Source organism: Pinus tabuliformis, chromosome 3_1 (assembly GCF_031772625.1).
Source record: "Pinus tabuliformis cultivar Carrire ecotype Pingquan chromosome 3_1, CPIR1, whole genome shotgun sequence".
NCBI lineage: Eukaryota > Viridiplantae > Streptophyta > Pinopsida > Pinales > Pinaceae > Pinus > Pinus tabuliformis.
This window is the reverse complement of record NC_142301.1, coordinates 137,489,526-137,561,614: the sequence shown is the minus strand read 5'-3', so window position 1 is coordinate 137,561,614 and position 72,089 is coordinate 137,489,526.

The window sequence follows — 72,089 nt, the reverse complement described above, 5'->3', positions numbered from 1 at the left end:
AAGTCTGGTAAGCCCAGAGACGAGAATAGCATAAGGTGCCAATCCTTTTTGTGCTTCCCAATGGTTCGTTGAAGCATAGTAATCAAAACTTTGTTAATTGCTTCAACTTGGCCATTGGCCTGTGGATAGTAAGGAGTTGAGCTATCATGGCGAAGACCCAACTGAGCAGTCAGCTCTGCCATCATGTACTGATGAAAATGTGATCCATGGTCAATGACAATGGCTTGAGGGATGCCAAAATGGGCTATGACATGGTTGAAGAGGAACTAAGCAACAGTGATACCATCAGCATTATATGTGGGCATTGCCTTGGCCCATTTAGTGAAGTAGTCGACAACAACGATGATATATCCATGCCCCTCAACCGAACGAGGGTTACATGTCATGAAATCAATGCCCCATTTAGAAAATAGACCAATGGAAATGAATGGGTGTAAGGGTGTTGGCGGGGTGCACTGCTTGCGGTTAAAAATCTGGCATTCATGGCACTTCTAAATGGCCATAATACAATCCTTGAACATGGAAGGCCAGAAGTAACTGTGAGGAGAATTTTCTGAGTATTTGTGTAGCCTGACATGTGACCACCATATGCCCTAGAGTGGCAGTCATTCAGGAATCATTCAGCCTCTTCAAGTGTTAGAGATTTGGGGAGAATAGAGTCAACACCGACTCGATATAATGTATCACCAAGAATCCAATAAGGTTGAGACTGAAGCCGAATGTAGCATCAATCAGAATGAGACAACTCAAATCGAAAGGTTTGGGTCTGAAGATAAACAATGATATCCCCACACCATGGGTCAAGGGTGCTGATGAGAAACAAATTTTCATCAAGAATCTACTCAATAAAACCGGTGGAAGGGTTTTCTCAAGGAAAGGCGAAAATCAATTCGAAAAAACAAGTGATTTCTTTGGTTTCATGGCAGTAAACTCCAAATCAAACTCTTGCAGGATAATAATCCATTTAGATTATTTTCCCCCAAGTAATTGATGAGTCAAAATGTAACTCATGGGGTTGCAGTCAGAAATCACCGTGGTCTTCCAGAGAAGAATATAATGACGAAATCTTTGAACAACATGTACAGTTGCCAAGGCAAGTTTCTCGACATGAACATATCGATTTCAGTGTCAATGATATTTCAGCTTAAATAATAAACCATGTGTTTGTTAACATTGTCATCATCCCAAACTAAGACCATAGTAATGGTATTATCGGTTGCAACCAAGCAAAGGACATAATCGCAACGATAGTCAGTGGGATGTAGTAAAGGAGCACTGATGAGCGTGTTCTTTAGGGAATCACACGATTATTGGGAAATTTCATCCCAAATGAATGGGATCCCATTTTTGAGCAAGTGATTAAATCCCTTGGCGAGCTCAGCGTAGTTAGGGAAAAAACAACGAAGAAAATTAGCCTTTCCTCGAAAACTTTGCAATTGATGTAGTGATGTAAGACGGGGTAAGTTTACAATAGCCTCAACTTTCAGAGGATCTATGTGGATACCTTCGTGGGATACAACAAAACCTAAGATATAACCAAATTCCACATGGAAGACACACTTATGCAGATTAAGATGAATATTGTAGTGTCGACTGCGCAAAAAGATGGCCCAAAGGTGGTCCGTATGGTCACGACGTTTAGCAGAATAAGCTGGTAAGTCGCCCATATAAGGTTGAACAATGTGTTGAATATCATGAAAATCATATGACATTGCTCTCCGAAAGGTAGCACCAGCGTTTTTGAAGCCGAAAGGGAGCTTCTTATAGGAAAAAGTGCCCCATGGACAGATAAAGGTCATCTTGTGTTGATCATCAGATGATATATTAATCTGGTTGTAACCAGAAAAACCTTCCACAAAAGAGAAAATTTCTCTCACAACACACTCATCAATGATTTGATCAATAAACGGAGTGGGATAGTTATCTTTTGGGCATGCGTGATTGATGTTGCGATAATCAACACAAACTCAAATCGTGCCCTACTTTTTAGTAACAGCTACAATGTTAGAAACCCAATCTGTCAATGGGATTGGATAGATGAAACCATCTTTTAAAATCTTTTCAACCTCTACCTTAATAGTAGCAGCCTTCCTAGGATGCATGAGATGGATTTGTTGACGAACAGGATTCACACCAGGATACATGGATATATCATGCGCCACAATAGCTGGATCAATACTAGGCATTTCCTCATATGATCAATCGAAGACATCGTGAAATTATTTAAAAAGATCAGTGTAAAACCTGATCTCATCAGGAGGATAGGAAACCCCAATATGAACGTTCTCAACAATCACAGGCTTAACAGAAATTTCAAGAGGCATAGTTGGAGTAATGTTCCCCATATTACCTTCAAACAAGACTTTGTGCACCAAAATAGGCGTTTGAAGTGGATGCATTGAGTTATGATAAATGAAAGCTTCGAGACACGATGCAATTTCACTTAGGCTTGGAAGAAACAAAGAATGATAATGAATATTGTTCCAAGGAGTTTTGTCTAGAGACATAACCTCAACAATACTCTTGTCAGTGGCGAATGTCTCATTCAAAGGATCCAGGGAATCCCAAGAACCAAGCCAAGGAGATTGCACATAAGTATCCAGGTTCATACTGAAAACAACATGACTTTATGAAGTAGCTTCTAACACTAAAATAATTTCATGGTAAGCCTATTCCAATGGACTTAGTGCATGGAATCACAAAACAAATCAATCTCGTTCAGAGAAGGAATAATCTAATGATCTATAGAGACAGAGATCATATTGATCGAGGAGACATTTGGAGGTGGGAGAGAAATGTTCCCATTAGAGCAGAATCTTTAAAAAGACATACCCCCATGCTCTCATATGGAATGCCAGTATTACCCACATATGGAACATTGTCATTCAAAGCACCAAAAGAGAAAAAGGACAATTGGTTGACAATGACTATTTTTCCTTCATGAGGAAAATGGAGCACCTGGAAGGAAGAGGAAACCACACAAAACATGGCATGGGTCCAACTTCACTGGAGAAGAAGGTTGTAATTAATATTTCCATCTACAACTTACACTTCTAGCTCAACAGAATTTCCTTCCAAAGTGATAGGAAAATTTGTGAGAATACCATACGAACAAGAGCCTTTACCATCAAAGGCCTCAATGACAGTCCGATGGATCGTCTTTCCTTTTATAATAACTTGATTCAGAAAAGCAATCTAATGAGGAAGATGAGGAACATCGTTTTCAAGATCAAAAGTAATCAAACTAGAATTGGCAGGATCAAAAGCTCCTATAGCAAATAACAATTATTTCCACTGCATTGGACATGTCTGGAGGACTTCCAAAATAGACATTGTCGAAGGCACTTGAGCTAGATCTTTGACTATACTGTAATGTTTTGTAGCTCTAGCATTCGATTCTAGGATCAGAAGCTCCTATAGCAAATAACAATTATTTCCACTGCATTGGACATGTCTGGAGGACTTCCAAAATAGACATTGTCGAAGGCACTTGAGCTAGATCTTTGACTATATTGTAATGTTTTGAAGCTCTAGCATTCGATTCTAGGATGATTTCCGAAGCACACTTTTGGGAGGTGGTCGAAGAACAGGTTCATTATTAAGTCGCTCAATATGGATCAGACCAGAACTAGGTGGAGTAGAAGTAGAAGGCACATCCGTGGCTTACTTCTCCATTGTTTACTTAGAGGGGCTTGATAACCCTTAGATCGAGTAGTGACAGAGATGGGAAATGAACCATACATCATGAAAAATTGAGAACCAAAGGAGGCAGAGGATTGTGGTTGTTCTACCAACTGATTCTGTTGAGATGGAAATGGTTCTTTCAAAACAATCGGAGTCACTTTCAATAAATGACTATCTTCAGCACGTCGGGGACAATCCTTGGTATAATGGTCTTCCCCACAAATGACTCAAGGATATTTCAGCTTTCATTTGGAGGCATCATCGATAGATAATTTGGGAGGATCTTGTTTCGGGGTATCATATCTGGCCTCGTCTTTACCCTTTTTCTTACCTTTTGAGGCTTTATCTACTGCGGTAGACTGGATGGCATGGACCTCGGTGGTTTTACTAGGATTAGAAGATTTTTCAAAGGATGATTGGAACTAGTATCAGAAACAGATTTATGCTTCGTAGAAGCTTTGATGGAAGTCTGAGACATTGTTCCAATTATACCATCAACAAGTGGTGCATCAGGATACTTTGAAGATGTTGAATCCAAACATGGCCTTGGAGCATCAGGAAACATCTCATATAGCATGCCAGATTTGGAATAGACTAAGTCTAGGTACTGAGCACGGGCAATAGATTGGTCCTCAGTAACACATCCACCCATTGCTATATTTGTGGAAATTGTGTTTACGAATGATTTGGTGAACCATTTAGTTAACAACTCATCCAAAATTTCGAATTTGATGAGGTGACATCGATGTCTCCATTCATAAATATGATCGAAAATGTGGGTCGCAATATCTTGCTTCAGGGATGTGACAAAATGGGTACCAATTTCATATCGAATTGGCAATTGGAAGTTGGTGAGGAAGGCCATAGCCAAAGAGTTAAAATCAGCATAGGTAGCTTGAGGAAACTGGATATATCATTTTGCGACATCACCTATCAAGGTTCACTGAAAGAGGTGGAAACAAATAGAATCATCAACATAAGAATTAGAAGAACACCATAAGTGATATGTCATCAAATGGGCCTGAGGGTCCTCTTTATATTTTCCTTTGAACTTAGGGCAATCGCTCGGAATTTTAGCAGGAACTGGAGGCCAGTAAGGTGATTTGAAAATGGGATCATTGGTAAGTCTCAAGACATTAAGTCTCGAGACATCAAGCAGTTCCAATGTGGCTAAAAATGACAATTGAAGATTAAAGGTCATGTAAGGCCTTTGAGGAGGCCTAATCTGTGGGCTCCAACCGTTTTGGTAAGGTTTTTGCCCTTAAAGTAGAGGATTTTGACCATAAGGGATCTGATTCTACCCCCACTGAAGGGTACCTTAACCATAAGGTGGATTATGTCCAGGGTAGGTTTGATATTGACCTACCATAGGCAGTTGATAAGCATTATATGCAGCATATGGATTGTAAGGTTGCTGCACCTATTGACCCTAAATGTAAAGTGGTTGGACCTGCTGTTGCAGGAGTTGACCTTGTGTCTGCAAGGTTTGACCTTATTGATATACAAGTTGAACTTGCTGATGCAGGGCTTGACCTTTTTGCTGCAAAGGTTGGCCTTACAGATACAAAGGTTGAGTAGGTTTTTGAAAAAATTGTGCTTGTTGTTGCAAAGGCTATTGAAAATGCTACAAAGGTTGCCCCTGTTACTTCAAAGGTTTCCCTTATTGCTGTAATGGTTTCCCTCGCTGCTGTAACGGTTGCCCTTGCTACTGCAGGGGTTATTAGACAATTCCTTGAGGGATAACTTGTGGGTATTGGTAAGTTTCAAATGGGATTTTACCATATCCACCAAGAATAGTGGATTGACCAGGTTGCACAAGAGGTCTTGCTTGTGGAATATAGGGCGTATTTTGCAATGCTTGTGAACCATATGGGACATAAGCTTGTTGGAGTGGTATTTGGGCTGTGTAAGGCTATTGATACTGGATATTACCTAACCAGGATGGACCAACAGGGTTGGGAATACCACCATAATAAGTTTTATTGACTCCAACCATGTGAGGTTGTGATCCACTCATATGGGTTCCACCTGACATGAGAGGAACGCTTTAATTTCCCCCCCAAGTGGTGGTACATTTTTCCACTTGACAGATGGATTGAGGAACTTGCAGACGTTTGAACCAAAACAGTCGGTTATACTAGAATGGAAGGTTGAAACGACTGTAAAGGTTACGATGGAACCTTCGTTTGAATGGGAACTGACGTGACAACAGTTTTCACAAGAATTTGAGAGGTCATGTTCGGGATAAACGAACCAGAAGTAGGTGTGGCATTTCATTACCAAATAGGATTTTGGTACAAAGAGGAACACTGGGAGTTCTTGAAACTAATTGAGCTAAGGTTGTACAACCATGTGGAAGCACAGGCCCACTGGTTTCAAGAAATGTGTGAGACGAGACTCTTCTCGTAAAAGGAAAGCCTTCTGGAGGAAATTCATATCATTTCTCTTCATCAACATGACGAGTGTGGGTAGCAGAAACTTCTGAATGAACTTGAGGAGAGGTTGGAATCTCACCTTTTGAATCCATGGGTGGAAACAGCTGTCCAAGAGGAATTCAAGATGTACGAGGCAATAACTCCAAAGGAACTCCAGGTCAATCATAGGGATTGTAAGGATGATAAGGAGATATCACAAGAGGATCAAATAACGTATTTGGAGGATATAAGACAAACCTCTATGGACTCTCAGAGGTTTCTGGATCAGACTCTTGAGGTGAAAAAGAATCTAGAGGCGGATGAGAAGTAAGGGGTTGGATTCTTGGAACAATTCCAAGTTCAAAGCCTTGAGCTTCAAGTGACTGCAGAATTTCTGGATGAACTCCTTGTGAACACCCTTTAGTATCAGACAATGAAGGGGAACTTTGGGGTGAACTCAATAGTTCAGCCACGATGACTTTCTCTCAAAAGAAGAAGAAGAAGAGATGATTCGTTGAAGGCTGATTTAAGATTAAAAGTTACTCGAAATTACTCAATATTGGGCCAAGAAGAAACTGCATGGGTTTGACATGTTATCGTTGGCAATTAATTGCATTGACAGGAAACAACAAATAAATCAAAATGGGTAATAACTAGGCAAGAGGGTTTACCAACTATCCGTGAACCACAATATACACCCCAGCCAAAACCAAGGACTTAACATACGGTGGCTAATCTCCCCGAATGTTGTGTTTGGTGTATCATGTTTACAAGGTGGCTAACTCAATTACCTATGGCTAAGGATAGCAACCTAATGGGGTCTCCTAATATATACGCAATGGTACAAGGAGCACAAGTCCATGTAAGTGTTGTCTAACGCGGAACCATTTGATGAGAGCGTCCCTATATACTTATCAAAATGAAGTGCCTCCGATATACCCGAAAGTACTGGAGAACCTTCTATATACTTCCATACTAGGATGAGATTTCACCCTCACGATACACTACAGGCAGTTAGCGAAAATTGCTATGTTTAAAGGCACCAGAACACGTCTCTAGCCTAGACCTCTAAATATTTGCTTTAAGTGAAAAATTCTCCTTAGGTTAATTGAGGTAAATTTTAATTTTATCTTCAATTAAGTTTCAATTTTGATGGCTCAACGATGTCACCTGTTCCTAAAATGAAACTAAATGATGAAAATGAAACCTTTTCATTCGATGAAGGCTAAACTAACAAAGGAAGAGAGAGAACCAAATAATGCATCAAACAAGCAAAAATGCATCAACACAATTCTTCCCAAAGCTAAATGTAAAAGTGAAATCTAATATTTCATTATACTAACAAATGCAATGCAGAGATGCACTCCTACAGAAATGAAAATCACTTTCCTCTCAGTAAGTTGCAATTTCCTGTCACTTTCATTTAACCAATGTAAACTAATTAAATGAGCAAAGGAAAATGAAATCAACATAATGAAATTGAAAATCTCTTTCACTTTATGGTTTCGAACACAAGAAATGTCTCATAAACATGTAAATGACAAAATCTTTCACTTTCTCTTTTTGAAACATAAGGATGAAAACAAGCACCTTCTTTTAGTTCAACCAAAGCAAACAATTTGTAATTTATGCTTGACAATGGAACTAAAGCAATCTTCAAAGCATCAACATGGCTCGACACTAATGAAAAAAACTTCACACTAATGCACCAAAAGCAACTTGTAAAAGATGTCATGATTGTAGGAAAACTCTTGAACAGAAGCAATCAATCTCAGAATAGTAGACCAATAAATGAGTGGACAATGATTTAGAAACCCTAGAAATAAATCAAGCTTGAAACACACAGTAACAAAATCAAGAGACAATTGCAGCCATACAAGCATGACAATCAAGACAAATATGTTATAGGCACACTATAAAATCACTAACAAAGGGAAAAAAGGTTGAGAACAAGAAGAAAACCCTAATTTCTAAAATCCTTTGGATCATCGCGCCTGTTAATGGAAAAAGGGTGATGCAAGAGTAATTAACATGATTGTAATTATAAAATTAGCAATGCAATCGTGACTATTAAGACTGAACCCATGATGGGCAAGGAAAATAAGAGAAAAAAAAAACTTCAAGACTAGTACAGATTGAGTGTCCCCAAGCAATAACTAGTAAGTGAAAATAACTACAAAGAAGCAAACAAGCCAAAAAATTGACAGTTGGTCAAATTAATCATAGAATTAGGGTGAATGATTGGATGGAAAGGGTTATAGCTTCTATAGTGGAGTCGCCATTTTTTTTCCAGGCAATCCTCTCTACGGACAGAGACGACCCCTCTAGCCCAATGAGTGGGACTAGCAACCTATGTGAAAATCTACCAGAGGAAGATGGCCTACCTTGTTCTGATGCTATAATATCTCCTTTATTGAAGACCCTGAATCACTTGTGCCATGGGCTTGGTCCTACTTCTCACAGTGTTTTAATGCAGGCATAAGAGATCAAGACGTAGCAAAGCATGCCAGTAGAAATAGAATAATCAATAGTAACCTACTTAACATATCAAGGAGCATTAAGATAAATGATGCATTAACATACACATTTATGGGAAATGAACCAGCAGTTGTATATATTAATAGAATAAAGGAGGAATCATACAACCAAGCCTTGATGTCAATAAGCACTCCTTTAATGAATGTCCAAGTCCAAGCTCAAGCTCTCTAAGCACTACTTCTCCAAGCCAAATGAGTAGCATGTAGGCACAATCTCAGCATAAGGGTCAAAATATCCAAACACCAACCATTTGGGAATGGGAGAGGATGAATATATAGGCAAGGAAAGGGAGTTAGAATCTCTCCAAAGATAGGAGAAGGCCCTCATCTCAAGGAGGTAACTCATAGGGATAAGACCAAAAGGCCAAGTTGAGAGAACTTGACCTCATCGACATTGAAAAACCTCCATCTCATCGTTCTGGAAGCCTCTAGGTCATGAAGCTTCTTATCCTCTTTGGGAATATTTTCTTTTATGGATCATCATTGGTATCCAAGTAAAAAGTGTGATGGCATCTCGGGGCTAGTATAGTGCAACTAGCCACCATCACGATTTTCAATATCAGGGTAGCGATGATTATAAAATTAGGGTTTTAGAGCCATTTCCTTCAGGGGAAGCTCAAAGCATTTTCCAAACTATGTTTTAGGAAGGATTTGAGCTACATATCTGGATTAGTACACTCCATGATGGTCCTATTTCGGGCGCTTCAGGGTATGTCATGAGGAAGTGCAGGAGGTGTGACAAAATATTGTGTAACAAGCAACGATGACTATCATGTACATTCAAAATAGAATTCCTCATAAGAGTCTTGATAATAATACACGCAAAGAAGTATTCACAGTAAAGAAGCCAAGTGTGGATCATTTCCACCTATTTGGAAGTCCAGCATATGTCCATGTTTTGAAGGACAAGTGAAAGAATTTGGACTCGACAAGTATCAAGGGAATATTTGTTGGTTATATTATTTCCTCAAAACTATATAGAATATACATAAATGAGGGAAGATAAATTTAAGTAAGAAGGGATTCCATATTTGATGAGAATCAAGCTTACAAGAAATCAACTGATATTCTTATTGATTCTGATGACAAAAAAGTTCTTGTATTTGAAGAATATGAAGTTCGTGAGAACTCTACTATAAATGATGAAGAAGGACCAAGTGAGCCTATTCAATCGGTGGTTATATGAACCACAAGGAAGAGGTCATATTGGTTGAGAGCTACATTAGGATATGTTGAAGGACATGAAGTTTCTAAAGGATCCTCTAGGGAAAATAAGAAACAAAAAAGGTATTATGGTTACGTTGCATACATGACAAAAATGATTGAAGTCGAGCCATCTACATTCCATGAAGATAAGCATGAAGAGGTTTGGAAGAAAGTTATGCAAGAAGAATACCAAACCATCATGAAGAATGGAGTTTGGGAAATCGTTACTAGACCTAGTGATAAATTGATTGCCACATCAAAGTGGATCTATAAGATCAAACATGTTTTTGATGGAAGTCTAGACAAGTACAAAGAAATGTTCATTGCAAGGGGTTTCTCTCAAAATAAATGCATTGACTGTGAAGAAACATTTGCACCTATTGCAAGTTACACTACTATTAGATCGTTGGTTTCATTGGCTGCTACAATGGGGTGGAATGTCCATGAAATGGATGTTAAGGCCACATTTCTGAATGGGACCATTGATGATGAGGAAGTGTACATCGAACAACCTGAAGGATTTGAATTGAATAGAAGGGACTCTCACATTTGTAGACTCAAGAAGCCTCTATATGGCTTAAAGCAAGCACCAAGGGCATGGCATGCAAGAATGGATGCATATCTTCTTAGGATTGGGTTTTTGAAGAGTATTGTTGATCTGAATCCATATATCAAGGTCGTGAATAATGAGCCAGTCATTATTCTACTATATTTGGATGATCTATTCATCACCAGTGTAGAATGAAGGATTCACGAATCCAAGAAAATGTTGGCAAATGAATTTGAGATGAAGGATCTAGGACTGATGCATTATTACCTAGGTCTAGAAGTATGGCAAAAGCTTGGGGAGATATATTTAGGGAAAGTAAAGTACATCATCAAGTTATTGCAAAAAATTGGGATGATGGAATCCAATCTGATGGTTAATCCTTTGATCACCAACCTCAAGAAGCTAAGAAGCTCCAACTCAAGTCTTGTGGATCCTACCTCTTATCATTAGTTGGTGGATTACCTAATGTATATAGTAAATATTAGGCTAGATATTTGTTTTGCAGTGAACATTCTTAGTGAGTTTCAGTTGGAGCCTTGTCATGATCATTGGATAGCTGTCAAACATATATTGAGGTATCTTCGTGGCACTATACATCACTACCTAAAGTATGATAGTAAGGAATTCAAACTAATTAGCTTCACATATTTTGATTAGGGTGGAAGTGAGACCGATGGAAGGAGAACTACCGAAGGATGCTTTAGTCTAGGAGCTGCTATGATCTCATAGATGAGTAGGAAGCAAGATCCCATTACATTGAGTAGTTCCGAGGCAGAATATGTGGCTACATCTGAAGTAGGAAAAGAGGTTGTTTGGTTAAGGAAGCTTCTGACATACTTGTTCAAGAAGTCTCTAGGTCCTATTGTGATTAATTGTGGTAGTCAAAGTTGTATCAATATGTTTGTAGATCCCGTGTTTCATTCGAGAACGAAACATATCAATAATAAGTTCCACTTTATTAGGAACTTGGTGCAGGATGGTGTCGTGAAGTTATAATATGTTTTGATAGACGAACAAATTGTAGACATACTAATAAAGGATCTTCCTAATAATAAGTTTGAATATATAAGGAACTTGTTGAGTTTGGTAGATATTGGTGATTGTATTGATGATAAAGAAATGGAAGAGATTTGTTGACGCTTTGCGATTGAAGCATTGCCTAGGGAGAGATCAGGCCAGTGCTCTTTGTTGATGTCAAGAATCTCATAATTGAAAAGGTGGTGTTTTTTATTGAGCTCGATTTTGGATACACACTTGTATGTTTGGGTCAATGGTTAGAATGTAAGCCTGATTGATCTAAACTTAAACAGGACCACAAAAAATTACAGATATAATCATAAATACAGAGATGCAGTAGGAAAACACTTCATTTCATTAATAGAAAAATGTTGAACTATGCTTACAAACATAATGGAAATAAGATAGCTAGGGCAATGGTAGCTTATCTCTAAGAAGAGATGTGGTGGCTACATGCCTCTGAACTATGTTACAATGAGGCTCAAGGGCCTATTTATTATTGAAAAACATGATAAAACCATAAACCAAAACCCTAACCCCAAGAGATGTAACACAAAGATTTTGTGGGCCAATTGAGGTTAGTTGGGCAGCCAACTTCCTGAGGTTGTAACTTGGTCATATTATCTTCATTTGGCACGTATAATACCTTGTTGGAAATTTATCTCTGAGTACTAAAGGTTTTGCTGCAGGCCCCTATCTATTGCCATAGCCCTCCAGCAGACCTTAAAGAAACGTCGTTTAAGGGGTCAAAACTGCTTCGGAAGTTCAGGACCCAAAAAACAACTAAAAATAGTAAATGTTGAAATAAACAAGGAAACACATGAAACTAACTAGAGGTTCTAGGTGTAATAGGCGGGTGGCCACAAATATCCACCTAGATCATTCCTCCCCCCTTAGGAATCAATGATCCCCATTGCGTGCAGAGCCTCCATGAGGTGAGGAAATTTTTGTTTAACTTGGTCCCTAGTGAACCACTTTCCCTGGTGAAGGTGTTGCCCTACTTTGACAACTTGATATAGTTGTATCCTCTGTTGGAAAGTTTTCTTGATATATGTATCCATGATTTGATCAGTTGTGACCTGTTCCATGCAGTTCAGGTTGAGCTCTGTTGGTGTGATTTGTTCTGCAATGTCAGATGTGTCCATCAACAGTGGAAAGTATGGTTGAAAGCAGTCTACATTGAAAACTCGGTGTAGAACAAGGAGCGATGTGATGTTGAGCTCAAAGGCATTGTCACTAAAAGCCTTGGTGATGGTGTATGGATCATATCAAAGCGGGTGAAGCTTAAGGTGGGGTCCAACAAGGCACTCCTTCTGAAAATGTAGTCAAACTTTGTTTCCCACCTGGAACTTGTGCAGCACTCGATGCTGATCATGGTGCTACTTATACTTATCATTGGATCTGTCCAATATATCATGGACCTGCTGGCAGATGTGTTGAATGTGCTCAATGAAGTTGTTAGCCCTTTCGGCTATGGATTGGACATGAGTTGAATGTGCCTGATTGGCTGCAAATGGTATTGCCACATCAATGGGACACAATGCCTAAAATATCAGCCCTACCTGAAAGGCGTTGTCGCCTATTGAGATGTGGAGAGATTGTTGTAGTTGTGTTGGACATAAGGGAGACTTTCATCCCACATGCGTGGATGTTTTGAGTTGTACATGTGTATAATGTGTACAATCATCCTATTGACAACCTCTATTTGGCCATTAGTTTGGGGATGGAAATTCATCGACTTAGTAAGATTTCTATCCAACATTGACCATAGACTAGACCAAAATGCACTCAGGAATCTGTTGTCCCAATCTGAGACAATAGATAGTGGGATCCCAAAGTGTACCTACACTCTCTCAAATAAGATCTTAGCAGTGGTCTCTATTTTGATACTCTTCTTGCAGGTTGCCATGATGGATATCTTCTAGAATTTGTCGACGACTACGAAAACACAGTCATTGTTGCACTTAGTAGAAGGAAGGCTCAACATGTAATCCATGGAGATAGATTCCCAAGGTTGCCTAGGAGTAGGTAGAGGAGTATACAGGACTTGCTTCTTGATGGTTGGTTTGGAAATAATGTAGACAGTGCAGGATCTAATGTACTTCCTGTTATAGACATTTTTGTGCCTTACAACTCCAAGCATGAAATGTCCATAAACCAAGGGCTCCTAAGTCCCTAAAAGTGTTGTTCTAACCCCTAAAGGAACAAGGTCAACAGATTACAGCTTCTCCCAGAATTTCTCCACCAGAAACTGCTCAGAATAAGTCAAAACAGGATCATTTCAGCTGCTCCACTGGCTAGGTGCGTTGCATTGCACCTAAATACACTGTGAGGGTGCGTTGCATTTCAAAATTCCCTTCTGTGGGGTGCGATGGGCGAGAAATGACAAATGGCAGTGTCATTCCGCGAGGTGGAGAGACAATGGAAGCTTCCAGAATCTTCTCCTGTGACACTTGCCTCACTGAATTCGACCAAGGATGAGTAAGAGGCCTTCAGTCTCCAAGTGGAAGCAAGAACTGACAGAGAGAAGACACTAATCAAATCACAAGCTGACTCATCCTCCTTACACATATCTATATATGGATCCCTCATCTCAGAGATCCAGAGGCTGGAATTTTGCATATTGTAAGGAATTACTGTTGGTTTTTGAGACAAACATCAGAGTATTGGGTGATCTATGCTTTGTTTGAGGTGAAGAGGGGCTTCTTTGCTGGGAGGTTGATGCTGGGCCAGGAACCACCGGTTGTAACTCCTCCTAGATCTTTTCTTGTTTATCAATAAAAACTATTTGAGTTTCCTCCATGCTTTTGTATCATTGATGCTTATTACATTTTTATGGTTAACTTAAATCTGATCCTAAGTTGTTTATGAATATAGATCCATGTCTTTATATAGTGTTCTTCTTCTGTGATCTTACAGGTACTTGGTGAAGCTGGGCAAGTAAGGGAGCAGGTAGCTGGAGACTATCAAAGAAGAGAGGGATTGGATCAAAGGATTAGCGCAAGACACAGGTTGGTTCTTTCTATTCCTCTCTATCTATAGTTCATAAAGGAAATACAAAAGTAGTTTTTCTCTGTTTGTTTCTAAGGCAGCTGTCACACCTTAGTGGGATAGAGCAGTTCTAAATAGACAATTTTCCCTGTAACAAAATGGCGACTCCGCTAGGGATCGAACCCAGAATCTCTAGTTTCACAGACCAGCGCAGGTATTGTTAAGAGATCCTGAATTTCAGCGCACTTCCCGAAAGGGCAACCTGCACTGCATTTCAGATTCTCTGTGTTACAGGTGCGCTGATCAGACTAGCCCTGTGCAGTTGTGGTTCTTGTGCTTCATTATTTCCAGTTCTATCTCTGAATTTTGCTGCATGTGATCAGTATATGTCTATTTGAAACCCCTTTTCCTTGCTGTTATTCTGCCTCCTTTGTACAAAAGAACTGTAGATGTTTTTGTGTGTTTGTTGAGTCGTTTATAGTTTTCCATTGCAAAAGTAGAATAGTCGTATTTTCGTCCTTTGATTTGGATCTGTCGCAAGTGTCGATTTCGATCATAGGAGAAAGTTTGATTGCTGTTGATGGTCGATTATACTGTTACTATTGCCTTTGGTCTGAATTTGTGATTTTCTAGTGTCAAGAACAAGTGTTCATTTCAAAATCGCAAGGTGTCGTAATCATCTCTGTTTTTTATTTCGAAAAAGAGCTTGTTTATATTTGTCGCTTGAAAAGAAATTCAGATTTGTACATCAACTTTCTTTTTAGCATCAATACTAAGAAAGTCGAAAACAAATACATGCATGTGCATTTGCATGTAGACAGTCTGTTTGGCTTGATTTAGGAAAGTGCATTTACAGTGTGCTCTTTTCTCTTTGTGAAAAGATTGTGTCTTTCTTTTCCTCTAGTAGCTAGGATTTTTATTGCACAAAAGAGATAAAAGTTTGTTTATCATCTTTAGATTGCATTTTAGGAATTACATCTACATCTCGTGGTGAACCCAAAAGGCAAACTTCATAAGCAAGATCAACTTAAAATAAATTCAATGAATCTAACAACGCTTTGGAACTTAACGCACAACATTTAGAGGTCTAGGCTAGAGACGTATTCCGACGTCGTAAAGCCTGGTAACTGTTGTCCTCACTGATGGTTGGGTGATTCCTCCACTTTGAGACGATAAGTGCCAGTACGGACTTGTGCTCCCACGTACCGTCGAGTATATTTTTGGAGACCCCTATAGGCTTAAATCCTTTATCCTTAGGAAGCCGTGTCTGCCGCCCTATCGATCACAATGCACTGAACACAGCATTCGGGAAGATTGACTGTCGTACCGTAAAAAGTATTCTGCAGTTTTGCGATTGGTTTGGTACTCCCTCTACCTAGATCTCCAGAGTAGTCCCTTTCGTTCCTTTTCAGACTCCTTAATGGAAAAGGTCCATCTGAGCACTTGTCACTTCAGGCTCATTAAAAATCGAAGGAGACTAGAGTCATCTTTTGTTTTTTATCGACTCTTAAAAATTGAAAAAACAAGTTGTGTCAAAGCATCTAAAATTTATTTTAAATGAAATATTCATTACCCTTTCCTAGGTTGATCTTGGGTTGAGAAAATGGAGTCTACCAACCAAGGAATTCCCCTTGGAGGAAATCCTAGTCCCTTCTCCTCTTGGGGAGATGTTGGTGCGCCCCATATGGCCACATTGTCGCTTCCAGGACTGACAATTGGTTTGCCTATATGGCTCTTCTCAACCTCTGTTGTTCAGAACACCACTATTCCTGAACAATCGAATCAACAATTAGACAAATCCAGAGTTACCCACCAACCTTCTACTTCCTCTAATTCTTCCTCTCCTCCTTCCTCTTCGCTTGTCGAGGTTGGTAAAGCCAAAAGTCAAGTTCCTAAGGAGAAGAAGGAAAAGAAGAGGAAAGAGAAGAAGAAGAAGGAGCCAAAAGCGAATGGGGGCAAACGAGTGTCGTCTAACGAAAATCCACACACTACACCGACCAGGCCTAAATCGCCATGTGTCATTTGCAAAGGAGACCACTTTCACAGAGATTGTCCTTGCATCCCTCGGATCTTAAGGGACTGGTCTCCTCGTTTGCACAACCCGGTGTCGTCAACCTCTGATGATCATGTTGAAAACACACCGTCGACTAGTGAAAGTGAAGCCCCAGGACAAAAAGGAAAATATAGATTTCCTTGTAAACTGTGTGAAGGCGATCATGCCGTTCACCGTTGTCCCTTCTTAGACGAAGCTAAAAGAGTTTTGGATGATCGTCTGGTTTCACTGTTACGACTTCCTCCTGGATATAAAAAACTCTTGCCGAGTCTGTCACTAGTCGAAAATCCGGCTGACCCGCTCAGGTGGTCGGCTGAAGCATCTGTCATTGAAGATGAACCATCTAAATCCATACCAGACGAAAGTCAAAAGGTCGAGGCGGCAGTTGACCTGGTCTTGCCTTCAGAGGTTCCATCTTCAGATGATACAATCACTGAAGAGAACAAGGATGACACCGTCCAAATTCTTTTCATAAGCACAGACTCCAACGAACATGGGGGAAATTTTCCCGTTCCTTTATCGCAGGAAGGAAGTTCGTCAGAGTCGTACCCAGCCGTCTATTCGGTCCCACCTCCAAGCAACCTAGTTGTCTCCTTCGACTGGAATCAACTAGGCAGACCCCGTTTACCAGCTAGTGTACCATTTCGAATTATTGTTCAGATATATAGAATGTTTATGGCTGGTACCATCGTAGATGAGGGGGCTTCCGTGAGTATCCTTTCCTCAACTGCTTGGAAAGTGCTTGGTTCGCCATCGCTTTTTCCTGAGATGAGAAATTTGACAGGCTTTGAGAAAGGAACCAGTCGACCGTTAGGGATCCTTCCAAATGTGCCCATAACATTGAGAGGGAAAACCGTTCACATGAACGTTATGGTAGTTCAAGGACCCCTGGATTACAATCTACTCCTTGGACGAGACTATATTTATTGCATGAGAGCCATTGTCCCATCACTCTTTAGAGATGTGTTTTCCACACGAAGGAAGAGTGGTCAAGCTCGTGGACCAGCTTTCATTTCCCGGATCACACATAGCAAATAGTCATATACCATCCCTGAATGGTCTTTTCACGTAAGAAATGTCTCAATCTCTAGTCCGTCCTCCCGATGAGCGCAAGTAATTCGGAGGGATATGACTGAAACCCAGGGGGCATGCACCCTGGTCTGCTTTGGCAGGAAAACTTCGGGTATAGGGTAGGTTTCCACGGGAGAATATGACTAGTCTGTACCCCCGTCCGTGATTGGAAGAGGGGGTTATTCTAGAACAAGATTCTCTTGTCAAAGTTATGTGAGTTGGCGAGCACCGCCACTCACCTTTGTTTATCTCGGTAGACATCGCCGAAGAAGTGTTTTGTTTGCGCTGTGAATAGAACAATCTTTGGGTAACCTGTAAGAGGTAGGCCTCTCTCGGTAAAACAAATGTTTTAACGGACTAAAGAAGGGGTAACCTTGAAACTCTGTTTTATACCTGGGGGCATGCAAACCTTTTGGAATGCAAGCGAAGAGTGACTATTTATTTTTTAAATTTTTAGGACCTCTACCCCTTTAAACTCGTAGGATTGGTCGTTTCCTAACTTGCATAAAGAAAGGATGTGGGGAAAATCTCTAAAAGTTGTCGTTTTATATGAGACATTCTTATCATACGACTGGATTAATCGAGCAGTTTTAGCACATAGTTCAAGCTCGTTAAAAAATAAACATAAGACATGAGCAAATGTTTCCACCCGCGTTTAGGCTCGTTAAAAAATGAACTATTCCCCGGTAAATAACCACCGTGAATGAAGTACTTCAGCCATTAAAGCCTTGGTCGTGTTTGCACCATCACCTCCACTTTTTCATTGGCCGATCATTCACCTCCATTTGATTGTTTAACCATTTTGAGGAACAGCTGCGAAGAGTGATTGCACTAGCCATCCTTGTGACACTGCCGTGATTGGAAAATTCCAAACCTTACCTGGAATCAGCTGCTACTCGTTTTATCACTCGTTCCTCAAAAGACGAGTCTTCTTTAAGCTCTTTTCAACTGACTTGTAAAATATGAAAAGATTGTTGAGTCCTTGGCCTTCCAGCTCGTTAAAGGGACAGGAAGTGCTATCCCTCCTTTATATTTTAATCTTTTTGGACCTGAGGGATTATTACACAAAAAGATCGAGCGCTTGTTTTGTTCGGCTCGTTAAAACTATCGAAAATTCATCCCTTCTGTATTGTTTTATACTTTTTCAGACTTAAGGGATTAGATGACGAAAAAGGAATTTCGGAGTTACCTTTACGTACCTTTTCAGACTCTTTAAAATTGAAAAGGACCGAGTTATATTTGTCGCTAAACTCGTTAAAAATATTAATAGCGACAAACTTGTCTTTAGACGAGAACGAGTTTCACTATCGCTAGGCTCGTTAAAACATAGCGATGGGTTTGCTTGAAGGGAAAATTATAGAACAAGCATATATTATCCTCCTCAAGCTTGACAAAAATAAAGAGGTACTGGTCAGCAATGACTGGGGAAAAATTGGGAAGAAAACTCAAAGAATCTTTATTGGTAGCAAGTCGCTCTTGAACATGACACTTCCACTCCGCGTCCGAGTCGGGTTGGGTTGTTTCATTCACCGGTCACTCGCCATGGTCACGCCATACCATCCACACTTGGGGTTAATGCTACCAATCCATCACATCAGTGTCGCTGACATGTTCAAGAGAAGTCATCCAGAGAAGCCACCTGTGTCTCACCCACTACCATACGTTATACTCCATTCTTTCATGACCGCCACCCTGAACCATATATCATCAGATCGTTTTCACCTCCATCAAAATCATTTGCTCTGTTCCATGTCATTGATGTGGGATTCATTAAGGCCCTCCTATGACGGATCACTTCTTGTCGACATTAGCTCATTATCCAAGAATTTGATCTAGGAACACCCATTCAGTACTTTGAAGCTTGCATGCCTTAATGGCAAGTTTCTCACTTCCGGCGACAGGTTTACATCAATGGCCTTCGACCGAAAGAATTTGCGTGGTGTTCGATGCCAAGTCCTTTATTCACACCACGTGGATTGTACTGCAGTACCTTGAGGATCATTATGATTATCGGTGATTCCTCTCGCACTTGTTAACAGTTTACATCATTGACTGGTAATCAAGCGATGTCTTTCCATGTTCGACTTCAAAACATTTCTCACATGGATCGACTTGTACTTCGAGTAAAGATCGGACGAGATTGAAGACCCCGGATCTAGTTTCATCCATCCGGGCTGCGATATATATTCAGCGAAATAAAGACATCAAATGTACAGCATTGCAGCACAGATAATCATCCTACCAAAAGGATGATGGCTCTATCAGAATCATCAGTCTACACTTAGACGATTGTCTGTCCTATGTACATAAAAATGAATTTATAAAGCTGAGCATGGGAATGCCCGCCTCAGCTAGATCATGAAAACAGTATGAAGATAATGTATTGTATTGTATCTTATTACAGGTCTCCTTCCCGCATTGAAATAACTTCGGATCCTCATAATAAAGCATTTCACCCGACACCAAAAGGTTAACGGCCTCATACGTTTTGGGGCAACTGTTATAGACATTTGTGTGCCTTACAACTCCAAGCATGAAATGTCCATAAACCAAGGGCTCCTAAGTCCCTAAAAGTGTTGTTCTAACCCCTAAAGGAACAAGGTCAGCAGATTACAGCTTCTCCCAGAAGTTCTCCACCAGAAACTGCTCAGAATAAGTCAAAACAGGATCATTTCAGTTGCTCCACTGACTAGGTGCGTTGCATTGCACCTAAATACACTGTGAGGGTGCGTTGCATTTCAAAAGTTCCTTCTATGGGGTGAGATGGGCGGGAAATGACAAATGGAAGTGTCATTCCGTGAGGTGGAGAGACAATGGAAGCTTCCAGAATCTTCTCCTGTGACACTTGCCTCACTGAATTCGACCAAGGATGAGTAAGAGGCCTTCAGTCTCCAAGTGGAAGCAAGAACTGACAGAGAGAAGACACTAATCAAATCACAAGCTGACTCATCCTCCTTACACATATCTATATATGGATCCCTCATCTCAGAGATCCAGAGGCTGGAATTTTGCATATTGTAAGGAATTGTTGTTGGTTTTTGAGACAAACATCAGAGTATTGGGTGATCTATGCTTTGTTTGAGGTGAAGAGGGGCTTCTTTGCTGGGAGGTTGATGCTGGGTCAGGAACCACCGGTTGTAACTCCTCCTAGATCTTTTCTTGTTTATCAATAAAAACTACTTGAGTTTCCTCCATGCTTTTGTATCATTGATGCTTATTACATTTTTATGGTTAACTTAAATCTGATCCTAAGTTGTTTATGAATATAGATCCATGTCTTTGTATAGTGTTCTTATTATGTGATCTTACAGGTACTTGGTGAAGCTGGGCAAGTAAGGGAGCAGATAGCTGGAGACTATCAAAGAAGAGAGGGATTGGATCAAAGGATTAGCGCAAGACACAGGTTGGTTCTTTCTATTCCTCTCTATCTATAGTTCATAAAGGAAATACAAAAGTAGTTTTTCTCTGTTTGTTTCTAAGGCAGCTGTCACACCTTAGTGGGATAGAGCAGTTCTAAATAGACACTTTTCCCTGTAACAAAATGGCGACTCCGCTGGGGATCGAACCCAGAATCTCTGGTTTCGCAGACCAGCGCAGGTACTATTAAGAGATCCTGAATTTCAACGCACTTCCCGAAAGGGCAACCTGCGCTGCATTTCAGATTCTCTGTGTTACAGGCGCGCTGATCAGATTAGCCCTGTGTAGCTGTGGTTCTTGTGCTTCATCTTTCCAGTTCTATCTCTGAATTTTGCTGCCTGTGATCAATATATGTCTGTTTGAAACCCCTTTTCCTTGCTTTTATTCCGCCTCCTTTCTACAAAAGAACTGTAGATGTTTTTGTGTGTTTGTTGAGTCGTTTACAGTTTTCCATTGCAAAAGTAGAATAGTCGTACTGTCGTCCTTTGATTTGGATCTATCGCAAGTGTCGATTTCGATCATAGGAAAAAGTTTGATTGTTGTTGATGGTCGATTATACTGTTAATATTGCCTTTGGTCTGAATTTGTGATTTTCTAGTGTCAAGAACAAGTGTTCATTTCAAAATCGTAAGGTGTCGTAATCATCTCTGTTTTTTATTTCAAAAAAGAGCTTGTTTATATTTGTCGCTTGAAAACAAATTCAGATTTGTACATCAACTTTATTTTTAGCATCAATACTAAGAAAGTCGAAAACAAATACATGCATGTGCATTTGCATATAGACAGTCTGTTTGGCTTGATTTAGGAAAGTGCATTTACAGTGTGCTCTTTTCTCTTTGTGAAAAGATTGTGTCTTTCTTTTCCTCGAGTAGTTAAGATTTTCATTGCACAAAAGAGATAAAAGTTTGTTTATCATATTTAGATTGCATTTTAGGAATTACATCTACATCTCGTGGTGAACCCAAAAGGCAAACTTCATAAGCAAGATCAACTTAAAATAAATTCAATGAATCTAACAACGCTTTGGAACTTAACGCACAACATTTAGAGGTCTAGGCTAGAGACGTATTCCGGCGTCGTAAAGCCTGGTAACTGTTGTCCTCACTGATGGTTGGGTGATTCCTCCACTTTGAGACGATAGGTGCCAGTACGGACTTGTGCTCCCACGTACCGTCGAGTATATTTTGGGAGACCCCAATAGGCTTAAATCCTTTATCCTTAGGAAGCCGTGTCTGCCGCCCTATCGATCGCAATGCAGTAAACACAACATTCGGGAAGATTGACTGTCGTACCGTAAAAAGTATTCTACAGTTTTGTGATTGGTTTGGTACTCCCTCTACCTAGATCTCCAGAGTAGTCCCTTTCATTCCTTTTTAGACTCCTTAACGGAAAAGGTCCATCTGAGCACTTGTCACTTCAGGCTCATTAAAAATCGAAGGAGAATAGAGTCATCTTTTTTTTTTCTCGACTCTTAAAAACTGAAAAAACAAGTTGTGTCAAAGCGTCTAAAATTTATTTTAAACGGAATATTCATTACCCTTTCCTACGTTGATCTTGGGTTGAGAAAATGGAGTCTACCAACCAAGGAATTCCCCTTGGAGGAAATCCTAGTTCCTTCTCCTCTTGGGGAGATGTTGGTGCGCCCCATATGGCCACATTGTCGCTTCCAGGACTGACAATTGGTTTGCCTGTATAGCTCTTCTCAACCTCTGTCGTTCAAAACACCACTATTCCTGAACAATCGAATCAACAATTAGACGAATCCAGAGTTACCCACCAACCTTCTACTTCCTCTAATTCTTCCTCTCCTCCTTCCTCTTCGCTTGTTGGGGCTGGTAAAGCCGAAAGTCAAGTTACTAAGGAGAAGAAGGAAAAGAAGAGGAAAGAGAAGAAGAAGAAGGAGCCAAAAGCGAATGGGGGCAAACGAGTGTCGTCTAACGAAAATCCACACACTGCACCGACCAGGCCTAAATCGCCATGTGTCATTTGCAAAGGAGACCACTTTCACAAAGATTGTCCTTGCATCCCTCGGATCTTAAGGGACTGGTCTCCTCGTTTGCACAACCCGGTGTCGTCAACCTCTGATGATCATGTTGAAAACACACCGTCGACTAGTGAAAGTGAAGCCCCAGGACAAAAAGGAAAATATAGATTTCCTTGTAAACTGTGTGAAGGCGATCATGCCGTTCACCGTTGTCCCTTCTTAGACGAAGCTAAAAGAGTTTTGGATGATCATCATGTTTCACCGTTACGACTTCCTCCTGGATATAAAAAAACTCTTGCCGAGTCCGTCACTAGTCGAAAATCCGGCTGACCTGCTCAGGTGGTCGGCCGAAGCATCTGTCATTGAAGATGAACCATCTGAATCCATACCAGACGAAAGTCAAAAGGTCGAGGTGGCAGTTGACCCGGTCTTGTCTTCAGAGGTTCCATCTTCAGATGATACAATCACTGAAGAGAACAAGGATGACACTATCCAAATTCTTTTCATAAGCACAGACTCCAACGAACATGGGGGAAATTTACCCGTTCCTTTATCGCAGGAAGGAAGTTCGTCAGAGTCGTACCCGACCGTCTATTCAGTCCCACCTCCAAGCAACCTAGTTGTCTCCTTCGACTGGAATCAACTAGGCAGACCCTGTTTACCAGCTAGTGTACCATTCCGAATTATTGTTCAGATATATAGAATGGTTATGGCTGGTACCATCATAGACGAGGGGGCTTCTGTGAGTATCCTTTCCTCAACTACTTGGAAAGCGCTTGGTTCACCATCGCTTTTTCCTGAGATGAGAAATCTGATAGGCTTTGATTACTCATTTCGTCAAGGTAGCAAAAAAATCAACTGATTTTGAAAAGTGGTAATGCAGAATATATATATATATATATCATAGTTTTTTACACTTTAAATCTTTTTATGTACATTAGTTTTTAGAAAGTTTGTGATTTGCAAGTTGATTTTAAAAGGTGTTGATTCTGCATCAGGCCCTTTTTCTAAAAGGCTTATTCTTTTACTTTAAATTTTCTAATGTATTAAATGTGAATAATTATTTTCTAAATTTTAACAATTTTTGAAGTGGTCTTCTTCTTCATATTTTCTTGTTTTTCTTTTAATTTTTTTTTGTAGTGAGGTCTTTATTTTTTTGCATAGTTAAAGAAGAAGGTTGATATTTTGAAGTTTTGATATTCTACATATTTATATATCGTTAATTAATTTTTCAATGCACATCAAATAATTGTATCTAAAAAAAAAAAATTAACAATTGACATAAAAATAAACATTTTGAACATAAATATAACTAAAAAATTACACATTTTGATAATTTTTTGCTAGAAATTACATGTCAAAATCACGATTTTTATAGGAAAATTTAACAAAAAATGGTTAAATAATATTTTTTTTAATTAATTTCATGTAAAAATAATAATAATCACAATTTTTTTTTAAATAATGATTCACATAAAAATTAAAGTGAAAATTGCATAATACAAATATTGAACATATAACAACATTAACTGGATACTTATTCTTCTCATAAAATGTCAAATTCAAATCATTACAAGTATAATTAATTAATAGTTACAAAAGATGAGCTTGATTTTCAAGGATAACTTAAATTTAATCAACAATATCACGTAATCCAAACTTTTCATCCTCTAGAGTTTCATCATTGTCTTATTCCACAATATTTTCTACATTTTTCTCGTTTTCCTCTTCTGATGGATCTTTGATGTCTGCAAATCTCCCAAGGTATGCATTTCCAATCATTCCATCTAATGGTGGTTGAGGTTCTTTTGCCTTTTTTCTCCACAAGTGATTCATTAAAATCCCATTTCCTCAACCCAATTTCTTACATTGCATCTAGGAAAAATTGAACATTAATTCTTTGTTGAATAAATTTGCACTGTACTGGGTCTTTTTCAATGGCAATGCAATTTCTTCCTTTTTGTATGCAACATGCTAGTTTTGTACCTAATTATCAAGTACAAAAGAAATAATGAAGTAAATTAGTATAATGACATGTAAATTAAGAAAAACGATATTGAAATTCAATTCTATATAATAAAACTTACCTGAGCCTGAAAATAAATCTAGAATCTAATCTCCTTCATTCGAACATAAGTCTATAAGATAGTTAATCAATGACTGCGGTTTTTTTTCCAATGTTAACTATCTCTCCTTTTTCTTCTTTATCTTCATATGTTAGTTTTCACAACACCATCATAAACCAGTACTTAGCTATGACTCCTTCCATCTACCCGATTAAGAATCATAGACTTATAGATATCATCTTTGGTCCAACTATCAATATGGATGAACTCACAATCATTTATAATTGGTTGGTCTTCGTGGTTAAGAAGATTTGACTTTTGCCTGTAACATGAAATATTAAAATTCAATTAACTTGTACATAGATGAATTTTTTAATATTAATCAAACATGCAATTTCAATGTCTTACCATGTAAGTTGCATCCTTGAGTTTGTTTTCCCCTTGAAGCTTGTCAATAACATTTCCAATTGTGTGCCTGAATGAAATGTCACAAATCTCCATAATGGTGATGACGTGACTTCTACAAATCCCCCAACCACTTTACTTATATAGCTTGATAAGTATAAGGGTTACTATCATAGTTAATGTTTAGGATATTGAAACCACGGGAATATCTACAGTAACTAGGGAATAATCCCTTTTAGGTATGAGTTTAGAAATGTATTCATAGTCACCTTGTATTACTTGATATTGAATAATGTCAAGCCCATTCCAAATGAAATGAGTAAGATTTGGATCAAGTTCAACATTCCTAAGATGTTGCTTTCTTAGTCTTTTGATCCTAATTTTTTCAATAAAGCTTCCTAAACTATCTAGTGCTCCATTTGCATACTTCCTCATATTTAATAAAATAAAAAAATATACGTATAAGTTATAAAATAAAAATAAATGATCAGCATTTCTTTAAAGTAAAGATGGGACTAGGAGCTAGAACAAACAATTTTGCAGAACTCATCACTCTTCGTCATATTTTGCATTTCTCATTTGGTCATAATTGCATGAATCTAAATATATTTGGGGAATCAAAGATCGTTGTGAACTGGTTCAATAATATCACTGTTTGTCACTCTCACACACTCAGTAATATATTGGATGAAGTAAATATATTCAAGGCATAGTTTAACATTATCTCATGCAATCACATTTACAGGGAACATAACAACAATGCTGATGAGCTATCCAAGGAGACCATGGCACTTCCTCGACGAGAGTGGATGATCCAGGAATAGCGTGGGGCAAATGAATTCCGCTACTACCACCGGCCATATATTGACCAGATCTACCACAGGGCAGAGAGCCCTTGATTACTGTTATTTTTGTAAGTTTTTTATGAACATATTTTGACAAACTCTTTGTATATATCTTTCAGATTATATATTTTAAGTGTTATTGCCCTGCATGGCATATGTACAGCCATATAAAAGACTCTTTTATTTTTCCTCCATAACAGAAAATGACTAAACACTCTGCGTGGTGATGAAAAGCTCAAAGTAGCACAAGTATTTGGTAAACTATACATTTTTGGCAGAGCCCTTAGTGGCAAGAAGATTACAGCATATGATAATAGCATCTACAACATGTAATTTTTCAAAATTAATGAAAGATTACAATTTTTCCAGTGGAAAAAAGTTATAAAATAAAATAGTATACAAATGAATAAAAATGAATGTATAAATCAACATACATTTTTAAATGCAAGATAAAAATCTTATAGCGTTGATGTAGAAATTGAATCTGGGTAGTTGCGTACAACATCATCCAACTATCTTTATTCAACAATTCAACCATTTGTTCTTGTATTTTCATGTAAACTTTGTGACTGAATAGATAAAGTAAAAAAATTTAATATAACGATATGTATAACAAATACTACCAAGAAATTATAATCTAGAAATAACTAAAAATAATTCAACAAACTTACTTTTGAAATTCCTCACACGTTTTGTCCAATGATAATTCTCTTGACTTCACATGAGATAATATTGCTTTGACAAGGTTTTCATCCTTCACTCCTTGCAATGCTCTCCATGGTGTGATAGTCATATTTCTGGAAGTTGCTTCATTTCAGGACCTGATTTACTACGGCTACATATCAATGTTTTAGACTTTTTGACCTTTTGGTTTTTAATGCCAATGTTCTCCCACATTGTAAAAATGTCATTAATCAATTCCCGTATCTCTCCATTTCTAAATTCCAACTAGAAAATGTTATCAATACTTCTCAATATATCAGAATGTACTTTTCCGCCTTTTGAGTTGATTTTTTCCTCAATTTGATAGTCTATTTCCATACAACATTCCTTTCAAAATTCTAGAGTAATATTTATCTTATCCCCACCACATTTTTCCTCAAATTAATTATGAATAAATATAACCCTTTGGATGAAAGTCATAGACATCCTATATTTATTATCTATATTATGATCGCATGCCAATAACTTTACTTTTGTATCTAATAAACCAACATAAATTATACATTTCATTGTTTCAAAATGTGGGTTATTGGGATATTCCTCCATCAATTTCCTTTGAGATTCTACAAAATGGTCCCCCCCAAGCACATAATAATTGTATTCAAAACATTTTGACTTATCAAATGCTTCTTTGTTGGGAACTTGAAATGTATCAACAAGAAGCACATAATCAACCACATGAGCATATGGATTGTACCTCATCAATGTCTTCAAGTTGTGAACACCCAGGTGGTGTGGATTTATGATTTGATATTTAAATTGTCGTTCACTTGGCTTATAGATTTGTCTCACATTAAGCTGAAATGTACAACCACCCTCAATTAAGTTTGTCTTTGTCAATTTATGTCGAATGGAATTTTGTTTTGTTTTAATAATGTCATCCTCTAAATCAACTCCTGGAGTAATGATTTCCCTGCTTTTTTTTAAATTTTTATTAGGATCTTCACTGTTGGCCTTGACTACTTGAGAATGATCAACTTTCATTTTCTTCCTTATCTTTTCTTCTAGATAAGTAACATTCTCATCATTAACTAGAATAGAGACATTCTTGGGCATTTTTACTTTTGGTTTTTTCTGGCGCTTCTCCTTTCTAACATCAGTTCTAATCTCATTCCTAGTAATGAAAACATATTCTTCAATTTTAATTTCAACTTCCTCATCTTCAAAAGTAACATGTCTACTTTTGTTAGATTTATCCACTATAGACATTCTTTGTTGATCCCTTGGATGTAGTTTTGTAGCATCATGAATTACTATTTTTTTCTTGTTTTCCATATCTTCTTCTGATCCTGAGTAGAAACTGTTGACAACATTCATAATATCTTGCTCTATGAAATGAATACCTCCCAACATAATTGAAAGATTTTCAATAAAATTCTGTCAAAAAAAATATCATATGTCAATCAAAACTAAGTTATAAAAATATAATGATACAGTTACAATAATGCAAAACACATAAATATGAATATAAATACTTACCATATCTTGTGCAATCAACAATGTAAACTTTGAAATGGGAACTGATACTGTTACCCGTTTCGTAGAGATAGCAAAAAAATGACCTGATTTTCAAAAGTGGCGATGCAGAATACACATGTTTTTTTTAGAACATGGTTTTTGGAACTTTATTTTTTTTTCATGTTCAAGGATGAAATCAAGTTTTAGAATGGTAGTGATTTTCATGCTGATTTTAAAAAGTGAGTATTCTGCATCACACCCTTTTTTTAAAAGACCTATTTTTTGACTTTTAATTTTCTAGTGTGTGAAATGTAAAAAATTATTTTCTAAATTTGATAGTTTTTGAAGTCGTCATTTTATTCATATTTTCTTGTTCTCTATCTTAATTCTTTTTTTTTTAGGGGGGTTTTCATTGTTTTGCGTTTTTAAATTAGAAAGTCGATAGTTTGAATTTTAGATAATCTACATATTTATACATCCTTAATTAATTTTTCAATCCACATGAAATAATTGTTTCTAGAAAACAACATTTTTTAACAATGGACATAAAAATAACCATTTTTAACATAAATATAACAAAAAAACTAAACGTTTTGATAATTTTTTGCTAGAATTAACATGTCAATCACAATTTTTATACAAAAATATTAACTAAAAATGGTCAAATAATAGTTTTTTTTATGAATTTCATGTCAAAAAAATAATAATAACAACTTTTTTTTTTCAAAAAATAATAATTAACTTAAAAATCAATGCGAAAATCACAGTTGTGCTCTCTCTTTCTTTCACATACCAGACTCTTGATGGAAATTTCACCTCTTTTGAACTTTTCCAATCTGAGATTAGCTTCTTATCACTTAAAGCACTTGAAATATTTGTAGGCATGAGCTCAGGTGGAGTTCGTTCACCAATGTTTTTTAAAGATACACCTTTAAGACTCTTTGGTCCAGAAAGATTCACAAAAATTTTCCTTGATGCCATTTTCCTAAAAAAAAACACATAAATTAGTAAATAAAAAAACATATTAACTTAAATTAACAACAAAAATATACCATAAATTTTTTATTTGTATAATCAGAATTGCCCAGCCACCTCTAACGGGCAGGCGGGTCGATGGGCGAGCGGGAGGTCAGGTGAGGGATAATGAGACTAAGTGCACAATTAGGCAAGTATGGGCGAGCCCCTACCCATGCGCCCCCCACAACCCCCTGATGACTACATTGAAGCCCCGGCCCCATTAACTTATTCCTCTCATGAGAGATCTCTTGTCTGGATTCACTACACATTAATAATTAAAGTAACACGCCTGATCCAATCTCCGAAAATGATGATGATGACAAATCCCTCGATATGATTACCAAGTTATTGTACTCCTTGCATCCATCAAATCTGTGTTTTCTCTTTGTTTCGCTCGCCAACTCTGTATTTCTTCGTGGTCCATCTTTTGCATGCCACGCTAGATGTTTGTTTTCAGCTGAATTTCCTGTTTGAACGAAGTTTCCTAAGCTTCTCCCCCTCCCCGGTCCCCCTCCCCTCCCGTCCCCTACCCCCTACGGTCCCCCCACACTCCCGCGCCCCATCCCCCCTCGCCCCCCGCCCCCGCCCCCCTCCATCGCCCCAAACCCCCGCGCGCCCCCCCCATCCCCCAAACCCCCTACACCCCCCAACCCCTCCCCGAGGGAGCAAACTTGTTTGAATAACAATAGAAAAGGTGTTTGGTTTTTTCAATGCATGGATAGAGAGTGATTTGTTGTTGATATTTAAGTAATGATATTTTGTTTATGATTGAATTTCAACTTAATATTTAGGCCTTCCGTTGTGATAAGAACATACATGTTTGACATAATATTCTAGTGTAAAAATGTTGTTTCTACATTGATACATAGCTTAATCTCAAGTCTTTTACAAGTAGTTAAAGTGCCAAAAGGCACATGCAAGGGAGGTTGTGGGCTATTAGCTATAGAGCAATGAATACTACCATAGAGGAACACAACAATCACAAAAGGAGTCATTTGTGAGGAGATAATTGAGACTTAAATAAATATGGATAAGTAGGTGGCAATCTAAAACAACTTAACATATCTTCCTTATTGTGTAGAAATCAATTTTAGTAATGTGATTGCGTGCATAAAATGAGTAAATATTTCCTTCAAACTTAAATCATTTAAACATCAAGCTTTGCATAGATGGTTTGTTTATTGAGTTATCAACATGAATAGTGCATGGTTTATTACCTTTTGCAAAGATTGGCCTTTGAAGAAATTTTGTATGAAATGTTTTGACAACATTTATCCTTCTATTAAAAATGTAAATATTAGAAGATATACTTCCATTATTTTGGAGTTCCACCTAGGTTTCCATTGTGTCTTTTCTAAGCCATTTTTCCTTCAGTGTAAGCATGTGTACAAATTTATTTATTTATTTATTAGAAAAAGTCAGAACAACAATTAGAAGCCCCGCTTCACTCTAACAGTGATAATCGTAATAATTAGAAAATATGATGGTATTCAACCTTGATTGAGGAATCCCCATGTATGGTCCATGTATTAGATATAGAATATGGATATGCAAGCATTGAGAAACATTTCTTGGAATTTGAATTGCTCAACTTTTCATTCCTTTTGAGCATGACCTTTTTTTTTTAAATTTTTTTAAATGCACTCAGGAATGCTAAAGTAACAGTGTTTTCTCAAATTTCAAATATAAAATGTTATCCTTTGCTAGACATTCATATGCATACATCAAATTCACATACTAACAAATAAATGCATTTTTTCCAACACATAAATGTAAAGACCTTATTTTTAAACATGTGTTTTATTTAATATTATCCTCACATTGATGAGTAGGGAGCCATGTAACATTAATTCCGATGTGATTATTCAACAATAGTAAACACATCATTTGCTTTATAAATCGTTATTAAAAGAAAAATGGCATAATGTCACTACTTTTGGGATTGTGTTAATCGATGAGACACAACTCTATAGTATTGTTTCAAGGTTTCAGATAGAGTATATAAATAATTGCTTCTCCAATCCACTAATAAGTATGCCTTTCTTATTTATGTAATGCTATGATTTTCATATATGAATGTTCAACTATGTTGCCATTATTATTTGGGTTAAATCAATTACATATAGCCAAACATTATTTCCATTGATACCAGTAACCATTTTAAAATGCTAAAATCTCAAGTTTTTGTAGTTATTGAAAAGCATCTCGATACATGCAAAGCCAAAATTATAGGTAAAAGCCCATGTTTTGTTGTGTGGTCTCTCATGATCGCAAAGGGAGCAATGAGCAGAACAGGAAATGGGTGGTTTTGTGAATTTTGTTTTGAATTGAATTGAGTTCCTCCACCTACCACCCACTGCGCATTAACGAGATTGAGATGGAGAGTCACATTTAGGAGGATCTAGGTAGATTTAGATTCTGACAGTGACAAAAGCACATCATATGGTGCTGCATCGAGGTTGGAGGAGTGCCGACCGGAGCCCGAAGTTCTTTTGGACGAGAACAGAATACAGGCAATTCCTCCACCTCACTAAACTACTATAAAAAAAATTGATATTTTATTTTAAAATAATTTTAATTTCTCACAAATTATATTTATAACCCCACAAAATTAATGATTTCATCTATATAAACGAATAAAAAAAATAAAAATAAAAATTTCAAAAATTATTTTTTATTTTCAAAATATTTCATTTAACAATTCTTTTAAATTTGATAGACTTTATAAAATCAAAATAATTACAATATAACCTACCGTAAACATATATAAAAATAAAACATCACCCTAACAAAAAAGGACCTAAAACCTAAACTTAAAGCAAAAATTAAAAACTAAAAGTCAATCTCACAAAATAATTTATTATCCGATTCCACAAAAGATAAAAACACATTACCTTTGTCCAATTCCTCAAAAGATAAAAACACATTGCCTTTCTTATTTAATGTCAATATTGCAACAAAAATTATTATCCGATTCCCCAAAAGATAAAAACACATTGCCCTTGTTTTTTAATATCAATTTCACAAAAACAATTATTGTCCTATTACCCACTCGATAAAAACACATTGCCTTCGTTTTCTCAAGGCTAATCTCCCAAAAAAATATTATTCTCCGATTTCTCATGACCAGACGTAAGTGCGCGCACTTCGACATTGGGGTGCTGAAAGGTAAGGAAAGCGGAGAGCGCTTCATTATTCAGCCTTCTGGCGGTTAAATTTTATATAAAACTGTATGACTTCTGGCGGGTCGATTCTGGGAATCGACTCGCCGCCGGTCGGGCGGGGCGGGGCGGTCGATTCCCGGAATCAACCGGTCGGGTGGCGCTGCTCATTCCTCCTTCTCTATCATGGGGAAAGAAGGGTTTCCCTCAGTTGGTGCATTTCGTTATGGTTGCACCCATCCCAGGGTTCTACATAATAGTGGAGCCTTCCCATGGTGATTAGACGACTGCACATTACTGCGTACACAACTCGAGCTTATAACGGGCATGCTTTTGTAAAATTCAACCTCCTTTCCGGTTGTTTTTCTTAATGAACTATTTTCATCGCTGTCAGAGTTTATATACAATTCTAATCAGGTAGTGAAGTTGGATACTAACCGGATCACACTCTCATGAATTTGTGACTACGGGGAAGTACTCCCTAACTTTGGGGTTTCTTGGTAAGTGGTAAAATTTACTCTGTGAATTCTAGTCGTAAAATTTACTTTGGGGTTTCTAGTCGTTACTCTCAGGTGTATGAAATCGATGAGATCCACTCTGAAATTTTCTTTTCTGTCTCATCCAAGTTTTTCCTCCGAGAATTTAGATTCTCAAATTATGGGTTGACTAAAGATTATTTAATTGTAAATAGAGGCCGTGTCCAGTTTTCTGGTTTGACGGGATTCATAAACCCTCAGGGTTGGAACCCCTACCTGGAATTTTTTGTAATTTAAATTACGACCTTCCCGACCTTGAACTTAAACACTATGCATAATTTTGTTTTTTAATTAAGGATTGTAGAATGTTTCTCATGTATTTATATATATACGCATGGGTTCTAGAAATTTTATTTTGTTTTAAGCTACCATAAATCTTCTAGCTACAGATATATAGTGTTATTTTGAAATGGAGTTATTCTTTGGTAGAACTGTCTTTTTGCTAAACCTTGTTTTAGAAATGCTAATGGTATTGGCTCCATTGCATAACATGATAAATGTTAAACATGCAATAATGAGAGTGTCTTCTATTACTCTCTTTTGTATACGTCTATTCTAATTCCATTATTATAATTCTTTTCGTCTATTCTAATTCCAACGGAGCAGCGCCACCCGACCGGTCGATTCCAGGAATCGACCGCCCCGCCTCGCCCGACCGGCGATGGGTCGATTCCCGGAATCGACCCGCCAGAAGTCATACAATTTTATATAAAATTTAACCGCCAGAAGGCTGAATAATGAAGCGCTCTCCGCTTTCCTTACCTTTCAGCACCCCAATGTCGAAGTGCGTGCACTTACGTCTGGTCATGAGAAATCGGAGAATAATAATTTTTTGGGAGATTAGCCTTGAGAAAACGAAGGCAGTGTGTTTTTATCGAGTGGGTAATCGGACAATAATTGTTTTTGTGAAATTGATATTAAAAAACAAGGGCAATGTGTTTTTATCTTTTGGGGAATCGGATAATAATTTTTGTTGCAATATTGACATTAAATAAGAAAGGCAATGTGTTTTTATCTTTTGGGGAATTGGACAAAGGTAATGTGTTTTTATCTTTTGTGGAATCGGATAATAAATTATTTTGCGAGATTGACTTTTAGTTTTTAATTTTTGCTTTAAGTTTAGGTTTTAGGTCCTTTTTTGTTAGGGTGATGTTTTATTTTTATATATGTTTACGGTAGGTTATATTGTAATTATTTTGATTTTATAAAGTCTATTAAATTTAAAAGAATTGTTAAATGAAATATTTTGAAAATAAAAAATAATTTTTGAAATTTGAATTTTTATTTTTTTTATTCGTTTATATAGATGAAATCATTAATTTTGTGGGGTTATAAATATAATTTGTGAGAAATTAAAATTATTTTAAAATAAAATATCAATTTTTTTTTATAGTAGTTTAGTGAGGTGGAGGAATTGCCTGTATTCTGTTCTCATCCAAAAGAACTTCGGGCTCCGGTCGGCACTCCTCCAACCTCGACGCAGCACCATGTGATGTGCTTTTGTCACTGTCAGAATCTAAATCTACCTAGATCCTCCTAAATGTGACTCTCCATCTCAATCTCGTTAATGCGCAGTGGGTGGTAGGTGGAGGAACTCAATTCAATTCAAAACAAAATTCATAAAACCACCCATTTCCTGTTCTGCTCATTGCTCCCTTTGCGATCATGAGAGACCACACAACAAAACATGGGCTTTTACCTATAATTTTGGCTTTGCATGTATCGAGATGCTTTTCAATAACTACAAAAACTTGAGATTTTAGCATTTTAAAATGGTTACTGGTATCAATGGAAATAATGTTTGGCTATATGTAATTGATTTAACCCAAATAATAATGGCAACATAGTTGAACATTCATATATGAAAATCATAGCATTACATAAATAAGAAAGGCATACTTATTAGTGGATTGGAGAAGCAATTATTTATATACTCTATCTGAAACCTTGAAACAATACTATAGAGTTGTGTCTCATCGATTAACACAATCCCAAAAGTAGTGACATTATGTCATTTTTCTTTTAATAACGATTTATAAAGCAAATGATGTGTTTACTCTTGTTGAATAATCACATCGGAATTAATGTTACATGGCTCCCTACTCATCAATGTGAGGATAATATTAAATAAAACACATGTTTAAAAATAAGGTCTTTACATTTATGTGTTGGAAAAAATGCATTTATTTGTTAGTATGTGAATTTGATGTATGCATATGAATGTCTAGCAAAGGATAACATTTTATATTTGAAATTTGAGAAAACACTGTTACTTTAGCATTCCTAAGTGCATTTGAAAAAATTTAAAAAACAAAAGGTCATGCTCAAAAGGAATGAAAAGTTGAGCAATTCAAATTCCAAGAAATGTTTCTCAATGCTTGCATATCCATATTCTATATCTAATACATGGACCATACATGGGGATTCCTCAATCAAGGTTGAATACCATCATATTTTCTAATTATTACGATTATCACTATTAGAGTGAAGCGGGGCTTCTAATTGTTGTTCTGACTTTTTCTAATAAATAAATAAATAAATTTGTACACATGCTTACACTGAAGGAAAAATGGCTTTGAAAAGACACAATGGAAACCTAGGTGGAACTCCAAAATAATGGAAGTATATCTTCTAATATTTACATTTTTAATAGAAGGATAAATGTTGTCAAAACATTTCATACAAAATTTCTTCAAAGGCCAATCTTTGCAAAAGGTAATAAACCATGCACTATTCATGTTGATAACTCAATAAACAAACCATCTATGCAAAGCTTGATGTTTAAATGATTTAAGTTTGAAGGAAATATTTACTCATTTTATGCATGCAATCACATTACTAAAACTGATTTCTACACAATAAGGAAGATATGTTAAGTTGTTTTAGATTGCCACCTACTTATCCATATTTATTTAAGTCTCAATTATCTCCTCACAAATGACTCCTTTTGTGATTGTTGTGTCCCTCTATGGTAGTATTCATTGCTCTTTAGCTAATAGCCCACAACCTCCCTTGCATGTGCCTTTTGGCACTTTAACTACTTGTAAAAGACTTGAGATTAAGCTATGTATCAATGTAGAAACAACATTTTTACACTAGAATATGATGTCAAACATGGGTAAGGGGGGTGCAGGGGGGGTGGGGGGGGAGGGGGGTAGGGTAGGGGGTTGGGGGGGGGGGGGGGGGGGGGGTAGTGGTTGGGGGAGGGGGGGGGGTAGGGTAAGGGTAGGGGGGTGGCGGGGGGTGGGGGGTAAGGTAAGGGTGGGGGGTGGGGGAAGGTAGGGGGTAGGGGTAAGGGTAGGGTGGAGGGGGGTAGGGCGCGAGGCCCATGGGGCCGGCGTTAAGGAAGGGGGGCAGGAGTTGAGATTGGAGGGGAATGGGAGTTAGGGGGTGGGCTTATGGGGAGGAGAGTTGTGGGGTAGGGAAGGAAGAGTTGGGGAAATGGTGCATGGGTGGGTGAGTTGGGGGTGGCAAGGGCTGGCACATGGGTAGGGCAGAAGGGGGAAGAGGGCATGGGTGAATGGGAAAGATTGGTAATGGGTTGGGGGAAGGGGACATGACGACGACCTACCCACGGTTATTGGGTGATTGAGTTTGAATAATTGTTTAAGACAGTTTATATAACTGATGTATGCATCATATCTTCAAATAAAATTAATGTTTTCCATATTTTGTTAAATGAGAAGTTATGAAGCATTTTTATGTTGTTGGATTATGTCTTAAGTATGATAAATTTTATTGTTTAAATATCTACAATGCAATATCAAATTAGAGATATACTGTCTGTTTTATTCAGTATACAAATAAAGACTTTTGAATTCATTCAGTGATATAATTTGTTCATAATGTCATGTTTTTTTAGTTTTATAGTTGAAAAAATTTCAATTTCTTTTGTATCTAGCATGTTGTGGTTGAAAACATGTTAAATTTATACTTAGGAAAGAAAAATGATATTCTACCAGAAACATTAATGTGTTTTTTCCTTAAAATTTAACTTTGTTTGAGACATAAAAAATTGGTTTTATTAGCATTTTTTAAAAGGTTTGAAAATTGACCCTAAAAAAAAAAATCATTATTCCAGTATCAACACTTTCGTTTTGAAGCTATATTTTGCACGAAAATTTCGTAGTAAATTTCGTAGTCACTGCCATTTGTAAAACACGTTCAAAATTGACACCTAAAAAAAAAACATCGTTCCAGTATACACACTTTTCGTTTTTAGCACTGTTTTTGATGTTTTTTTTGGGTTTTTTGGCCAGAGTTCCCGTTTTGAGTTTATAGTTCCCGTTTCAAAGTTTACATTATTAATCTCATTTACGTTTTGATTACACATATTTGTAGATTCTTATGTCGTGTCATACATTGACAATGATAACTGATATTTAATCTTGACTTGGGCAGTTTTGTAAGTACGTAAACAACTTCAGTGTCCGGTATCAAACATATGTCTAGTACTTTTCCCAACACCTCATAAAGTCCACTATCATTAGGGATATCAATGTATAGATATATCTATAGATGTTGTTCACCTTCTTTATTTTTCACATACCATAAATTTTTTGTATGCTTCACTTCTTTTGATTTCTTCCAATATGAAATCATCTTCTTATTGATTGAGGTGCTTGATAGATTTGTAGTTATTAGCTCAGGTTTGGTTCGTTCAACAATGTTTTTTGAGGATCCACCTTTAATTTTAGCAGTTTTTGGTCTAGAAATATTCATAGAAATCTTCCTTGATGCTATTTTCCTGCAAAAAATACACACACACACACACACACACATATATATATATATATATATATATGATAAATTATAAAAAAAAGCAATAGCTTAAATAAACAAACAAAATGAAACAAAATCTAAAAACGATAAATAATCATAAATCATAAATAATTTTGTAAAACATAACTTTAAAAAAAATTAAAAAATTAAAAAAAAAATGGCCTGCCACCCCCACAGGTCCATTGGGCCATGGGGGTGGGGTGAGAAGGGGATGCATTCAACCCTCTCCCTCCCCACCCCTGTGGTGATTCTCAGAATCAAGCTTCCACCCCCATGGTCCTATTGGGCCATGGGGGAGGGGATGAAGGGGCTACCTACAACCCCTCCCGTCCCACCCCCGCAGTCCAATGGGCCCGTGGGGGTGGAGGCCTCGCATGGGAGGGGCAAGGGGGTTGCATGCCCCCTCCCGCCCCACCCTTGTGGCCCAACAGGCCCGTGGGGGTGTAGGCCCAATTCTAGGAATCAACCCTCACCCTTGGCAGGCTGGGCTGCAGGGGTGGGTATCTCTGATAGGCACGATCAGGCCCAACACGCCCACTGTGGAAGTAGTGGCCTTCTACCTACCATGGGGCTATCGAGTAAGCCTATCTCATCTACATTTTTAATTTCTAAAAAAAATCTGTATTTCAATAATAAAAATTTAAATATTATTTTATTGGAATATGTTTTTGGTATGGTATTTTACATGAAGATAAAAACCCAATTGACACATAACTACTAGTAAACCTATTGGAGTTTAAGACTTGCACACAACAAAAGGGAAACTAACTTTTCAAATGCGATAATCTTTCATTGAATATGTTGTCGATAAGAATGTAGTTTCTCCACAAAACTCTAAGTATTTTAACGAACCTCGAAAATCCTTGATGTGATGTGAGGAATAGTGAAAAAGAAATTTATGATATGGCGGAAATTATGGAATTGTTCTACGGAACGATGAATGTGGGATTAATTTGTTTTTATTAAAACTTTAAGATATAAATCTTGTTATGGCGATATAGTAAATTATGATAAAGTGAACATTATAGAATTGTTTTACCACATGGTGAATGTGGTATTAATTTCTTTATTATAAAAACTTAACATATAAACCGTGTTATGGCGATATAGCAATTTATTTTAAATGTGTGATAGAAGATATAATAAAAATTAAAAGAAACATTCAATTGTCTAGTAAATGTTATAAAGTTGAAGTATAAAATTAATTTAGGTAAAATATTTAGTTTACAATTTTAATTTAAATATTTAGTTTAAAAGATTAATTTCATAAGAAAATTTTAGTTAAAAGTTTTCAATAAATTGTAGAAGAAAATTTTGGAGGAAAGTACATGAAATGAAATTTTTGGATGGAAACATTTCAAAGAAAAAATTTAGAGGAAAGCTTTGGAGGGAAAATTTCATTCTTTAAGCTATATATTATCATTAGGAGAGAGTTCATTTGTATCATTCAACCCTTTCTGTTTGAAAGGCATGGATTCTTTTGATAGTGAAATTTCGTTTTGTGAAGCATCAACATCTTTGTTGCGTAACAACTCTTCATATTGATGAATATAACGAAAATTCTTACACTATGAATAGAGAATCAAATCTTCCACTTAGTCTTAATCCTAAGGACCATGAGAGAAGCACTAATGAAGGGCAAGATGAAGAATTTCAAATAAACAAAGAGTCACGGTTTCCACTTAGTCCTAATCCTATAGACTATGAGAGCAGCACTGATGAAGAGCATGATGAATATTTTCAAATAAATAAAGAGTCATGTTTTCCACTTAGTCCTAATCTTGTGGACCATGAGAGCAGCAGTGATGAAGAGCATGATGAATAATTTCAAATGAATATAGAATCGTAGTGTCCACTTAGTCCTAATCCTATGGACTATGAGATCAACATTGATGAAGATCATGATGAAGAATTTCAAATGAATAGACAGTCACGGTGTCCACTTAGTCCTAATCCTATCCATTATGAGAACAGTAGTGATGAAGATCATAATGAAGAATTTCAAATAAATAAAGAGTCATGGTTTCCACTTATTCCTAATCCTATCGACTATGGGAGCAGTAATGATGAAGAGCATGATGAAGAATTTCAAATGAATAGAGAGTCATAGTTTCCACTTACTCATAATCCTATGGAATATGAGAGTAACAATGATGAAGGCTGGGATGAAGAATTTCCAATAAATCAAGAGCCACATTTTCCACCTAGTCCCAGTCCGAAGGATTATGAGAGTGGTAGTGACGAAGGATAGATGAAGCACTTAGTCCTAATCCTAAGGACTATGAGAGCAGCAATGATGAAGGGAAGGATGAAGCACTTAATCCTAATCCTAAGGACTATGAGAGCAGCAGTGATGAAGGGCGGTATGAATAATTTCAAGTAAAGAGTCACAATTTTCACATAGTCCTAATCCTATGGACTATGAGGTAAGCACTGGCAATGCACATGATGAAGAATATCCAATAAACATCGTGTCAAATTTTCCATTTAGTCCTAATTCTAAGGACTATGAGGGTATCACTAAAGAGGCGAAAGATGAATAATATCCTCAAAGTTAGTATTTCAAAAGCACAGGTGATCATAGTGAGGATAATATTTCTCATAATGATTATGAAAATTCTTATACAGATGATGATCGAATGATGGAGATGTTGCAAGCAAATATTGTATTGAGGAGTAGGAGCAGACCTTTTCGTATCAATCTAAGATGTTCTAATAATACAAGGGGTAGAGTAGAATATATCACAACAAGAAGTCCTATCAATTCTATCATTTCAAGTGAATGTTGTTAAGAAGATTCCTTGAAACATATGGATTCCAATTTTTCATTGGATAAAAGGAAGAGATATTTGTCAATGAATAAAAGCGTGCAAAATTCATATTTAGTGGGGTGCATGCAATCTACATTGTCAGGTTATGGTTACCATATTGGGTATTTATTCATCTATAGGAAGGCTTTCAAAATGTTTCATTCAATGGGTAATTTTTGTCTGTCAAGAATCCAAGAAAAATTGGAAAAGGATCCCACATTTTATTCAGAAGTATGTCATGAACGACGGTTTGGGCCATTTTCAAATAATTTAATGTCATGTATGAAAGACTTATTTTCAATACATGGAGAGTGTATTCCAAATAAATAGACAATACATGTTCCAGATAATTTCTCAAGACGAGAAATCTACAACTTATACAAAGAATATGCAGAAAGTGTTGAAGGAAATGGTCGATTTATTAACAATATTTTGTGAATATATGGAAGAAAGAATTCAACAATGTCCATATTCCTAACAAGACAAGGATGGGGATTTGTAGTAGATGTTCTTCTCTTAAATCAAGATAAATGTGAAGGGGCAGAAAGAGGTAATAATTCATAACATTAATGAATTTCTTTTATGTTGTGTAGATTTCATTGTCAAAGCACTTCAAGAGTATCGCGGACAACAAAAAAGTGAAAGGAAAAAGTTGTACAAGCATTGAAATAAGTGTTATGATAATCCAAATAAATATTTGGGTTTGATAATTGATGGTATGGACCAGAATAAAACACTTCTAGCACATTTTGTTCGCACACCCAAAAATTTATAGGAGGAAAGTTGTATTCAGTATCACTTGGTCGGTTGTTTGGTCTTCAATGGGAAAATGTTCCCAAGGGTATACTTCAAAACTCTGAATATTCATAATGATGCAAGTATGACAATAACCATAATTCATGATGTGCTTTCTCATTGGTCTGGTAATATTCCTGAAGTTTTGTATCTACAATTGGACAACACTTGTCATGAAAACAAAAATTCTCATCAATGATTTGATCAATAAACAGAGTGGGATAGTTATCTTTTGGGCATGCGTGATTGATGTTGTGATAATCAAAACAAACTCCGCTCATGCCCTACTTTTTAGTAACAGCTACAATGTTAGAAGCCCAATCTGTTAATGGGATTAGATAGATGAAACCAGCTTTTAAAATCTTTTCAACCTCTACCTTAATAGCAATAGCCTTCCTAGGATGCACGAGATGGATTTGTTGACGAACAGGATTCACACCAGGATACATGGGTATTTCATGCACCACAATAGCTGGATCAATACTAGGCATTTCCTCATATGACCAATCGAAGACATCGTGAAATTATTTAAAAATATCGATGTAAAACCTGATCTCATCAGGAGGATAGGAAACCCCAATATGAACATTCTCAACAATCCCAGGCTTAACAGAAATGTCGAGAGGCATGGTTGGAGTAATGCTCCCCATATTACCTTCAAACAAGACTTTGTGCACCAAAACAAGCGTTTGAAGTGGATGCATCGAGTTATGATAAATGAAAGCTTCGAGACACGATGTAATTTCACTTAGGCTTGGAAGAAATAAAGAACGATGATGAATATTGTTCCAAGGAGCTTTTTCTAGAGACATAACCTCAACAATACCCTTTTCAGTGGTGAGTGTCTCATTCAAAGGATCTGAGGAATCCCAAGAACACTGAAACAATTTCATGGTAAACCTATTCCAATGGACTTAGTGCATGGAATCACCAAACAAATCAATCTGGTCCAGAGAAGGAATAATCTAAGGATATATAGAGACAGAGATCATATTGATCGAGGAGACATTTGGAGGTGGGAGAGAAATGTTCCCATTAGAGCAGAATATTTAAAAATACATGCCCCCATGCTCTCATATGGAATGTCAGTATTTCCCACATACGGAACATTGTCATTCGAAGCACCAAAAGAGAAAAAGGAAAATTGGTCGACGGTGACTATTTTTCCTTCATGAGGAAAACGGAGCACCTGGAACAAAGAGGAAACCACACAAAACATGGCATGGGTCCAACTTCACTGGAGAAGAAGGTTGTAATTAATATTTCCATCTACAACTTACACTTCTAGCTCAACAGATTTTCCTTCCAAAGTGATAGGAAAATTTGTGAGAATACCATATGGACGAGAGCCTTTACCATCAGAGGCCTCAATGACAGTCTGATGGATCATCTTTCCTTTTATAATAACTTGAATAAGAAAAGAAATCTAATGAGGAAGACGAGGAACATCATTTTCAAGATCAAAAGTAATCAAACTACAATTAGAAGAATCAAAAGCTCTTATAATAAATAACAATGATTTCCACTGCATTCCACATGTCTAGAGGACTTCCAAAACAGGCATTGTCGAAGGCACTTGAGCTAGATCTTTGACTATACTATAATGTTGTGCAGCTCTAGCATTCGATTATAGGATGATTTTCAAAGCACACTTTTGGGAGGTGGTCGAAGAACGAGCTCATTATTAAGTCACTCAATATGGATCAGACCAGAACTAGGTGGAGTAGAAGTAGAAGGCACATCTGTAGCTTAGTTCTCCATTGTTTACTTAGAGGGGTTTGATAACCCTTCGATCGAGTAGTGACAAAGATGGGAAATGAACCCTACATCATGAAAAATTGAGAACCAAAGGAGGCAGAGGATTGTGGTTATTCTACCAACTGATTCTGTTGAGATGGAAATGGTTCTTTCAAAACAATCAGAGTCCCTTTCAATAAAAGACTAACTTCAGCACGTCGGGGACAATCCTTGGTATAATGGTCTTCCCCACAAATGACTCAAGGATATTTCAGCTTTCATTTGGAGGCATCATCGATAGATAATTTGGGAGGATCTTGTTTTGGGGTATCAGATCCGGCTTTGTCTTTACCCTTTTTCTTACCTTTTGAGGCTTTATCTACCACGGTAGACTGGATGATGTGGACCTCGGAGGTTTTACCAGGATTAGATGATTTTCCAAAGGATGATTGGAACCAGTATCAGAGACATATTTATGCTTCGTAGAAGCTTTGATGGAAGTCTGAGACATTAATCCAATTATACCATCAACAGGTGGTGCATCAGGAGACTTTGAAGATGCTGAATTCGAAGATGGCCTTGGAGGATCAGGAAACATCTCATATAGAATGCCAGATTTAGAATAGACTAAGTCTAGGTACTGAGCACGGGCAAAATATTGGTCCTCAATAACACATCCACCCATTGCTATATTTGCGGAAATTGTGTTTACGAATGATTTTGTGGACCATTTAGTTAACAACTCATCCAAAATTTCAAATATGATGAGGTGACATCGATGTCTCCATTCATGAATATGATCGAAAATGTGGGTCGCAATATCGTGCTTCAGGGATGCGACAAAATGAGTACCAGTTTCATATCGAACTGGCAATTGGAAGTGGGTGAGGAAGGCCATAGCCAAAGAGTTAAAATCAGCATTGGTAGCTCGAGGAAACTGGATATACCATTTTGCAGCATCACCTATCAAGGTTCACTGAAAGAGGCGGAGACAAATAGAATCATCAACATAAGAATTAGAAGAACACCATAAGTGATATGTCATCAAATGGGCCTGAGGGTCCTCTTTATATTTTAATTCAAACTTAGGGAAATTGCTCGAAATTTTAGTAGGAACTGGAGGCCAGTAAGGTGATTTGAAAATGGGATCATTGGTAAGTCTCAAGACATTAAGTCTCGAGACATCAAGCAGTTCCAATATGGCTAAAAATGACAATTGAAGATTAAAGGTCATGTAAGGCCTTTGAGGAGGCCTAATCTGTGGGCTTCAACCGTTTTGGTAAGGATTTTTCCCTTAAAGTGGAGGATTTTGACCATAAGGGATCTGATTCTACCCCCACTGAAGGGTACCTTAACCATAAGGTGGATTATGTCTAGGGTAGGTTTGATATTGACCTACCATAGGCAGTTGATAAGCATTATATGCGGCATATGGATTGTAACGTTGCTGCACCTATTAACCCTAGACGTAAAGTGGTTGGACCTACTGTTGCAGGAGTTAACCTTGTGTCTGCAAGGTTTGACCTCATTGATATACAAGTTGAACTTGTTGATGCAAGGCTTGACCTTGCTGCTGCAAAGGTTGGCCTTACAGATACAAAGGTTGAGTAGTTTTTTGAAAAAATTGTGCTTGTTGTTGCAAAGGCTATTGAAAATGCTACAAAGGTTTCCCCTATTACTTCAAAGGTTTCCCTTGCTGTTGTAACGATTTCCCTTGCTGTTGTAATGGTTTCCCTTGCTATTGCAGGGGTTATTAGACAATTCCTTGAGGGATACCTTGCGAGTATTGGTAAGTTTCAAATGGGATTTTACCATATCCACCCAGAATAGTGGATTGACCAGGTTGCACAAGAGGTCTTGCTTGTGGAATATAGGGCGTATTTTGCAATGCTTGTGAAACATATGGGACATAAGCTTGTTGGAGTGGTATCTGGGTTGTGTAAGGTTATTGATACTGGATATTACCTAACCAGGATGGACCAACAAGGTTGGGAATACCATGATAATAAGTTTGATTGACTCCAAGCATGTCAGGTTGTGATCCACTCACATGGGTTCCGCCTGACATGAGAGGAACTCTTTGATTCCCCCCCCCCCCAAGTGGTGGTACATTTTTCCACTTGACAGAGGGATTGAGGAACTTGCAGATGTTTGAACCAAAATAGTTGGTTATACCGGAATGGAAGGTTGAAACGACTATAAAGGTTGCGATGGAACCGTCGGTTGAATGGGAATTGACATGACAACAGTTTGCACAAGAATTTGAGAGGTAACGTTCGGGATAAATGAACCAGAAATAGGTGTGGCATTTCATTACCAAATAGGATTTTGGTACAAAGAGGAAGCAATGGGAATTCCAGAAACTAATTGAGCTACGGTTGTATAACCATGTGGAAGCACAGCCCCACTGGTTTCAGGAAATGTGTGAGACGAGACTCTTCCCATAAAAGGAAAGCCTTCTGGAGGAAATTCATATTATCTCTCTTCATCAACATGAGGAGTGTGGGTAGCGAAAACTTCTGAATGACCTTGAGGAGAGGTTGGAATCTCACCTTTTGAATCCATGGGTGGAAACAGCTAGCGAGGAGGAATTCAAGATGTACAAGGAGATAACTCTAAAGGAACTCCAGGTCAATCGTAGGGACTGTAAGGATGATAAGGAGATATCACAAGAGGATCAAATAACAGATTTGGAGGATATAAGACAAACCTCTATGGACTCTGTTAGTGTCAGTCTTTCCAGCCTTCCTCCAGTGATCAAATATGCTCTTACAAAGTGGTCTCAGAGTGTCAAGGTCAAATTTTGTCATTTCAGTGAGTCTTCAAGCAAAATTTGGTCACTAGGCATTAGGTCTAGGGTTTGATTTCACTCTTTTCAAAATTTCCCAAATGCCAATCTATGTCACTATTCAGCTGAGTCTATCATCATTCATAGGGTTGTCATTATCATGTCAGTGTCTAATGAGTCATTTTACACCTTGTTCATGCTTCAGTTGCGCCTAGGTAAGGTCATTTCCCTCTCCTAGGGTTTTGAAGGCAATTTCTCTTGGATGGTCAAATCATTAGCAAAACTTGTATCCAGATGTTCATACACCTTCCCCTATCATTAATGTACCTTATTAAACACTTCCCATCACTGAGATTCCCCAAATTCCTCATTTTCCCACAAACCCTAGTTTCTAGCTACAACCTGGTAATTTTCTAGGTTGGGCCTGTGTTTTGCCCTTTTGGACCCCTTCCCCTCACTCAATCTCTGAGATTCCACTTTCTCCTACTTCCTAACATCCCTCCCTACTTCCAAAAATTTCCCCAAGAATTTAGAAGCCCCTTATCCCCTTCATTTCGCTTCATTTCGACAAAATTCCTTGTTTCACACATCGGGATAAGTTTCACTCAAAAGATGTTTCAGAGAAATCAAAGATGAATTTTGGAAAACTGAGAGATTTTTTTGTCCACAACATTAAAGAAGAAAAACCTCCTTCACTTTTTTCACATGTGTCATGGTTTTAGAGAAATGTCAAAAATACAATCACCAGATCCAAGGAGGTTGGCCAAGGCACTAAATCGACGGAAAAGGCCCGATCCACTCCAAATTTTGGCCAAAGCCTTTTTGACTGAGCATGGTACTTGATTGGGGACTCCCAGCCCAAATTTCAAGAAATTTGGAGAAAATTTTGTCAATTGTGAAATTTTTGTATTGAAAACAGGTTTTTGCCCTCAACGCGTAGCGCGCCGCGCGCTACCGTGAAGATGGGCAACTCCTTTTCATGAAAACTCAGTATTTTTGGATTTTTCATGCAAAAATACACTTGCTCAGCAATTGCCAAGAAATTTCACCAAGTTTTGAGCCTCCAAAAGGTCAAAAAACAAGCAAAAAATGACTTTCTGCCACCTTTTTGACACACAGGAAGCAGTCTTGGCAGATTGCAATTTGGGAGGGGCAAATGGTAACCAAATTCTGAAATTCCACTTGGGTTGGAAATTAGACATCCAGACTTTCCAACAAGCCCACTTTTGCCTCATTTGGACATCGGGAAGTGCCTCAAAAGCAGGCCCAAAGGCGCGCTACGCGTTGAGATTCAGGGGGCTACGCATCAGGCCATTTTCACAGAAATGCACCTACAGCTCAGCAAAACGCAGTTTTGACTAGGTTTGACTTTTTGGAGTGGATTTTGATCCTCCTTGATGTAAATGATGTAATTTTATGATACTTTGACACTTATTTATCTCTTCTAGAAGATTCATTCATGAAATAGGCAAAAATTTAATGAATGAATTGGTTTCCTAGCTTATAGAGGCAAGTTGTTTTGACTGCCTAGATTTTAGTGATCAGTTTGGAATTGGTTGAAACAACTCCTAGGATAGTGAGCTCGACCCCTAGAGGCAAGGAAAGATGTTATATTGCCTATATTATGTACTTTCTTGGTCATTTTCATTGTTGGACTCTTGAGGGAGAAAGCTTCTATTGTATTACTCATTGTATCTCTGCAACTTTTGGCAAAGGAAGACCAGGGTTTTGCAGTCCTTTTTGGGATTCCTGTGGTTACATGTATTGATGGTGTGTTTCTATTTGTACTTGTAAGTTTTTTACGTGAATCATCTTCTTACTTTTCCTTCTGCAAATTAGGCAAATGAAGTGTTAAGGTAGAATTCATGGTTGCTATGCTCTGCCTTTAAATTTGCTTGATATCAATGTTTTCATCTGTTTAAGGAGGATTCAAGGTGTTTACTTGCTCTCCTTAGCTCCTCACCAGTCATTCTTGCCCATCTGACTCTTTCAAAGGCAACAATACAGTCTCCTACCTTGCCCCAAAGAACCCCCTGCAAAAACTGTGTCCAATCCCCGCACCCAAAATTGCCTTTCCCCAACTTTCCACCGAAACCCTGAAAATCGCAAATCAAACCTTTTTATCAGTTTACTAGCCTAAAATCAGTGTTCTTTATTGGTTATCTCTTCCCGTTGAATATCTTTGCCGAGATAGACCGGAGAGAGCCCTCTCCTGCCCCGTAGGGCTAGCTACGAGGCTAAGTGGTTTGATGTTGCCTTGGAGTTTGCCTTTCTCAGCCTGAGGTGAAATTTCAAGCGCTAACATATTGGCGACCATACTAGGGAAAAAAAAATTGTTTGTGGGTTGATGTGTTTGTTTTATAAGCTACAGACGGAGCCTGAAGTTATGCCAGGTAGCCTTCGAAACGCTTTTGCTTTGCATTAGCGGAAGTAGATAAACGCTGCTTCAGTCAATCTCTGGTCTAGCTTGTAAACGTGACATCTAACTTGTTAATTACCCCAGTACATGTATCAAGTTCAGATTTGATTGTTGATGGTGGACAACGATCAGACACTTGAAAGGCTGAAATCATTCACCCGACGACTCTAAATCAGTTTCGAGATCAGATCCAAAGACTCCACTGCAGGATGATCCCGACCAGCAAAAACATGAAAGGACAACATGGACAGATCAGGTACTCAAGTTGGAATTTCATCCAAGACATTTTGTTCTTTGTTCTAAATTATTTCTTCTCTTTTCCTGAGAATGTAAATAAGGCTTTGCAAAGTATAGTATGCTTGAGAAAAGATCCTAGGCCTACAGTTGATTCTTTCCCTTTGAAGATTGTGAATACCAAAGATTTGCATACCTTTGAGCTTGATCAAGACCTTTCTTCTAAATCTTGTGATGACCATCTTCAGATTGATGAACCTCAAAAGACCAAGACCGATTCTATACCTATTGTACATACCCCTACACCTTGTAAAATTCCAGATCGGTATAAACCTCTTGTTTTACCTTCTGTTCTTCATGCTTTCCCCAAAAACTATGATCTATACTTGCCGAGGTTTGATGGTGAAAGTAAGAATGTCAACGCTGAGCAACATGTGCAGAAATTTGAGTCTTTTCTAGACCTTTTTGAAGTTGATAGCGAAGATGTTAGTATAAGGCTTTTTGCTCTTTCTTTGTAAGCCAAAGTGAAGAGTTGGTTCAAAGCCCTGCCTGATGCAAGCATTTCAGATTTCCAGCAGTTTGTCAAAGTTTTTCTCGACAGGTGGATGATCGGGCAGAACCTTTTCTTGATTGTAGAAGAGTATAACCAGCTGAAAAGATTGCCAGGGGAGACAGTACAACAGTTTTCAGCCAGATTTAACCAAGTTTATTATTCGATGCCAGTTGATATAAGGCCTACTCCTAGATCTTCTCTCTTGCACTATCCGAGTGCCTTTGATCCGGAAATGGAGTTTCAGCTGAGAGAAAGGGATATTGCAACACTTCACGAGATGCACATCTGCTGATCCGAAGGGCAAGAATGAAAGAAGAAGAGATGAAAAACATAGATCCGGAAGAATCAACATCTCTAGAGGTGAAACTTGACATTTTGGTAAGTGCCGTGGAAAAGATGATGGACAAGATCAACGCAAGGAATGATTATGATGTTCAAGCTCATGGCTCGCTGATTGAAGAAGAACAAGTTGTTGATCCAAAACATTTTGTTTCTTATCCTAGTTGTCATAGATCTGATAATGATTGTCTTATATATCATCTTGGAGAAGAGAGATCTATTGATATGACATGTATGATTGATGATGTGTTTTATAGTGATGATTTGCCTCATTTTGATCAGTATGATGATGATTATGTTCTCCAAACAGAAGTTACTATTGCAGACGAACCAGCAGCTAGTTTGTGGGAGGAGGAAGTTCACTTACAGCAGCTCGAGTACAATGATCAAATGATGCATAGCAGCTATGACATTGACAAGGAAAGTGCAGTAAAGTTTGAAGTAAGTGAAGGATCTTTTCCTTTTTGCTTTGATTCATGTCAGTTCATCAGAGACAACTTCCATGCAATCAGAAATCAAATGTCAACAAGTCTTGATTTGAATCATCTTGAGAGCAATGAAAATTTTGTTCAAGACTTCTCATATTCAGATTTGCAACCCCCGAAAGCCATTGATTGTCAAGTTGTAGCCGAAGACTTGGAAGTGGATACACATGATTTAATGATTCAAGGTGACTCCGTACCATTCTGTTTTGAATCATTTCAGTTTTTGAAGGGTAGATTGCATAGTAAATCTTCAAATGAACAGCCTATAACAAATCAGCAATCTCTCAGTGTTAATGTTGAGGATGAGGCAGATAACAAAATTCTTGAGCAGCCTGTAGCATCAGATTTGCAGCCACCAAATGAAATTGAAGGGCAGATTACAGATGAAGCTGTGGAAGACGAAATACATGATTTGATGATGCAGGAAGATTCTATACCCTTTTGTTTCGAAGCATTTCAGTTTATAAGGCAGAATCTTCGTAAAATCTCTCAAGAAAAAGATGAACAGCTAGAAGGATGTCATACATTTTCAATGGATACATTGCATCAGTCTGTTCAAGTTTTTCATGATCCAATAGCTGATGTTTTGGATGAGGTTTGCAGTCAAAGTCTTTCTCCATTGACTATATGTGAGCTTGAAACGTGTATTGATACAAATTTGATCAGGCAGCCGATTTCTTTCTCATTTTCAGCAGAGGTCTCGTCACAAGGCTCAGATCAAAGTTTGCATTCATGGTATGAGGAAAAGAGAAGTAATCCATTGGATGAGCTAAGTTCCAGTGTGCTTGAATTTCAAGATCCTTATGCAGTGTTTTTGGAGGCGGATAGAGAATTCATATCATTCAACGGATCTGTTTCTAAGTTATCATGGGAGTTGCCTTTCAATAGTTCTCTCTTGTTGTTCATAAGTGAGCACTTGCAGAAAATTCGAACAGTAGACGGGATACTTACTTGGTTGCACTGGTTGTTTCATTTCACTTGATCAGGTGATGAATGAAACTGTTAGAGTAGGTTTTGATGAATAAGCTCCCCTTTGAGCATAATTTCTAGTTTGTCGGTTGTGTTTAAGTATCGAGTCAGTTTTTAGTTGAGTGAGAGTCAATTTGTGTTGTCAAGTCATCAGTTTTCAGTCATGCATTTCAGCTTGAGTTTTTGACTCCATTGCCCAATGGATGAAGGCACTGTCTAGCTCTTCCAGAGATCTGTCGTTCTTGGCACCTCCAAGGAGCTACCATCCCCATTGGAGCCAATGTTAGTGTCAGTCTTTCCAGCCTTCCTCCAGTGATCAAATATGCTCTTACAAAGTGGTCTCAGAGTGTCAAGGTCAAATTTTGTCATTTCAGTGAGTCTTCAAGCAAAATTTGGTCACTAGGCATTAGGTCTAGGGTTTGCTTTCACTCTTTTCAAAATTGCCCAAATGCCAATCTATGTCACTATTCAGCTGAGTCTATCATCATTCATAGGGTTTTCATTATCATGTCAGTGTCTAATGAGTCATTTTACACCTTGTTCATGCTTCAGTTGCGCCTAGGTAAGGTCATTTCCCTCTCCTAGGGTTTTGAAGGCAATTTCTCTTGGATGGTCAAATCATTAGCAAAACTTGTATCCAGATGTTCATACACCTTCCCCTATCATTAATGTACCTTATTAAACACTTCCCATCACTGAGATTCCCCAAATTCCTCATTTTCCCACAAACCCTAGTTTCTAGCTACAACCTGGCAATTTTCTAGGTTGGGCCTGTGTTTTGCCCTTTTGGACCCCTTCCCCTCACTCAATCTCTGAGATTCCACTTTCCCCTACTTCCTAACATCCCTCCTTACTTCCAAAAAGTTCCCCAAGAATTTAGAAGCCCCTTATCCCCTTCATTTCGCTTCATTTCGACAAAATTCCTTGTTTCACACATCGGGATAAGTTTCACTCAAAAGATGTTTTAGAGAAATCAAAGATGAATTTTGGAAAACTGAGAGATTTTTTTGTCCACAACATGCCAAAGAAGAAAAACCTCCTTCACTTTTTGCAAAGGTGTCATGGTTTTAGAGAAATGTCAAAAATACAATCGCCAGATCCAAGGAGGTTGGCCAAGGCACTAAAACGACGGAAAAGGCCCGATCCACTCCAAATTTTGGCCAAAGCCTTTTTGACTGAGCATGGTACTTGATTGGGGACTCCCAGCCCAAATTTCAAGAAATTTGGAGAAAATTTTGTCAATTGTGAAATTTTTGTATTGAAAACAGGTTTTTGCCCTCAACGCGTAGCACGCCGCGCGCTACCGTGAAGATGGGCAACTCCTTTTCATGAAAACTCAGCATTTTTGGATTTTTCATGCAAAAATACACTTGCTCAGCAATTTCCAAGAAATTTCACCAAGTTTTGAGCCTCCAAAAGGTCAAAAAACAAGCAAAAAATGACTTTCTGCCACCTTTTTGACACACAGGAAGCAGTCTTGGGAGATTGCAATTTTGGAGGGGCAAATGGTCACCAAATTCATAAATTCCACTTGGGTTGGAAAGTAGACATCCAGACCGTTCCAACAAGCCCACTTTTGCCTCATTTTGACACCGGGAAGTGCCTCAAAACCAGGCCCAAAGGCGCGCTATGCGTTGAGATTCAGGGCACTACGCATCAGGCCATTTTCACAGAAATGCACCTACAGCTCAGAAAAACGCAGTTTTGACTAGGTTTGACTTTTTGGAGTGGATTTTGATCCTCCTTGATGTAAATGATGTAATTTTATGATACTTTGACACTTATTTATCTCTTCTAGAAGATTCATTCATGAAATAGGCAAAAATTTAATGAATGAATTGTTTTCCTAGCTTATAGAGGCAAGTTGTTTTGACTGCCTAGATTTTAGTGCTTAGTTTGGAATTGGTTGAAACAGCTCCTAAGATAGTGAGCTAGACCCATAGAGGCAAGGAAAGATGTTAGATTTCCTATATTATGTACTTTCTTGGTCATTTTCATGGTTGGACTCTTGAGGGAGAAAGCTTCTATTGTATTACTCATTGTATCTCTGCAATGTTTGGCAAAGGAAGACCAGGGTTTTGCAGTCCTTTTTGGGATTCCTGTGGTTGCATGTATTGATGGTGTGTTTCTCTTTGTACTTGTAAGTTTGTTACGTGAATCATCTTCTTACTTTTCCTTCTGCAAATTAGGCAAATGAAGTGTTAAGGTAGAATTCATGGTTGCTATGCTCTGCCTTTAAATTTGCTTAATATCAATGTTTTCATCTGTTTAAGGAGGATTCAAGGTGTTTACTTGCTCTCCTTAGCTCCTCACCAGTCATTCTTGCCCATCTGACTCTTTCAAAGGCATCAATACAGTCTCCTACCTTGCCCCAAAGAACCCCCTGCAAAAACTGTGTCCAATCCCCACACCCAATTTGCCTTTCCCCAACTTTCCACCAAAACCCTGAAAATCACAAATCAAACCTTTTTATCAGTTTACTAGCCTAAAATCAGTGTTCTTTATTGGTTATCTCTGCCCGTTGAAGATCTTTGCCGAGATAGACTGGAGAGAGCCCTCTCCTGCCCCGTAGGGCTAGCTACGAGGCTAAGTGGTTTGATGTTGCCTTGGAGTTTGCCTTTCTTAGCCTGAGGTGAAATTTCAAGCGCTAACAGACTCTTAGAGGTTTCTGGATCAGACTCTTGAGGTGACAAATAATCTAAAGGAGGAGGACAAGAAGCAAGGGGTTGGATTCTTGGAACAATTCCAAGTTCAAAGCCTTGAGCTTCAAGTGACTGTGGAATCTTTGGATGAACTCCTTGTGAACACCCTTTAGTAGCAGACAATGAAGGGGAACTTTGGGGTGAACTCAATAGTTCAGCCATGATGACTTTCTCTCAAAAGAAGAAGAAGAAGAGATGATTCATTGAAGGCTGATTTAAAATTAAAAGTTACTTGAAATTACTCAATATTGGGCCAAGAAGCAACTGCATGGGTTCGACATGTTATCGTTGGCAATTAATTGCATTGACATGAAACAACAAATAAATCAAAATGGGTAATAACTAGGCAAGAGGGTTTACCAACTATCCATGAACCGCAATATACACCCCAGCCAAAACCAAGGACTTAACGTATGGTGGCTAATCTCCCCGAATGTTGTGTTTGGTGTATCATGTTTACAAGGTGGCTGACTCAATTACCTATGGCTAAGGATAGCAACCTAATGGGGTCTTCCAATATATACGCAACGGTATGGGGAGCGCAAGTCCATGTAAGCTTTGTCTAATGCAGAATCGTTTGATGAGAGTGTCCCTATATACTTATCAAAATGAAGTGCCTCTGATATACCCGAAAGTACCGGAGAACCTTCTATATACTTCCATACTGGGATGAGATTTCACCCTCAGGATACACTACAGGCAGTTAGCGAAAATTTCTATGTTTAAAGGCACCAGAACATGTCTCTAGCCTAGACCTCTAAATATGTTAAGTGACAAATTCTCCTTAGGTTAATTGAGGTAAATTTTAATTTTATCTTCAATTAAGTTTCAATTTTGATGGCTCAACGATGTCACCTGTTCCTAAAATGCAACTAAATGATGAAAATGAAACCTTTTCATTCGATGAAGGCTAAACTAACAAAGGAAGAGAGAGAACCAAATAATGCATCAAACAAGCAAAAATGCATCAACACAATTCTTCCCAAAGCTAAATGTAGAAGTGAAATCTAATATTTCATTCTACTAACAAATGCAATGCTGAGATGCACTCCTACAGAAATGAAAATCACTTTCCTCTCAGTAAGATGCAATAATGATTTTTCCTTTCACTTTCATTTAACCAATGTAAACTAATGAAATGAGCACAGGAAAATGAAATCAACACAATGAAATTCAAAATCTCTTTCACTTTATGGTTTTGAACACAAGAAATGTCTCAAAAACATGTAAATGAAAAAATCTTTCACTTTCTCTTTTTGAAACATAAGGATGAAAACAAGCACCTTCTTTCAGTTCAACCAAAGCAAACAATTTGTAATCTATGCTTGACAATAGAACTAAATCAATCTTCAAAGCATCAACATGGCTAGACACTAATGAAAACAACTTCACACCAATGAACCAAAAGCAACTTGTAAAATATGTCATGATTTTAGGAAAACTCTTGAACAGGAGCAATAAATCTCATAACAACAGACCAATAAATGAGTGGATGGTGATTTAGAAATCCTAGAAATCAATCAAGCTTGAAACACACAATAATGAAATCAAGAGACAATTGCAGTCATACAAGCATGACAATCAAGACAAATATGTTATAGGCACACTGGAAAATCACTAACAGAGGGCAAAAAGGCTAAGAACAAGAAGAAAACCCTAATTTTTAAAATCCTCTGGATCATCACGCCTATTAATGGAAAAATGGTGATGCAAGAGTAATCAGCATGACTGTAATTATAAAATTAGCGATTGAATCGTGACTGTTAAGACTGAACCCGTGATGGGCAAGGAAATTAAGAGAAAAAAAAAACTTCAAGACTAGTACAGATTGAGTGTCCCCAAGCAATAACTAGTAAGTGAAAATAACTACAAAGAAGCAAACAAGCCAAAAAACTAACAGTTGGTCAAATTAATCATAGAATTAGGGTGAAAGATTGGATGGAAAGGGTTATAGCTTCTATAGTGGAGTCACCATTTTTTTGTCCACACAATCCTCTCTACGGACAAAGACGACCCCTCTAGCCCAATGAGTGGGACTAGCAACCCATGTAACAATATACCAAAGGAAGATGGCCTACCTTTTTCTGATGCTATAATATCTCCTTTGTTGAAGACCTCGAATCGCTTGCGCCACGGGCTTGGTCCTACTTCTCACAGTGTTTTAATGCGTGCACAAGAGATTAAGACGTAGCAAAGCATGCCAGTGGAAATAGAATAATCAATAGTAACCTGCTTAACATATCAAGGAGCATTAAGATAATGATGCATTAACATACACTTTTATGGAAAATGAACCAGCAGTTGTATATATTAATAGAAAAAAGGAGGAATCATACAACCAAGTCTTGATGTCAATAAGCTATCCTTCAATGAATGTCCAAGTCCAAGCTTAAGCTCTCTAAGCATTCCTTCTCCAAGCCAAATGAGTAGCATGTAGGCACAATCTCAGCATAAGGGTGCAAATATCCAAACACCAACCATTTGGGAATGGGAGAGGATGAATATATAGGAAAGGAAAGGGAGTTAGGATCTCTCCAAAGATAGGAAAAGGCCCTCATCTCAAGGAGGTAGCTAATAGGGATAAGACCAAAAGGCCAAGTTGAGAGAACTCGACATCATCGACACTAAATAACCTCCATCTCATCGTTTTGGAAGCCTCTAGGTCATGAAGCTTCTTATCCTCTTTGGGAAAATTTCCTTTTATGGATCATCATTGGTATCCAAGTAAAAAGTATGATGGCATCTCGGGGCTAGTATAGTGCAACTAGCCACCATCACGATTTTCAGTATCAGGGAAGTGATGATTAATTAGGGTTTTAGAGCCATTTCCTTCAGGGGAAGCTCAAAGCATTTTCCAAACTATGTTTTAGGAAGGATCTGAGCTACATATCTGGATGATTACACTCCATGATGGTCCTATTTCGGGCACTTCAGGGTATGTCATGAGGAAGTGCAGGAGGTGTGACAAAATATTGTGTAACAAGCAACGATGACTATCGTGTACATTCAAAATAAAATTCCTCATAAGAGTCTTGATAATACTACACCCAAAGAAGTATTCATAGGAAAGAAGCCAAGTGTGGATCATTTCCACCTATTTGGAAGTCAAGCGTATGTCCATGTTTTGAAGGACAAGTGAAAGAATTTGGACTCGACAAGTATCAAGGGAATATTTGTTGGTTATATTATTTCCTCAAAACTATATATAATATACATAAATGAGGGAAGATAAATTTAAGTATGAAGGGATTCCATATTTGATGAGAATCAAGCTTACAAGAAATCAAATGATATTCTTATTGATTCTGATGACAAAAAAGTTCTTGTATTTGAAGAATATGAAGTTCTTGAGAACTCTACTGCAAATGATGAAGAAGGACCAAGTGAGCCTATTCAATCGGTAGTTATATGAACCATAAGGAAGAGGTCATATTGGTTGAGAGCTACATTAGAATATGTTGAAGGACATGAAGTTGCTAAAGGGTCCTCTAGGGAAAGTAAGAAACAAAAAATGTATTATGGTTACGTTGCATACATGACAAAATTGATTGAAGTTGAGCCATCTACATTCCATGAAGATAAGCATGAAGAGGTTTGGAAGAAATTTATGCAGGAAGAATATCAATCCATCATGAAGAATGGAGTTTGGGAAATCATTACTAGACCTAGTGATTAATTGATTGCCACATCAAAGTGGATCTATAAGTCCAAACATGTTGTTGATGGAAGTTTAGACAAGTACAAAGCAATGTTCATTGCAAGGGGTTTCTCTCAAAAGAAATGCATTGACTATGAAGAAACATTTGCACCTATTGCAAGTTACACTAATATTAGATCGTTGGTTTCATTGGCTGCTACAATGGGGTGGAATGTCCATCAAATGGATGTTAAGGCCACATTTCTAAATGGGACCATTGTTGAGGAAGTGTACATCGAACAACTTGAAGGATTTGAATTGAATAGAAGGGACTCTCACATTTACAGACTCAAGAAGCCTCTATATGGCTTAAAGCAAGCACCAAGGGCATGGCATGCAAGAATGGATGCATATCTTCTTAGGATTGGGTTTGTGAAGAGTATTGTTGATCTGAATCTATATATCAAGGTCGTGAATAATGAGCCAGTCATTATTCTACTATATGTGGATGATCTATTCATCACCAGTGTAGAACGAAGGATTCACAAATGCAAGAAAATGTTGGCAACTAAATTTGGGATGAAGGATATAGGACTGATGCATTATTACCTAGGTCTATAAGTATGGCAAAAGCGTGGGGAGATATATTTAGGGAAAGTAAAGTACATCATCAAGTTATTGCAAAAATTTGGGATGCTGGAATCCAAGTTGATGGTTAATCCTTTGATCACCAACCTCAAGAAGCTAAGAAGCTCCAACTCAAGTCTTGTGGATCCTACCTCATATCATTAGTTGGTGGGTTACTTAATGTATCTAGTAAATATTAGGCCAGATATTTGTTTTGCACTGAACATTCTTAGTCAGTTTCAGTTGGAGCCTTGTCATGATCATTGGATAGCTGTCAAACATATATTGAGGTATTTTTGTGGCACTGTACATCACTACCTAAAGTATGATAGTAAGGAATTCAAACTAATTAGCTTCACAGACTTTGATTAGGGTGGCAGTGAGACCGATGGAAGGAGCACTACCAGAGGATGCTTTAGTCTGGGAGCTATTATGATCTCATAGATGAATAGGAAGCAAGATCCTGTTGCATTGAGTAGTTCCGAGGTAGAATATGTGGCTACATGTGAAGTAGGAAAAGAGCTTGTTTGGTTAAGGAAGCTTCTGACATACTTGTTCAAGAAGTCTCTAGGTCCTATTGTGATTAATTATGACAATCAAAGTTGTATCAATATGTTTTTAAATCCCATGTTTCATTTGAGAACAAAACTTATCAATAATAAGTTCCACTTTATTAGGAACTTGGTGCAGGATGGTATCGTGAAGTTATAATATGTTTTGATAGATGAACAACTTGCAGACATACTGATAAAGGATCTTCCTAATAAGAAGTTTGAATATATAAGGAACTTGTTGAGTTTGGTAGATATTGGTGATTGTATTGATGATAAAGAAATGGAAGAGATTTGTTGAGGCTTTGCGATTGAGGCATTACCTAGGGAGACATTAGGCCAGTGCTCTTTGCTGATGTCAAGAATCTCGGAATTGAAAAGGTGTTGTTGTTTATTGAGCTCGGTTTTGGATACACACCTGTATGTTTGGTTCGATGGTTAAAATGTAAGCCTGATTGATCTAAACTTAAACAGGACCACGAAAAATTACAGATATAATCATAAATACAGAGATGCAGTGGAAAAACACTTCATTTCATTAATAGAAAAATGTTGAACTATGCTTACAAACAGAATGGAAATAAGATAGCTAGGGCGATGGTAGCTTATCTCTAAAAAGAGATGCGATGGCTACATGCCTCTAAACTATGTTACAATGAGGCTCAAGGGCCTATTTATTATTGAAAAACATCATAAAACCCTAAACCAAAACCCTAACCCCAAGAAATGTAACACCAAGAGTTTGTGGGCCCGGTTGAGGTTAGTTGGGCAGCGAACTTCCTAAGGTTGTAACTTGGTCATATTATCTTCATTTGGCACGTACAATACCTTGTTGGAAATTTATCTCTGACTACTAAAGCTTTTTCTGCAGGCCCCTATCTATTGCCATAACCCTCCAGCAGACCTAAAAAAACGTCATTTAAGGGGTCAAAACTGTTTTAGAAGTTCAAGACCCAAAAAACAACTAAAAATAGGAAATGTTGAAATAAACAAGGAAACATATGAAACTAACTAGAGGTTATAGGTGTGATAGGCGGGTGGCCACCAATATCCACCTAGATCATTCCTCCCCCCTAGGAAGCAATGATCCCCATTGCATGCAGAGCCTCCATGAGGTGAGGAAATTTATGTTTAACTTGGTCCCTAGTGAACCACTTTCCCTGGTGAAGGAGTTGCCCTACTTTGACAACTTGATATAGTTGTATCCTCTGTTGGAAAGTTTTCTTGATATATGTATCCATGATTTGATCAGTTGTGACCTGTTCCATGCAGCCTGGGTTGAGCTCTGTTGGTGTGATTTGTTCTGCAATGTCAGAAGTGTCCATCAACAGTGGAAAGTATAGCCGAAGGTAGTCTACATTGAAAACTTGGTGCTAAACAAGGAGCGATGTGATGTTGAGCTCAAAGGCATTGTCACTAAAAGCCTTGGTGATGGTGTATGGCTCATATCAAAGCGGGTGAAGCTTACAGTTGGGTCCAACAAGGCACTCCTTCTGAAAATGTATTCAAACTTTGTCGCCCAATTGGACTTTTGTGGCACTCAATGCTAATCATGGTGCTACTTATACTTATCATTGGATCTATCCAATATATCATGGACCTGTTGGAAGATGTGTTGAATGTGCTCAATGAAGTTGTTAGCCCTTTCGGCTATGGATTGGATTGGACATGAGATGAATGTGTCTGAGTGGCTGCAAATGGTATTACCACATCAATGGGACATAATTCCTGAAATATCAGCCATACCTGAAAGGGGTTGTGGCCTGTTGAGATGTGGAGAGATTGGTTTAGTTGTGTTGGACATAAGGGAGACTTTCATCCCACATGTGTTGATGTTTTGAGTTGTACATGCATAGAATGTGTACAATCATCCTGTTGACAACCTCTGTTTGGCCATCAGTTTGGGGATGGAAAGTCATGGACTTAGTAATATTTTTATTCAACATCAACCAGAGACTAGAACAAAATGCACTCAGAAATCTGTTGTCCCAATCTGAGACAATAGATAGTGGAATCCCAAAGTGTACCTACACTCGCTCAAAGAAGAGCTTAGCAGTGGTCTCTACTGTGATACTCTTCTTGCAGGTCGCCATGATGGACATCTTCTAGAATTTGTCGACGACTATGAAAACACAGTCGTTGTCGCGCTTAGTAGAAGGAAGGCCTGACATGTAATCCATGGAGATAGATTCCCAAGGCTGACTAGGAGTAGGTAGAGGAGTATACGGGCCTTTCTTCTTGATGGTTGGTTTGGAAATAGTGTAGATGGTGCAGGATCTAATGTACTTCCCAACATCTTGACGAAGTTTCGACCAATAAAAATACTTCTGCAATACTACCATTGTTTTCTCTACTCTGAAATGTCCAACGACCCAACTGTAGTTCACCTCCCAAATCATCTTGGCACGCTCACTTGAAGGAACACAGATGTGTCCTAGGTGGCATAACAGTGCAACCTGAAGGTGAAAATTTGGAACTTGATTCCCTTCTAGGAGTGTCTGGTATGTATTATCGAATTCTGCATTTCTCTTGTAAAGATGCGACCACCCCAAAGTCTCGTGCCCAAAGGGGTTGAGCACAGTGATCAGCGCCATGACTGATGGTTAGCCGAGGCAATCAACAACATTATTGATGTTGCCCTTCTTATACTTAATGTTCAAATGGAAGTGTTGCAACAACGTAAAATTTGAAACGGGAACTAATATGATTACTCATTTCGTCAAGGTAGCAAAAAATCAACCGATTTTGAAAAGTGGTGATATATATATATATATATATATATATATATATATATATATATATATATATATATATATATATATATATATATATCATAGTTTTTACACTTTAAATTTTTTTATGTACATTATTTTTTAGAATGTTAGTGATTTGCATGTTGATTTTAAAAAGTGTTGATTCTGCATCAGGCCCTTTTTTTAAAAGGCTTATTTTTTTACTTTAAATTTTCTAATGTATTAAATGTGAATAATTATTTTCTAAATTTAACAATTTTTGAAGTGGTCTTCTTCTTCATATTTTCTTGTTTTTCTTTTAATTTTTTTTGTAGTGAGGTCTTTATTTTTTTTCATAGTTAAAGAAAAAGGTTGATATTTTAAAGTTTTGATATTCTACATATTTATATATCGTTAATTAATTTTTCAATGCACATCAAATAATTGTCTCTAAAAAAACAATAATTTTTAACAATTGACATAAAAATAAACATTTTGAACATAAATATAACTAAAAAATTACACATTTTGATAATATTTTGCTAGAAATTACATGTCAAAATCACGATTTTTATAGGAAAAAATTTATAAAAAATGGTTAAATAATAGTTTTTTTTATTAATTTCATGTAAAAATAATAATAACCACGGGTTTTTTTCAAAAAATAATGATGCACATAAAAGTTAAAGCGAAAATAATACAAATGTTGAACATATAACAACATTAACTGGATACTTATTCTTCTCATAAAATGTCAAATTCAAATCATTACAAGTATAATTAATTAATAGTTACAAAAATGAGCTTGATTTTCAAGCATAACTTAAATTTAATCAACAATATCACGTAATCCAAACTCTTCATCTTCTAGAGTTTCATCATTGTCTTATTCCACAATATTTTCTACTTCATTTTTCTCATTTTCCTCTTCTGATGGATCTTTGATGTGTGCGAATCTCCCAATGTATGCATTTCCAATCATTCCATCTAATGGTGGTTGAGGTTCTTTTCCCTTTTTTCTCCACACGTGATTCATTAAAATCCCCTTTCCTCAACCCAATTTCTTGCATTGCATTTGGAAAAAGTTGAAGAACATTAATTCTTTGTTCAATAAATTTGCAATGTACTGGGTCTTTTTCAATGGCAATGCAATTTCTTCCTTTTTGTACGTAACATGCTAGTTTTGTACCTAATTATCAAGCACAAAATAAATAATGAAGTAAATTAATATAATGAAATGTAAATTAAGAAATAAGATATTGAAATTCAGTTCTATATAATAAAACTTACCTGAGCCTGAAAATAAATCTAGAACCTAATCTCCTTCATTTGAACATAAGTCTATAAGATAGTTAATCAATGACTGTGGTTTTTTTTTCAATGTTACTATCTCTCCTTTTGCTTCTTTATCTTCATATGTTAGTTTTTTCACAACAGCATCATAAACCAGTACTTAGCTATGACTCCTTCCATCTACCCGATTAAGAAGCATAGACTTATAGATATCATCTTTTGTCCAACTATCAATATGGATGAACTCACAATCATTTATAATTGGTTGGTCTTCACGGTTAAGAAGATTTGACTTTTTCATGTAACATGAAATAGTAAAATTTCAATTAACTTGTACATAAATGAATTTTTTATCATTAATCAAACATGCAATTTCAACATCTTACCATGTAAGTTGCATCCTTGAGTTTGTTTTCCCCTTGAAGCTTGTCAAGAACATTTCCAATTGTGTGTTTGAATGAAATGTCACAAATCTCCATAATGGTGATGATGTGACTTCTACAAATCCTGCAACCACTTTACTTATATAGCTTGATAAGTATAAGGGTTACTATCATAGTCAGTGTTTAGGATATTGAAACCATGGGGAATATCTACATTAACTAGGGAATAATCCCTTTTAGGTATGAGTTTATAAATGTCTTCATAGTCACCTTGTATTACTTGATATTGAATAATGTCAATCCCATTCCAAATGAAATGAGTAAGATTTGGATCAAGTTCAACATTCCTAAGATGTTGCTTTCTTAGTCTTTCAATCCTAATTTTTTCTATAAAGCTTCTTAAACTATCTAGTGCTCCATTTGCTTTAATAAAATAAACAAATATACGTATAAGTTATAAAATAAAAATAAATGATCAGCATTTCTTCAAAGTAAAGATGGGACTAGGAGCTGGAACAAACAATTTTGCATAACTCATCACTCTTCATCATATTTTTCATTTCTCATTGGGTCATAATTACATGAATCTAAATATATTTGTGGACTCAAAGATCATTTTGAACTGGTTCAATAATATTATTATTTGTCACTCTCACACACTCAGTAATATATTGGATGAAGTAAATATATTCAAGGAATAGTTTAACATTATCTCATGCAATCACATTTACAGGGAACATAACCGCAGTGCTGATGGGCTATCCAAGGAGGCCACTACACTTCCTCGAGGAGAGTGGATGATCCAGGAACAGCGTGGGGTAAATGAATTCCGCTAGTACCACCGGCCATATATTGACCAGATCTACCACAAGGTAGAGAGCCCTTAATTACTGTTATTTTTGTAAATTTTTTATGAACATATTTTGACAAACTCTTTGTATATATCTTTCAGGTTATATATTTTAAGTGTTATTGCCCTGCATGGCATATGTACAGCCATATAACAGACTCTTTCATTTTTCCTCCATAACAGAAAATGACTAAACACTCTGCGTGGTGGTGAAAAGCTCAAAGTAGCACAAGTATTTGGTAAACTATAAATTTTTGACAGAGCCCTTAGTGGCAAGAAGATTATAGCATATGCTAATAGCATCTACAACATGTAATTTTTCAAAACTAATGAAAGATTACAATTTTTCCAGTGGAAAAAAGTTATAAAATAAAAATAGTATACAAATGAATAAAAATGAATGTATAAATCAACATACATTTTTAAATGCAAGATAAAAATATTTTAGCGTTGATGTAGAAATTGAATCTGGGTAGTTGCGTACAACATCATCCAACTATATACATTCAACAATTTAACCATTTGTTCTTGTATTTTCATGTAAACTTTGTGACTGAATAGATAAAGTAAAAAAAATTAATATAATGATATGTATAACAAATGCTACCAAGAAAATTATAATCTAGAAATAACTAAAAATAATTCAACAAACTTACTTTTGGAATTTCTCACACGTTTCGTCCAATGATAATTCCCCTGACTTCACGTGAGATAATATTTCTTTGACAAGGTTTTCATCCTTCACTCCTTGCAATGCTCTCCAAGGTGTGATAGTCATATCTTCTGGAAGTTGCTTCATTTCAAGACCTGATTTACTGCAGCTACATATCAATGTTTTAGACGTTTTGACCTTTTGGTTTTTAATGCCAATGTTCTCCCACATTGTAAAAATCTCATTAATCAATTCCCATATCTCTCCATTTCTAATTTCCAACTAGAAAATGTTATCAATACTTCTGAATATATCAAAATGTATTTTTCCGCCTTTTGAATTGATTTTTTCCTCAATTTGATAGCCTATTTCCATACAACATTCCTTTCGAAATTCTAGAGTAATATTTATCTTATCCCCACCACATTTTTCTTCAAATTTATTATGAATAAATATAACCCTTTGGATGAAAGTCATAGACATCCTATACTCATTATCTATATTATGATCCCATGCCAATAACTTTGCTTTTGTATCTGATAAACCAACATAAATGATACATTTCATTGTTTCAAAACGTGGGTTATTGAGATATTCCTCCATCAATTTCCTTTTAGATTCTACAGAATGGTCCCCCCCAAGCACATAATAATTGTATTCAAAACATTTTGACTTATCAAATGCTTCTTTGTTGGGAACTTGAACTGGATCAACAAGAAGCACATAATCAACCACATGAGCATATGGATTGTACCTCATCAATGTCTTCAAGTTGTGAACATGCAGGTGGTGTGGATTTCTGATTTGATATTTAAATTGTCCTTCACTTGACTTATAGATTTGTCTCACATTAAGCTGAAATGTACAACCACCCTCAATTAAGTTTTTCTTTGTCAAGTTATGTCGAATGGAATTTTGTTTTGTTTTAATAATGTCATCCTCTAAATCAACTCCTGGTGTAATGATTTCCTTGCTTTTTTTTGAATTTTCACTAAGATCTTCACTGTTGGCCTTGACTATTTGAGAATGATCAACTTTCATTTTCTTCCTCATCTTTTATTCTAGATAAGTAACATTCTCATCATTAACTAGAACAGAGACATTCTTGGGCATTTTTACTTTTGGTATTTTATGGCACTTCTCCTTTCTAACATCAGTTCTAATCTCATTCCCAGTAATGGAAACATAGTCTTCAATGTTAATTTAAACTTCCTCATCTTCAAAAGTAACATGTCTACCTTTGTTAGATTTATCCACTATAGACATTCTTTGTTGATCCCTTGGATGTAGTTTTGTAGCATCATGAATTGCTATTTTTTTCTTGTTTTCCATATCTTCTTTTGATCCTGAGTAGAAACTGTTGACAACATTCATAATATCTTGCTCTATGAAATGAATACCTCCCAACATAATTGAAAGATTTTCAATAAAATTCTGTCCAACAAAATATCATATGTCAATAAAAACTAAGTTATAAAAATATAAGGATACTGTTACAATAATGCAAAACACATAAATATGAATATAAATACTTACCATATCTTATACAATCTCATTTACGTTTTGATTACACATCTTTGTAGATTCTTATGTCGTGTCATACATTGACAATGATAACTGATATTTAAACTTGACTTGGGCAGTTTTGTAAGTACGTAAACAACTTCAGTGTCCAGTATCAAACATATGTCTAGTACTTTTCCCAACACCTTATAAATTCCACTGTCATTAGGGATATCAATGTATAGATATATCTATAGATGTTGTTCGCCTCCTCTATCTTTCACATACCATAAATTTTTTTTATGCTTCACTTCTTTTGATTTCTTCCAATATGAAATCATCTTCTTATTGATTGAGGCGCTAGATAGATTTGTAGTTATTAGCGTAGGTTTGGTTCGTTCAACAATGTTTTTTGAGGATCCACCTTTAATTTTAGCAGTTTTTGGTCCAGAAATATTCACAGAAATCTTCCTTGATGATATAATATATATATATATAGATAGATAGATAGATAGATAGATAGATATATATATATATATATATATATATATATATATATATATATATATATATAGATATATATATATATATATATATATATATATCTATATATATATATATAGATAGATAGATAGATAGATAGATAGATAGATATATATCTATATATATATATATATATATATATATATATATATATATATCTATATCAGTAAATTACTAAAAAAAACAATAGCTTAAATAAACAAACAAAAACTAAAAACGATAAATAATCATAAATCATAAATAATTTTGTAAAACATAACTTAAAAAAAAAAAAAATGGTCTGCCACCCCCACAAGTCCATTAGGCCACGGGGGTGGGGTGAGAAGGGGATGCGTTCAACCCTCGCCCTCCCCACCCCCGTGGTGATTCTCAGAATCGAGCCTCCACCCCCACGGTCCTTAAATTACTAAAAAAAACAATAGCTTAAATAAACAAACAAAATCTAAAAACGATAAATAATCATAAATCATAAATAATTTTGTAAAACATAACTTAAAAAAAAAAAATGGTCTGCCACCCCCACAAGTCCATTAGGCCACGGGGGTGGGGTGAGAAGGGGATGCGTTCAACCCTCGCCCTCCCCACCCCCGTGGTGATTCTCAGAATCGAGCCTCCACCCCCACGGTCCTGTTGGGCCATGGGGGAGGGGATGGAGGGGGCTACCTACAACCCCTCCCGCCCCACCCACGCAGTCCAATGGGCCCGTGGGGGTGGAGGCCCCACGCGGGAGGGGCAAGGGTGTTGCTTGCCCCCTCCCACCCCACCCTTGTGGCCCAACGGGCCCGTGGGGGTGGAGGCCCAATTCTAGGAATCGACCCTCACCCTTGGCAGGCTGGGCTGCAGGGGTGGGTGCCTCTGACAGGCACGATTGGGCCAACCATGGCCACTGCAGAAGTAGTGGCCTTCTTCCTGCCATGGGGCTATCGAGTAAGCCTAGCTCATCTAAATTTTTAATTTCTAAAAAAAATATATATTTCATTAATAAAAAATTAAATATTATTTTACTGGAATATGTTTTTGGTTTGGTATTTTACACGAAGATAACAACCCAATTGACACATAACTACTAGTAAACCTATTGGAGTTTAAGACTTTCACACAACAAAAGGGAAACTAACCTTTCAAATGCGATAATCTTTTGTTGAATATGTTGTCGATAACAATGTAGTTGCTCCACAAAATCGCTCCAAGTCTTTTAACGAACCTCGAAAATCCTTGATGTGATGTGAGGAATAGTGATAATGAAATTTATGATATAGTGGAAATTACGGAATTGTTTTACCGCACGATGAATGTGGGATTAATTTGTTTTTATAAAAACTTTAACATATAAATATTGTTATGGCGATATACTAAATTATGATAAAGTGAACATTATAGAATTGTTTTACCACATGGTGAATGTGGTATTAATTTTTTTATTATAAAAACTTAACATATAAATCGTGTTATGGTGATATAGCAATTTATTTTAAATGTGTGATAGAAGATATAATAAAAATTAAAAGAAACATTCAATTGTCTAGTAAATGTTATATAGCTGAAGTAAAAAATTAATTTAGGTAAAAGATTTAGTTTACAATTTTAATTTAAATATTTAGCTTAAAATATTAATTTCATAAGAAAATTTTAGTTAAAATTTTTCAATAAATTGTAGAAGAAAATTTTGGAGGAAAGTACATGAAATGAAAATTTTGGATGGAAACATTTCAAAGTAAAAATTTAGAGGAAATATTTGGAGGGAAATTTTCATTCTTTAAGCTATATATTATCATTAGGAGAGAGTTCATTTGTATCATTCAACCCTTCCAGTTTGAAAGGCATGGATTCTTTTGATAGTGAAGTTTCGCTTTGTGAAGCATCAACATCTTCGTTGCGTAACAACTCTTCATATTGATGAATATAACGAAAATTATTACACTATGAATAGAGAATCAAATCTTCCACTTACTCTTAATCCTAAGGACCATGAGAGCAGCACTAATGAAGGGTAGGATGAAGAATTTCAAATAAATAAAGAGTCACGGTTTCCACTTAGTCCTAATCCTATAGACTATGAGAGCAGCACTGATGAAGAGCATGATGAATATTTTCAAATAAATAAAGAGTCATGTTTTCCACTTAGTCCTAATCCTGTGGACCATGAGAGCAATGGTGATGAAGAGCATGATGAAGAATTTAAAATGAATACAGAATCGCAGTGTCCACTTAGTCCTAATCCTATGGACTATGGGATCAACATTGATGAAGATCATGATGAATAATTTCAAATGGATAGACAGTCATGGTGTCCACTTAGTCCTAATCCTATGGACTATGAGAGCAGTATCGATGAAGGTCATGATGAAGAATTTCAAATAAATAAAGAGTCATGGTTTCCACTTATTCCTAATCCTATCGACTATGGGAGCAGTAATGATGAAGAGCATGATGAAGAATTTCAAATGAATAGAGAGTCATAGTTTCCACTTAGTCATAATCCTATGGACTATGAGAGTAGCAATGATGAAGGCCAGGATGAAGAATTTCCAATAAATCAAGAGCCACATTTTCCACCTAGTCCCAGTCCTAAGGATTATGAGAGTAGTAGTGACGAAGGGTAAGATGAAGCACTTAGTCCTAATCCTAAGGACTATGAGAGCAGCAGTGACGAAGGGAAGGATGAAGCACTTAATCCTAATCATAAGGACTATGAGAGCAGCAATGATGAAGGGCAGGATGAAGAATTTCAAGTAAGTAAAGAGTCACATTTTTCATGTATTCCTAATCCTATGGACTATGAGTTAAGCACTAGCAATGCACATGATGAAGAATATCCAATAAACATCGAGTCAAATTTTCCATTTAGTCCTAATTCTAAGGATTATGAGGGTATCACTAAAGAAGGGAAAGATGAATAATATCCTCAAAGTTAGTATTTCAAAAGCACAGGTGATCATAGTTAGGATAATATTCCTCATAATGATGACGAAAATTCTTATACAGATGATGATCGAATGATGGAGATGTATTGTATCGAGGAGTAGGAGCAGCCCTTTTCGTATCAATCCAAGATGTTCTAATCATACAAGGGGTGGAGCAGAATATATCACAAGAACAAGTCCTATCAATTCTATCATTTCAAGTGAATGTTGTCAAGAAGATTCCTTGAAACATATGGATTTCAATTTTTCATTGGATAAAACGAAGAGATATTTGTCAATGAATAAAAGCATGCAAAATTCATATTTAGTGGGGTGCATGAAATCTACATTGTCAAGTTATGATTATCATATTGGATATTTATTCATCTTTAGAAAGGCTTTCAAAACATTTCATTTTATGGGTAATTTTTGTCTGTCAAGAATCCAAGAAAAATTGGAAAAGGATCCCACATTTTATTCAGAAGTATGTCATAAACGACAGTTTGGGCCATTATCAAATACTTTAATGTCATGTATGAAAGACTTATTTTCAAAACATGGAGAGTGTATTCCAAATAAATAGACAATACATATTCCAGATAATTTCTCAAGACGAGAAATCTACAACTTATACAAAGAATATGTAGAAAGTGTTGAAGGAAATGGTCGATTTATTATCAATATTTTGTGAATATATGGAAGAAAGAACTCAACAATGTCCATATTCCTAAGAAGACAAGGATGGGGATTTGTAGTACATGTGCTTCTCTCAAATCAAGATAAATGTGAAGGGGCAGAAAGAGGTAAGAATTCATAACATTAATGACTTTCTTTTATGTTGTGTAGATTCCATTGTCAAAGCACTTAAAGAGTATCGCAAACAACAAAAAAGTGAAAGGAAAAAGTTGTACAAGCATTGAAAGAAGTGTTATGATAATCCAAATAAATATTTGGGTTTAATAATTGATGGTATGGACCAGAAGAAAACACTTCTAGCACATTTTGTTCACACACCCAAAAATTTATAGGAGGAAAGTTGTATTCAGTGTCACTTGGTCAGTTGTATGGTATTCAATGGGAAAATGTTGCCAAGGGTATACTTCACAACTCCGAATATTCATAATGATGCAAATATGACAATAACCATAATTCATGATGTGCTTTCTCATTGGTCTGGTAATCTTCTTGAAGTTTTGTATCTACAATTGGACAACACTTGTCATGAAAACAAAAATCAAATTGTTTTTGGATATCTAAACATACTTGTGGAATTGAGAATTTTTCAGAAGGTAAAGGTTGGTTTCCTTCTTGTTGGGCACACTCATGACCATATTGATCAGATGCTCAGTTGTTTTTCAGTCACATTAGGGAGCAAGGAAGTTGGGAGCTTGCCATCATTAATTGAATTTATTAAGAAATCATACATGCCAGAGCCTATGTTTGATGTGTTGGGAGAAATTGTTGACATGTGAAGTTTTATTATGGGATCACATGGTAAGGAGAAATGCATTGAACAACTTAATGACATTTGCTTCCAACATCAATTTCATATCAAAAATTTGATGGGAAAACACTAATATGGGGCAAGAAGTATTCAACTACTGCATAATGGGCACCATTATCAGGTTTGGCATTTTTGAAGTTCATTCCATATAATCCAATATTTACATCAAATATATTGTTATTACAATCAGTTTCTGAAGTTCATAATGCACGCAGGAAGAATAGAGATATAAATTATTTTGATTTCCTGGAAGAAATTAAAAAATGTATTAGATATACATATGATTACTTTGATATTGTTGATTCAATTTTGTGGGAGTATTTTTTCAATAATCAAAGTGATATCATTTCAAGAATAACAAATGAAGATATACCTTTGAAAACTCCATTTATTTGGCCACAAAATGTGTCAAATGAACACAAGGAAAGAAACAGGTTGAACAACAACAATCTCAAGGTATTATTAATTCTTCATAGGTAGAGGAAAGAGAAATGTATATTGGTTCTAGAAGATCTCGTGCATAATGTGAAGCCATGGAAGACCTTTACAGGGGTTTAGTACAGGATATTAAGGAGGGTTTCATGATCGCAGTGCTAGCATATGGAGATCCCAATGGCTATCCATTCTGGATTGATAAGGTTATAAAGGTCATTACAAAAAATGGATATGTTGCAGCTGTTGAAGTACATTGGTATGCCACAAATACACACCCATTCAATGGTGTGTACAAGTCAGAGATGGTAGTTGATAAAAAAATTGGCAAAAGTAGAAAAAGAAAGGGTACAAATATAATCGTTTCCGCATAGACTTCTTAAAATTGGAGGATGTTGACATACTTGTTTATGAATTAAATTTAACAAAGAGAGGAACTCTTCACTTCAAGACGATAGATATTCTGAATAGGTTGTTACCAGAAGAAATAGTGTTGAGATGGGAGTCTGCTGAAACTAGTCGTAGATCTAGAAGAATTTTGAAACTTGAAATGGTGGCATTCATGTGGACTCCGATGGGGCATTAGTTGATGAAAGAGAAGAATATGGAACATCTTCATATCCATCCAGTCATTCATATGAAGATGTGAATTATGATGGTGTGCAAGAAAATATGAGTGATTTTGAATAATTGTCTAAGACAGTTTATATAACTGATGTTTGCAACGTATC